Raw genomic sequence first — 72089 nt, 5'->3', positions numbered from 1 at the left:
ACAACACTACTCACTGGGAGAAAGTACCCACTGGAGAATTATTTTTGGGTCAGTATGTACATTTCTGCTTCTACCCTTTGAATGTTTCTCCAGGTTCTGGGAAGGAAGTCTAGAGGCAGTTTATTACAGAAATGCCACTTAATTTTCCTTTGCCCTTTTGACATAGAAAATGCATATCTGATGGAGGTTATTTGTTTTCACTTGCCATGTGCTAAGAAAGTTTATACATTGCAAGTATTACCAATATAAACAACACAGGCTAATTGGTGTCCTTGTAAAAATAAAACAACATGGTTGTTTGAAGGGTTGTCATGTGTTCTGGAGTAGAAATGTTTAAATGTCAAAAAGATTCAGTGTCTGTGATTGAACTTTCATCTATCTTCTGAGTTTATAGCTATAGGAAGCCCTTCATCTCTGTGTCATCTTCGAGCATGACTTAATGCAAAGAGTTGGATTCTGCATATTTAAAGTTGGGTTTTTTAATAGACAAAAGGTCTTTGTATTGAGGCATTAATGATCCTGGTCACATGTGTAGTGATCTGTACTTGACAAAGTGATGGAGGATATCTGAAAAGTGTTTCTTAACACTTCAAAGGGAAGTCAGGACAGCAGAAGTGAAGAAAGATGAATGGCTGTTGGGAACAGCCTCCTACGACACGTGATGTGCTGTGTATTAAACATGTCCTTGTAAGCAGTTCAGTGCTGTGGAAGTTACCATGTGTCAGCTTCTCCACAGTAACGTGCTTAACAGCTAATAGATCTGCTGTCAGATCTTGATGGCACACAGATTAACTTTGTAGTAGTCTAAGAGCTTGCCTATACCAATACATTATCTCTGTAGCCCTACTGGGTCTTTAAGGTGGTGTAACACCCTGCTTATGGCTGTACTAACACCAGGATAAAAGCGTTCCTGTTGACATGGGCTGTTGTCAGGCAGGAGCAGAAGTAGCTGCACTGCAATAAGGTATCCCTAAGGTGAGCAGTGACCCAGACACACTTTTGGCTGAGCTGTGCCCTAGACTTGTGTTATATGCTGCTGGGCATGAAAAAGGCATCTGAGCATAAATACTAGGTCATTTCACTCCCCTCTGTGCCGCTGGCTACAGAAACCAGTATACACAAATCCCATTAGCCAAAGAGGCTGAATCCTTAGCATAGAAAAAAGTTTCTTTACCCAGGATGCTTCTCTTGGTGTATCTTGAGCCCCTTGGAAACCCTGGGCAGTTAAGGTCCAATGCCACAAGGAAGTATAGCCCTGTTGTGCATGCACAATGCATTTGAAGATTTTGGTGTAATAGGCAACACTTCCAGAATAGGCCTTCCTGAAGGTATGGCATCCCAATCACAGATGTCCAAAAAGTGCAGAAACCCCCAAGCAACTGTACAAAGGCTTGAGCAGCAGTGATGATAGTCTCTGCAGATAGCTCTCTGCTGGATCCTTTTCCTTTATCATGGGATTTTCCCCTTGTCTATGGAAGATGATCATGGTTCTTATTGTCGTCTTGCTGCCATCCTCCCTAAGCTCTCTCCTAAAGAAGAAGGAAGACCAGAAATGTTCTAGAAAATGTCTGAAGGTGCAACTGGATGGTTGGATCACATAAAAAGCTGACTGGAATTGGAAAAATGATTTATGTGAGTGTAGCTTCCAGGAAAAGATGCTTCCGAGGGACTTGGGTCCTGACCAATGCAATTCAGGCAGTGCAATGAAGGATTCTGGTCTTAAGCACTGGCTAGCTCTCCTGGAATACTCAAGCTCAGGTGCTGGACTCAGGTTTTAAGAGCTCTAGAGACCTTCGTGTGTGCTTATCAGCTATTTCTGAAGCTCTTTTTCGAGTTCAAGAGTGTGTGAAGTTACCTGTGAAGATGTCGTGTATTTATATCTTGAGGAGCTGTGATGCAGCTTGCTTTGAGCTAGATGAAGTCGGGCAGCAGCTGCAGCTGTGAATATCTATGAGCTTACCCCCACCAACAGTGGGTGCTGGGTGGAGGTGCAGTCATGGCTGGGTTGAGGGAACCCCTCTAACAGTGCTTTGCTGAATGTGAGGGCATCAGCATTTGCAGGAGTGACTCAGGGTGGTGGGGGAGTGGAGGGAGAAGGCTGTGGTGGTTCCCAGCAGAAGCTCACGTCACGTAAGCCATTTCCTCTCCAGCCCATCTCAGGACGTTCCTTGTTGACATACGTGTTTCCATTTACACTGCAGTATGTTTGCCAGAGGGCAATTGCTCCTTTAACCCGAACCCCTCTCTTTATGCCTTCTCTGTTTGCTCATTTTAACCTTGTTCCCTTTATCACTGCCCATCCCTCCCCTTCTCTCTCCTCCACTGCCGATTCCTATTTCTTAATCTGCCTTGTTTTTTCACTCTTCTTTTTTTGTTTCCATTTCTTCCCTCCCTCTGAATTTGCCCACCATCTGTCCCCTCCATCTTGACTGCTTTCTTCCATCTTTCTCCCTCATCCTTTCTCTTGTTCTTTTTTTCTTTGCTCACACTGAGCTAAAAGGTCATCGTCACATGGAAAGAGATGCCCTCTTTGGGGTCACATCTCTGTCTTTGATTTCATTTCATCATATTTGAGGTTCCAGGAGCCTTGAATCTCTTTTTTTTTTTTTTTTTTTTTTTCCAGCAGTTGAATGCACTGCAGGAGTGCCCAGAGATAGCGGGTAGCCTCCATCCAAATTTCACAGCAAACCCCCAAAATGGGAAATTTTCAGGGCTGTGTTCACACCAATATAGCACGGCTGAATTTGGTGGAGCTATGCCAGTTACACCAGCTGAGGACCTAGTTCAAGACTAAGTTACTTCTGTTGTTCAAAGAAGTGGTTTGCAACATTTGCAGCATTTTCCTGGGTTGTGTACATGCTTTGAGTTTGATTTTCAGCATTTCCTATTTCCAATTACTTCTACAGAACTTGGAGCCAGTCTCGTGTAATAATGCCTTTTGTATCTCCTCTCGGTGCTCCAAGCCAAATCTGTGCAAAGAAGCATTGTCAGTGGAACTGCATTGCAGAGAGGCATGGCTTTTCATAAAAATTTTTAAATATATATATATGTTGGCAAATGCTGCGTAAATGTTATAGCTTATCCTGGCAAAACAGCACTTTTGCTGTTACAGTGGATTTCCTTAGGGAAACTGCTATAAATTATCCCAGCGGAAGCATCCTTTTTGCCAGTTGTGAGGAAGGTAGGCTCGAGAGCGGTGCCAATAAGGCATTACTGACACAGCTTCAGCCTTGGAACTAAATCGGCATTGTTCGAACTCGAGCTGAGGAGGTTAGCATGTTTAAAATTTGAGCTAGAGCATCTGTGTAGCTTTATACATGTGTGTGTGTTCACAACGGCAGTCTACTCAGTCTACTCTTTTTTGTATTAGCATATTTTTCAGGGGAAAAAAAAATAAATAGCCCCCATGAGTAAATCTATGTTAAAATTAAAGGAGCCAAGACTGGGTTTAACAGAGCCCTGGGCTCTTTTTCACTCCTCCCAGTGACCAGGAATTTAGGGATCAGTATCATCCCCTTGCCCCAAAAGACACTTTGGTATCAGTTGTCGTTGCGCTGCTAGACTATTGTATTTCAAAGGCTTCATCGCATCCAAGAGTTCTAGAAAATCATGTTTTAAAAGAGGTGAAAGGGAGATGTCTGCATTCCTGTGATTCTGGGATCTGAGGACTGGTGGAAAAGTTCCTCGTGCCGCAGAGCCGGTCATTTTGCTGTGCGGAGAAGTTGTTGTAGTGTAAGAATTGCTCCCCGTGGGTTATGGCTGCAGAGGTCAAAGTCATCGTCCATTTTGGAAGGTGGGGTTTTAGATTGTGTGTGCCCTGGGTTTGCACTTTGGACCCCAATCTGCTTGTTGTTGTATCAGGGTTATGTAAACCCCAAGTAAAAATAATTTGAGCTGTGGTGTACAAGCTCGTTGTGCCTTAATAAGGAGAACAACACCACATTCACTCATCACACTTTGAAATTAAAGTTGTAATGTCATAAAAGGGAATTTTTATTGTTTTCAGAGAACATAAAAGCCTTTGGAGCAAAGTCAGAAGGGTATTTTGATGAATAAGGTCAAAGTCTGGTGTACATAAAGCGAGCATTGTACAGCATTACAGGTTGTACTGAGTGTCAGCAACTTACCAGAAGCTCTGATCCTGTCAACACTAGTATGTGTGCATGAGTTTACCCTTGTAAATACTCTCATTCAAATACAACTGTAGTAAAGTTATGGTTGAACTTAAGTGTTGGAAGAATCAACATTTTGAAATCACAAACTGGCCCCAAAAAGCTAAAATTTGGATTTTCCAATGGAATTAAATTTTCAAAACTGTGAAAGTTTTTGTTTAGACAATCTGAAGCATTTCATTTTGATGTTCATGTTTGGTTTTTTTTATAACATCCAGTATTCTTTTGAAATAACAAATATTGTGACTGTAAACCCAAAAAATGTAAGGACATTACAGAAATGCTTTCTTTGGATTTTTTTTACCTTTTGGTAAAATTTCCATATAAATCACCAACTTTGCAGAGAAAGACTTAACTTTGATACTAATGTCCTTTTTCAATACTTTTATGATGAGCTGTAATATTCAAGTTAGCCAGAAATCTATTTTCCTGACAAAAAATTGAAATGGTAAAATTTTCAAACACTTTCTAGAGGAGCTAAAATGATTTTCTTTAAATATTTTTTAAACTGCTTTCTGTATTTTGCTAAAAGCAAAACAACTCAAAAACCCCCTCCAGTTTATCTTAAAACTTGGAGGTTTGGAGTATACAAAATCTTTTAATAGCTATTTTGGTGTCTTTTCCAAGTATATTTTGAAATAAATAAAAAAAAAGTAAAATAGCACTTCTGTGGAAGAGGAGACAATTCAGTAATGAGAAAATCCTGTTTGTTGATGAAAGGACAACAAAAGCATTTAATTGCCCAAATTTCAGCCAGGACCAATATTCAGACCTTTGAAATGGGTCAGTTCCCTCCGTTGGCTTTAGCTGGTGGAGGGTGAGGCGTATCTCTTTGTACATCTGTTGCACTGCAGTGGCTGGCCTTCTTCATGCGGGCTGTTGTGCAGCTCCATTCCCCCCAGCAGTTACAGTTATTCCTGACCTCTAAATACGCAGCAGTATTTAACTTATGGTAGCCCACCGCGGCCCGGTTTTCCAGCCAAAGAAAGAATGACCCTGGGCAGAGATCCTCTCCATCCAGGGGACCCGAGAGGTGTGGCAGGAGGAGAAGGGGAGAAGCAGAGGTTGGCAGCCCTGCTCCTTGCCAGCTCCATCGCAGCTTGCTTGAAGCTTTAAACAATTTGAATACTGGCTCTGAAGGGTAGAATAAAAGGTGGCAAGGAAAGCTTGTTGAAACAAATAAGATTTTTCTTTTGTTGTTTTTTTTTCTCCACATGAGAAAAGGCAGACAGTGACTTGCAGTGAGTGGTGTGACTCACTGTGACAGAAAAAAAAAACAACCCACCAAGCCACAGCGCGTTTGCTCGTGCAATGGCTGCGTTGCTGCCTGGCTTCATCCCTTCCCTATATTGCTCCCGAGTCCACATGACAGACATTACACCAATCTGTTCTTAAGCTGTTCCTGGTTTCTTTTTGGTACCAGCCGCAGGGGAGCGGTGTCACACGAGCAAAGGTGGTATGTTTTTGGCTCTGCCAGCCATGTCCAGCCTGGTCGCCCCAAAGTCTGAGCAAACCCAGCTCATGTCATGTGCAAAATGTCAGGGCAGCCTCATCCATGAGCTTTCTCGGCTCCTCCCAAAGCGGGTGTCTGCATTTGTTCCTGAGTGGAGAAAAAAAAAGAAAAAGGAAAGAAAAGGAAGGATCAAAGTGTTAATTGTAAAACATCTTGTGGTGCCAGGTGGAAATGAAAGCAGAGTGATCAGTGAAATAACCAATGGCCATGTAACTGAAGTGCATTTTGCAGCAGCTCATTAGAATAATGAGGAACCCACAAAGGACATAGGAGATGCAAACAAGCTTTGTTGCTCTGTCATTATTTTTAGGAGTAATGTGATACCACTGAGGACTGGATTAATAACAGATAATTGCCTGGCTTTACTCCTTGCTTTTCTCTCTTGCTGTTTGTTTTTTTTTTTTTTTCTTTTTTCTTCCCTCTTCCCTGGTTTTATGGGATGTGGACTTAGTAATGTTGTGGCAAAGTGTCATTTCCTCTTTTATTGGAATGACTCAAGTCTGCACATTGTGGTGGATGTCAGGAGCACGTTTATGAAGTTTGCACTGTGGTTAATCAGTAGGAGCGTGGAAGTTTCCTTCTCTGTCTCTTCACTTCTGTGGGGGGATGGAACAAACTCTCCATAAATTTGCCTGGACCACGTTGTTCTGACACGAGCTTGATCCTGAAATGATGTCCAGTGAATCAGCCTATGAATCCTCGCAAGACTCCCTACCCCTGTGTACTGCCGTGCTCAGTCTCTGCAGGGGTTGCGAATCTGTTTGCATGAAGCTTATTGAAGCCCTGAGATTCTGGACTACAGAGGGGTCTGGGCTATCAGTCGCTTTTCCTTTTTTGCCCAGGCCCGTTGGGTGACATTTGGCAAATGCTTTTCTGCCTGTGGCCAGTTTCCCCTCCTGCTCTGGTTTTGCCTTTGTCAGGCTGCACTGAAGGCTGTTGGTCCCAGGTCCCTGGACAGCCTCAGGTGTAAGGACCTTCCTCCTGTTAGTTGTGTCCTGGCTGTTCAGGCCCAATGCAGAGGCAGCAGTGGGGCAAACACAGATCCAGGATAGGGCAAGTGGAAAGAAGTGCTTTAATGACTTATGGTAATGCAATAAAACAAATAAAATTTCTGTTTCTGTCTAACTTAGGTCACTGTTTCAATAAAACTTCCATATTATTATATTAATTGATAAATTTCTTTTTTAAATTTTTTATTATCATAAGGCCAGCTTTTGACTTTATTTTATGACCTTGATTTATCTGTCTGACTTCCTGGGTCTCCAGAGAGACTCTTAGCTGTCATCAAAGAGCTCCCAATTGCTCATGGGCTTCCACTTGCTGACCTAATGTGAAGCTCAGGGACTGTATTTGCAAGGAACTGTAGCCATGGTCAGGCGGCCAGCTCGCCCCCAAGTCCATCGTGCCCTTTTTGAGCTGACACCACAGTGGTGAAGGACTCCATGAGAACAAATATAGCCATGCATGGCCATTGGGTAGACCTGCTAAGGGAAGACCTGGAAAGGGAAGTATTCAGCAGCACAGTCAATTGGAGTGTGAAGCTGCTTGGAAAAGAACAAAAATGCTTAAATTTGGTAGAGATGAACAGGAGAAAATATCAGCAGAATGATCAAAGAGAAGCAGGGCTTTCCACAAAATAAAAAAAGAAGGCTCATTAGATTAGAAAGACTTTCATTTTTGGCTCAGTGATTTTCAAGAGACTCATGTGCAGGAAAGCTGAGGCAGAGAGTTTTTATGCTCTTTTTAAATGCTCTGACTTGGTCTGGACCCATATAAGTTAAAGCTGAAAATGAAAAATCAATTCTTGTTTTATTTCAGTGCCCTGCCTCTTTAAGAAAAATTCGAAGTACAGATAAACAAAAAGCCTCTGGAAATACAATTGTTCAAATCTGATCTGGGTTACACTAGTGGAAAATCTAGAATACAGTCATAAAATGTGTTAATGCCCATCAAAAGAGTATTAGTGAAGAGATTTGCTCTTTCTAATAAAATACATCAAGTAGAAAATTTTACAGTGAAGAGGAAGTAAGCACTCAGTTTAACTTGATAGCTATCTGTCTATGTGGGTAATGAACGTATAGCCATAACATGGGATAGCAAACTGTGTAACTTAGGGCCAGGAGTTAATCCTTTATTTCAGCCTGCTACGTAGTCTGATGGTGTTGAACAAAACAGATGCTAGATTTCCATTCAGGCCACGTGGTCAGAGATGTTTGTCAGACTGCATGTTTCAAGGGGTGGTTGTGATGGGATGTCCAACCCCATGTTAGGCTTTCTCATGCTCTTCAGAGAAATGCCGCGGACAATGAAGATATCAGAAGAAGAACTGATGTGTCTGAGACTGCAGGTTTGGGAAGCAGCAGACAGGGGTCATCTGAAGGGATGCGGATGGAGAGAGTGACATGGAAAAGGCAAGGAGATATTTGGACCAGCAGAAAGTCAACAAAGCTGATGCTAGCTTGGCTGTGTTCAGACTCCTTTGAGATAAACCATTGGTGGAGCAGAGACAGTGTTTGCCTGCTGCAACCCTACAGCTTTCCTCATCCCTTTATGCCATATTTGATTTATAGAGGCACTTAGTGGCCAGATGTGAGGGTATAAGCGGCAGTCAGGGAGATGTTGATGTAGTCTCTTCTTGATCTGTTTCTAATGAATGCTCAACCATTTAGTCTCACATTCTTAGCTGTATATTGTGAATGTGGGTTAAATAAATCAGCAACTGGTCAGCAGCGATGTTCAGAGGAAGCCTAAAAAACAAAAAAGCAACCCATGTTCAAGTTATGTTAAGAGTGGGATGAAACCATCAAAAGGAAGGAAATTAAAATTGAAAGCAATCTTAACTCGTGCAATTAGAGATGGGGGGGACCTGGAAACACAATATGTCTGAAAGTGACCTTAAGGTGACAGCGAACAGCAGATTAATTCCGAGTTCTTAGTACGGTGCCAAAGGCAGGGAACAAAACAGCCATCTTAAGACCTCCCATCACTGGGCTTAGAGTGGCAGCCTTCTGTACGCATGAATACAACAAGCACTGACATCCTGGTGTTGTACAAAGATACCAACAAGTCAGGTTTTAGAGAACAGCAGATCATGTTTAAAAAGCTCGAAGGACTGTGGGGAAAACTGTGGGGAAAGCTGAGAGGCAGCGCTTATGAAGAGAATTAATATCGCAGGGACAATCACTTCTATTGAAAAACATTGGATGAATTACAAACAAAGGAAGAAAAGGAATCGTTAAAGGTGAATTTGGTGCAGGTTTAAGGGATGAAACTCCTATGGATGCAGCTATATAAAAGGATAAAGAGAAATCTTTTGGACCAGGGAACATCAAAAGCAGTAGATGAATTTGAACAGGGAAACAGTGCCAAAACCACTGGCGGCACTCTGTGAGGCACAAGCTTGCTTCAAGGGTCTAATTTGGGTACTACTCTCTGGTCATTCTGCACAATGGACCTGAAATGAGATGCCAGACTTTGGGGAAAATCCAGATCATTTCCAGATTTGGGTGTGAGTGTTACAACTCTAGGATCATCTCTGTTTTTGAAAACAAGGAACATTTGCACAGAGTGACTATGGGGATGCTGTGATGGCAGATGGGCACCAGAGTGGGAGCACTAGCATGGGAAGAAAACACAGGGTATGGACTATGTGCAATATTCTCTGACTACCCAGCTTATGGTAGGTGGTCCAGGCTTCTTCACTCCCCCGGGCATAGTTGAGTCTCCCAGAAAAAAATTTAAAAATTGTTTATGCCTTTAATAACTGAGCCACCCTTGGTGGTACACAAGGGAGAGCATGCATTTTAAATTACAGGAAAAAAAAAAGTGGTTCACAATCTTATCCCAGTTTGCAAACCCACCAAAGTGTCTGAGAGCCTTGAAAAGCCTCCAGCACCACGAGGTTTGCCTATCCCAACTTTGTCTCATTATTTTCCCTTCCCTGCACCTCTGTGCGTCTGGAGCCCAGCTGAGAATGGAATGAGCAGCGCCAAAGGACTGTGAGAAAGACGATTTGTGTGGTAAACCCAGCACAGCCAGAAGCAGGAAGTACCAGATTTATCATGGGAAATCCTCTTGTTGTTAGATGTTTCCAGCCTACTTCTCCAGGTTTAAGCTATCTTGATGCTGCGTGTAGGCCCTGGTTCGACAGGGATGCTCAGCATTTGCCTGACTTGAAATGCATGAAGTTACTTAGCACCCTGTTAAATCAGGGCTCTGTCACTGTGTCAGACAACTTCGATTGACTCAGAGCTGCTTGAAAATTTCCGGTGTCTCCTAGGACAGTGTAATAAGGCTAGAGGTAGTTTAAGTTACTCGAGGTGGGGTTGGATTCCCCACACTCTCCTTTGGAAATGCCTGCCCAGTCCTGCTCTGGTCCCAGGTCATACATGTGGCTTTGGGGCTGCAGGCCACTTCTTGAGGAGCAGATCTCCTGCCTGCTATCACTGTGGCAGCTCTGCAGTCAGCCGCATCCTCCCTGAGGCTGACCCTCACTTTTTCCCATCGCATCCAGACTTGGGAGCCAATTTTCTTGCTGCTTGCATGCAGATGAGTAATGCAGCATCAACGATGCCTTCAGGCACAGAGCCAGGCTGTGGATGATACCTGTGTGTATCCATTTTCTCTGCTGTTGCGGAGAAAGAGAAGCCCAGCCCTCCATCCCCATCTTCTGCTCTGGCTGCCCTTGGCCCTGGAGATGAACTTGAAGCCCTTAGAAACTTTCTGTATGTGCAGCCCCTGGCAACAGGGAGTTGCACAGCTTCACCATGCACCACGTGGAGAAGGATGTTTGTCTGTTTTCCCTTTATTCTGCTTCCTGCTGGTTGCCTTTGATTACTAAGTAGGAAGAGATGGTTCGATCGTTCCCTATGTGCTTTCTCTATGCTACTCAGGATTTATGCACCCGTCATACCTCTGTGGTGTCTCTCCCATCGTAGCCCACCCATCTGCCTTTGTACTTCAGGGTACCTTCCTTTCTCTGGAGGGGCCTCCATCACTGCTGCACCAGTCTGAGTTGTATGCAAATTAGCACTAATCAGGAGGAATAAGCCAACCAACAGCTAGGACACAGCAGGGTGTCATGAATGATTTATAATTATTTCCTCCTGAAACCACTTGACACTTGCCATTACTTGAAGTCTGTTTGCTGTGCTTGAATCAGGCAGAAACATATCTCCCGTTGAACATAATGGGGGTCATTCCAGTAAGCAAAACTGTATGTAGTGTCGATGGCTACAGTATAATTTTATTGATTTAAAGTGTTTTAAGTAAAGGCATGATTTCAAGCCCGGAGATAAAGGTGGCTCGTTGGTGTAATTGCACAGTAATCTTGTTCAGTGCCCCAAATAACACTGTGATGTCTCCTAATTTATGGACAGCGTGTACATCAAGTGATTAGGGGTCTGGGATGATGAGGCTGCAGCATGGAGGGCATGAATGAGTGGGAGGAGATGACAGAGTCCTAGGCAGTGGCACTTCATGAGGGCAGCCAGCTCTGCTTTGCACTTAGCTGACGTTCTGCTCATGTCCCCTACTCGTCACAGGGGAGCAGAGGTCAAAAGCAAGGACTGTAAGGTATGCAGTTTGGATGCGAGTCTCCGGGGAGGTTTTGCAAAAATTTTGGGAGTGTCTAGAACTGGAGTTTTTGAGTCAGGCTTATCTCCAGGTCCTTCTGTTTATAATATAGCAGTCTGTTTTCATTGTGGATGGTGCATATCTTCTTTGCTGTAGCTGCCCTTCACGCCAACATAAAACCAAAGGGAGGCAGAAGGTTGTTGCAAACACCAAGCTAATGCCTAGGTTTCTAAAGCTTTGATGATTGTCTGTTCAAATGAAGAATTTTTGCAGCATTGCTTCTCAAAGCTTCCACCTGTCTGGAGCCTCAGGGAAAGAATGTACTCTATCTTTAGGGAGCCAAGCAACTCATCACACTGGCTGTAGGACTCTTGTGGCTATCAGATCCCAATTCTGGGAGAAGGCAACAGGGGAGAAGTACTGAAGGTCAGGATTGCAGTCTTGTTAGGCCAAGAAATTTCCAACCACATGAGCTTGAGGATAAGGGGACACAGCACAGCAGGTTGAGGATGCTGAGGAGGAGAAAGCTGGCCTGTGACCCTGAGTTTCCATAATGTTGTGTTTTGCTTTGATGCTATAGTGACTATAAAAAAAAAAGTGAGAAGTGATAGATTACAGCAGAATGCATGCAAATCTTCCTTGTTATTTTAGCAAGTTAATATGTGCCTAGCACATCCCAGTGGGATGCCAGTGGCTTCCATGGTATTTTACTGGAAATGAAGCGGGTACATCTGGTTAGAGGGAAGCCTCAGGCTGCCAGCAAACTTTTTCTCCCTCTCTGATTATTTTATTTAGATACATATATGTATGTATGTATATATAGTAGTTTAAGGCTAAGACTGTTGTATTGACTATCATTTTCAAAAGGCTTTGAAAGAAAACAGAAGCTTTGTTGCCTTGCAACTGAGCTAGGGAAGCCTAGCTGAGATGAATATTCTCTAACATGACTGTAAGGCTGGCTTGAGATAATACTCAGGGACTGATTATCATAATTTCATTGTCAAACTTTCATGCTACAGGTTAGGGGATCTTGAGGGCTCTGTCCTGGACTCATTGCTCTATAATTCTTTCCTTATCACCTGGGATGATAGAAAGAGAATATACCTATTAATTTTGAAGGTGTCCTTGAAGAGCTGCTGAGGCCAGGTTTAAGACATGAGTGAGCCTGGCAAAGCATGATCTGAGAGGAAGAATTTTGGTAAAGACAAGGGCAAGGTTTGGTAGGAGAAATCAGCTGCGTGAATATGAGACCCTAGACATTAGCTCTGCAGAAAAACTTCTGGGATTGAGAGTCAAGCACAAGCTTAAGTGCGAGTCAGCTAAGGTGTGCTGCTGGAAAAAAAAAGAAAGGTTAACAGCCTGGTGGGATGTGCAGGGGTCACATCAGGCACATGAAGGGGTCCTTCAGTTGGCTTGCATGCAGTGAAGGCCTTTCAAGAGGGTCCAGAATAACACCACTGGTTGGAGGCCAAGACCATAGGGCTTGTGTGGAAGGGTTGAAGGAAGCGGGTTGTTCGGTTCAGAGAGGAAAAAAAAAAAAGTGAGATATACAAGCATTCCAATATGTTAAGGTTGCTGTAGTGGCAAGAAACAATCTGTTGTCCGCATCCATTAGGGTTCAGACAGAGGATCATGGATTTAAATACAATCAGGGGAAGCTAGTGGAGCAGTTCATCAGGTTTTGATTGGTCATGTTACCTGTTCAGCAAGGACCCTCTTGGCTTCTGGGGTAGGAGGTTTCAAGGTATCTGTTTGTAAAGGTCTGCTTGCTACCTGCCATATCATGGGTAAGAAAGCAAGGATCCTCTCTCTGCCAAGGGACTCAGATGGTGGTGGTGGGATGGTTTTTGCCAAATTTCTAGTGCTCAGTTTTCAGGGTTGAAGACTGAGTGTAGCAGAACTGAAGTGAAACCAAGGTCTCATCTACTTGGTGCTTTATAGACAGATGTCGGAGTGTCTTGTGCACTATTGCTGAGTTAGCATCCTATTGCAGAGCATCTGCTCAGCACCAAGCATGGGCAGAACATGCTTCCATTTGCCTGGAAACCACTGTGAAGATACTGTCTGAGATGGTAGTCACTTGCCTGCACCACCCATGTGAAAGAAGGATGACATGCCTTGATGGGATTTGCCCTGCCATGGGATCAGAGCCCAACTTTACTGGTTGATCCAGGCCACAGGGCCATAATCCTCTCCTGATGATAACATCCTTGCTATGAATGACTAGAACCACTGTGGCCTTCTCCCTCTCATTTTCTGTGACAGTGATGAGGCAGTAAAAGCAGTCCCCTCTTAGGGGTTTGATTTTATAATGTTTTGGTTTTGGAAGATTTTTGGGATCTGACTAGCCAGAAATAGAAAGAGAAGCCTTTAGAGTGGCATGCAGGGCATGTGAAAATGTCCATCAGTTCCTCTCCACTTGGGTGTGTGCTTTGAGGGCAAGGATGGCTGTGGTAAAAGCACAATCGATTACGAGGGCTTAATTGCTTTTGAAATGACCATGATCTTTTTATTACCATAGCAGAACGTGCTTTGGACTCCACCGTGGCCAGTGTTTAGATTGAGGCAAACCACAGGAGGAAGAGAGCATGACCCTGCTACTCAGTTCCCTATGCCCCTGTCTAAAAACGGATAGATAAAAAAAGAAAAAATAAATTTTCCACGTACTCTAGTCCTCAGAGCTGCGCAAGCTGCATCTAGCTGTAGGGTGCAGTATTCGGGGTCCTGTGCTGTTAAATTTGTGGAGCAGGGGATTTGCATTTCTCTGCTCATCCATGCAGTCTGGAGGCTGCTCGCTGGCCAGTCTCTGTCCTCAGAGAATTTTCTTGGCCATGTCTTCAAGAGGAAGGAGCTCTTCAGCCTATTTCAGGCAGAGGCAGGACGAAAGCAGTCTTCACACAGAACAGTTGAGGTTGGAGAGCCCCTCTGGAGATCATCTAGTCCAATCCCCTGCTCAAAGCAGGGTGAGCTAGACCAGGTTGCTCAGGGCATTGCCCAGCTGGGTGTTCAGTATCTCCAGGGATGGAGACTGCAATCTTTCTGGTCAACCTGTTTCAGTGCTTGACCACCCTCAATGTAAAAAAGTTTTTGGTTTTTCTTTGGATTGAATTGAAGAGGGTGAAACGTGGGCTCTTTTTGGGTCGTGTAGCTCCGCGCGCTGTCCAGATTGCGTACTTTGGCCTCTTTTTGTGGAGGCCAAATTGAAAGTGACAGTCTCAGACTTCTGTGGCCGATGTTAATGCCTGAAATCTGGCTCCCTGGGACCCAGGTTTTGACTTACCCCTTGCATTTCAGACATCTCATGTTCCTTATTCTCCAAGTGCTTCTAGCCACAGCTGGCTCCTTTACAGCGGAGAGGAATTATTCCCATTTCACCTCACCTGAAGGGTGGGCTAGTTGCTTTATGAGGCTACAACAAATCTGTATGTGGTAGAGAGTGTTTGCAGGCCCTACCCAAGCCTTTCGTATTGCCTAGAAGGAGTTTTCTCCTTCACTCACTCCCTTTTTCTCTATCATGATCTAAGGGAATGCAGTGAGGCTTGTGGAAAGGGAATGGTGAGCGGAGCCTGGCTACAGAGGGTTGCACTTGTGAAATACCTCCATTTTAATCCACATGTTTGTTCCAGCTGGACTATTTTCACAGCTGCTTAAGGGGGGAAAAAAAGGGACACTAACAAATCTTGTGAGAGACCTCTCCAGTGCTTCAGTTTCTCATTTCCAAACATCCTTGAAAAAGGAATCACATCCACTTACTTACACAAATGCCCCAAATAGAATTTCTGTAAACTGAGGGAGAAAAAAAATATTCAGTCTCTAGTTGGAATTTAATTCAACAAAGGGCTGAATCCTCCCAGCACTGGAGCTATTCCACATTTGCATCCGTTGAGGATGTGACCCCCAGCCCTCAGCCCTAACTGAACTTTCTCAGTAGTTTTATACAGCAATGGGACACACATGCTAAAAAATAAATGTAGATTTGAATGGGAAGTATTTACAAGCCTGTATTGTTTCCATAGTTTCACTGCAACTATAATTCTAACCCTAATGATAAAAGCTATAGTATTACTAAGATATAGGGCTTTTTTTTTTTTTCCTTTTCTGGTCTTGGGTGGTCCAGAATGTGCAGTAATTCATGTTCTCAGCTGGGTTTCCACCACATTTCTGATTGACCTGATTACTTTCCCAATGACAGAATCCAAAATTGAAACCACATCAGAACTCACTGGAGTTGGTTCTGTTTTTGATGTTCCTGGAGCTTCTCTGGTGGCTCAGCAGGATATATGTCTTCATGAGCTTTTTTTTTTTCCTCCCTTCTTTTTTTTTATTTCTTTTTTTCTTCTCATGGTGGGCTTACATTTGGGACATTACTAACAGGCTTCGGACTTTTACGTCCACAGCCTGAACTGGTCAGGGAAGTCCTGGAGGGAGGGCAGCAAGGGAGGAGAGAATTCAATAGAGATGTTATATTTCAGGGCCTAATTCTGGACATTGGCACGTATGGCTTGAGGGGGCTGTGCAGAGGAAAGGGCTTTTTCTGCAGGAAAAAGGATCTCTCATGACAGTTTATGCTGTTGCACTGACCCCCTAACCTCCTTCCTCCTCGCAGTCATCTGGAAGGATGGGCATATATTAAGGGAGCCAAGAGCTTCATTCTTCATCACCTTTGCTATAAAGGGAGAGACTGCAACAAGCTGAGGTGACTTTATTATAGGGAAGAGTGCTTATGATGGCACTGGAAAGGTTCCTCTGAAAGCTGCGGTGCCTCACTGGAAGTCCTGAATCTGAATGTAATTGACTGGGGAGGTTTGTCTAGTTTCTTTCCCTTCCTGCCCCAGCTCCTTTTAGTCACCCCCTGGCAGAGCAAAGAGTAATGGGCTCTTCCCTCACATTGTGACTGGGTCCGCTCCTCTTTTTCTCTCTCCCAACCAGACATAAAGTCATTAGGGCAGTATGTGATGTGGGGTTGGAGCTAGTCCAACTCAAACTGAGGACTTCCTTATGCCCCTGCACCCATATCTTTGAACAGTTAATATCCACATTTGTGTGACTCAGGTAGGGTTGCATCTAGGGGAATATGTGCCATATTAGATAGTGTTAATGGCAGTGGCACCTTCTCCTATTACCCCTGCTCCCTAAAAGAGTTTGCTCTCCCTAAAAGTGGGAGAGCAAAGCTGCATGCACTGTATTTCCATGCAGTCATAGACAACAGGGATCCAGAGAGGACATCTAGTTTGTGCTCAGCTCAGTAGCTCCTCCTAGCAGAAAATCTTCACTCTCAGAGGTGTATTGTTTTCAGAGTCGTTTTAAGAAGGTGGAAAAAGCATTTTGCAAAACAATAGGAAGTGGAGAGTGTCGTGAAAACACACTCCAGCTGAGTTTTGGCACCAGCAACAGAAAGCTTAAAGAATCTTGTCCAACTCTTCATGGCTTTCAAAATGAACATTGCGATGCTGTAAGTCAAATAACATTGTCCGACCCTTTTCATCCTGTTTGTAATTCCACCAGGGACATCATTACAGTAACCAGCTGCTCTGGGATTCTCTAATGAAAACTTTGTTTCTGAATAGAATAATTAAAGCTTCATATTCAATTGTCAAACAGCTCCGTCTTTGCTCAGTGCATGGATGTGATTAGCCACAGCAAACCATTCTGCAGCTTACACACACAATCGCATCTAGTATAAAAATGATTAATTAGGCGACGTGCTGTTTGGGAAGTTTACAAGCAGATCAATGAATAATGTTTAAGTGAAAATTTTATAGAGACGTTACGGGCACTGCAGGTTGTGTGAAAGCCTTGTTGATGGCTTACAAATGCATGTGTTCATGTCCCATAAAGAAATTCTACATCATGAAGACAGGTTCAGCGGTTATACATGGGAAGGGAAAGCCTGAGGTTTTTGGGGTTTTCTCTGTATAAATGTTTTTGACAGAAAATCGTTTCTTTTCCCCCTCTCAAAACAAAGCTCAATGGATAGCTTCTACTTTGAGCAATATTTCCCCAACTCTGTTAAAAAAGGTTTCTTCTTGTTTCTTTTTAATTTCTGGTCAGAATGGGGGATCAAAAGGGAAAGATTGTGTATGTCTGGGAAAATTACCAGTAAACTGGAAAAAAGTCCACTATCAGTAATCAAGGTATTAAGAAAAATAACCAATCAAGTAAAATGAAGTGACCCCCACCCTTGATTTTCATTACGTTTTTTGCATATGCAGAGAAATAGGTAGTTGTATTTTGGTGTTCTTAAACTAATTTTATTACATAAGTCTTAAACTTCTCCAGCCTCTCTTAAAATGTGTGAGTCCTGTGCCCATAGTCCTTGTGGCTTACTAACTTCTGATATCGGAGGTGAATTGGGGCTTTTAACCGAATCTTACAGGCTACCTATTATCTTATATTGTTCTCTATAGCTGTTTTGGGTAATTTCTTTAGAGAAGTGTTAATGCCTTTAATTCAATAGAGCAGTCCCTTGTGGTGTAGGAGTATCACAGTGAAGCGGTTCTTGAGATGTCTTTGTCACCCTTCGTTTCTGGTTCCCTTCAGAGGATCACAGTTGTCTTCTGCTCCTTGCAGCAGAAGCCACTCCTTCAGCTCTGCTCATGGAGATTGTTGAGTTTGGTATTGGGTTTCCTGAGCTCTTTTCCTAGGGAAAACTCAGAAAGGATCTAGTATGGAGGCAAAAATGAATTCGCAAAGAAAAATTAATTCTGTCTTGCTGTATGTGGCCCACAGATGGCCCTAGGTAAAGGCTTTTGATTTGCACCTGAGTCGTCTTTACATTGACAGTCACAGGCTTTCTCTGAAGTTACTTCTAATACATCTTTCTCCCTGTTTGCAGCCTTTGGGATGAAGACAAATAAATAAGCGCGAGCAAGCACATTTCTATCCTGTACCGTATGTTGCCAAAAATAGTAGTCAGATGGAAAAGATTTTTCCAGAAGTCTTCTGCTGCATAATCTGTTTCAAATAAAGATAATAAAATAAACAACTGTTTATAAAGAGAATGCAAACGAGCAGGGCTCCCCCGCTGCCTGTTGTGAGGGCGCTCTGTGCAGGCGTTGTCTGCGAGAATTCCTGATCCGGCATACAAAGTTCTGTTTTTTATCTCCAAACCCCCCACTCTGAAACACTAGGGACAGATTTCAGGAAACCTATGTTAAATATAGCACCCCAGGAAACTCTCAAACTGTGGTGTGAACAGAGAAGGTTTAGGATCCAAAGCCCTGGGTCCTCATCTCCATCAGATGCAGGCAAGGTACTTGAGTGTCTCTGTTTGGCTCAGCGGTGGGAAATACGTTGCATGAACTAGGAGACTTATCAGCTAGCACTGCTAAAGGGCATGGCAGAGCAGAATGTGATCCGTGTAAATGCGGATCCAGCCAGAGAGGTGTCACTTTGATGGAGCTGCTGCTTAGTTCCCCTTTACCGTGAATGTTCACAAGCTCCCGGAGATGCGAGTATGGCCATTTTCCAGAGCTCTTTATTTCCCCTCCAGCATTGCTGTGGAAGTCTTTGAGAATCAGCTCTATTTGGAGATTTCCAACTCATCTTGCACTGAGAGTGGTGGCCAGAAATCCTTCCAGAGCAGCCTTTCACACCACAATATGTTTAAGAAAGTCTGCCTCTGATCCTGGCCAGATAGCTTGAAATGCAGAAGAGCAACAAATGAACAAGAGCCAGGGAATGTGGGAAAGGAAAAAGTGACCCAAACTTGGGGTTGGTTTTTCTTTCTTTGGTTGTTTCTTTTTTTTTCTGGGAAGATTTGATTCAAATTTTGGCCTTTGCTTTTGACTGATTCTCCGATTAAAAAGAAAAAAGCTAAAACCCAAACCTAAATACACAGAGAAATAGATTTCCCGTCACAGGAAAAGAGGAGCGGACCTAGATGGCAAGCACGGGGGATAAGATTGCCAGAGGTGGAAATTTTCTGTGATCTGCGAGTTGGGTTCAGCTGGTTACGAGTAAGAGGGGCTAGATGTGAATATTGGATCCCTCTCTAATTTGATTCTTATGGCAGTGATTATATTTATATACAGCCTGCAGACTCCAACCAAGTGTGGTGTCTCCAGGGATGGCACAGCCACACGCAAAAGTGTTCCTACCCTAAATTATCTGTAGTCTAAGCCAACAACAACTGAGAAGGGAAATGGAAGAAGAGAAAAAGGGGTGGTCACCAGGAAAGTTTGGACGTGAGGTTTTGATTCATGCTCCCCTCCTGCCGGAGAATCTGTCTCGATCTCCGCAAATCTCATCCCTTTTTCACCTTTCTCTTGGCTGCCCTGCCTCCGTGCTGATCCTGCTGCCTGGCCTCCAGCCTCCAAGCTCTTGCTGAGATTTGGAGTGGCCAGCTCTTGATGGCACCCTGCAACATCGCGGGGTGGGGATGGTGCAGGAGCAGAGGGACAGACAACTGTCTTTCCCCCTGGAAACCCACAACCTGGGCCCCTTGCTTGGATGAGGGCCTGAAAATGTGAATCTCTATAAACTTGGGTTATCCAGTTTATAGTACAATTCCCTGGCAACGTATCTTTCGGTGGGCTTTTTTTTCCCCTGTTTTATCACAACCTTTTTATTATTCATTGTATAGCTCTGTTCTAGTAGTGTAAGTTTATGTGTTATGGGCAGCATAAGGTTGGATGAAGCATATAAAAAGGGCTGATGTTAGAGTAATTAAAAAATTACTCCTTGAACTCACTGATCTGGTCAGACCAGTATTTGCAGCTTGTGCCTATTACTGGAGTCCTTTAAAACTGTTAATTTTGGAATTAGGATAGGATTTGTTCTCTCTCCTCCCTCCCAGCCCTCTCATCAGCATGTGCTGTGTGTTCCTAAACATTTTATTTATCTGCAGAGCGGCTCTGCAACCTGGTTCCTGCCTTGCCCGTCCATGCTAATTGCAGCCAAGGTTTCCTTTTAGGAATGAGGAGGGGAGGCAGGCTCGGCTTTTCCTTTCTCATCCAGCCATTTCTGGGCTTTATTTAATTTTTGACTGTTTTATTTAAACGTTCATAAACTTGGGGCCTAAGCCGGGCTTAAGAGTGCGCTGGGAAAGCGTTAAAAACCCATGTCTCAAGCAAGGCTGAGAAGAATAGGTTGATGCCAGGGCAATGTGTGTTTGATAAACATATGGATTTAAAGGCAGATAGGAGCAATGAGGCACTTCGCCTGCATATAGCTGTATTATTTATGGATGTCTTTGCTGTGCAGTGAGAACCAGGTTCTGTTTAGCTGTCTCTTTGGGTGGTCCGTGAGAGATTCTGAGTAGCCTTCAGTAGCCTTCAGGCATAATTGCCAGGCATGCTCTTGTATCTGAGATAGCTTAATAAAGCATTACATATCTTACTGCTTCTATATTTTATTACCTAACCCAGTGCATGCGGTCAGTGGGTAATTAAATTCAGCTGTGTTTTTACTCTCTGTTTTAAGGTCGAAGTATGAATTTCTCCGTGAATTCTTTGAAACGGACTAATACGATGCATGCATGATAAAGGCAAGGCTAATCAGAGCCAGACTGTTAGTGCAATATAAGGTTGCCCCAGGTGTAATTTATTTTCATATTATTGGTGGTTTTACTGTCGAACATATTAGAAGACGAAGAAGAAATAATAATTCTTTTCCGTGTATGGCCAGAAAGCTACAAGCTGGCTTGAGAAGCTGGGTTTTCTTTTCATTTCTATTTTATGCCACGTTTCGGCTCAACCGCTCGTGCTCCATACTGAAGTCGATTTCAATTAACCTATTCCTTCATTAACTCACTCTCTAAGTGCATGAGGATATTGCTAGATTGCTCAGTGCCATTATGAAAAGGATTGTGGTGCAGCCTTTATTAAAAGCAATGTCTGCAGTAAAACACACACTGGAAAAAGCTTAAACAAATCTTTTTCTTGGATTTGACCGGTTGGGGCTGGAGTGGCCATGTGGGCTACAGGAGGTGGCATATTTTCACTGGGAGCGAGAGTGGGTTGGGAGTTGTGGGTGGGGAGGAGTAAAGGGGCAGTTGACCCCTGTCTTTTGCCTCACACCGATGAGTTTGGGCAAGGCCATTTGTGTTTGGGACTCTGTGATTGTCATGCCAGGAGTGAGGGCTGACTAAGTGAAATGGAGAGGTAACAAAATCTGAATACAGGACCCAATCCCGCTGCTGTCAGGGGATCACCTGTGGGACTCATTGCAGGAGGGAAAGTGGGCATTTGTACAGCTCTCTTGGAATATCCAGAGTTATGACAAAGCTGCTGTGTTTTTCCCCCCAGTCAAACCTATTTCACAAATGATATTCCCTCTCTCTTCAAAATTGGCCTTCCTTATCTCCTTAGACCACCATATGTGCAATTTTGCTGTTGCTGTGGCATACCAGTTGTCAGTGCCAGAAAATTGTTTCATGAGCAGCAAAACCAGTGAGACCTAACGTCCTAGAGGCCGGTGCCCCTGAGGGCATCTCTGGTGCCTGCTGGTGGCTGAGCCCTAACCTTGCAGGGACCCTTTCTTTCCCCCAAGAATACTTTTAGAAAACTTACAGGAACTTAAGATGTGATTCATCTCTGAACTGAGTTGATTACAAGAAAAACATGTCTGGAGCTAGTCAGCACCACCTTTTTTGGTGGGGAGAGATGGGTACCTTCAGGATGCAACTGATCTGACTCAGTTCAGCATTTCTTTAAAACATGACTAATAAGTGTCTGTTTATGTTAACTGATTAAAAACAGTTGAGGAGAAGACATCACGTTAGTACTGATGAACCTTTATGGTCTCCTTTCCTGGATAAGGATGTGTTTGAGATCAGCCACTGGATTGAAATCCACTGGAGATGGCCCCATGCATGCACATATGGCCACATAGACCTCATGAAAGAAGGCTCTAAAAACCTTTGACTTTCGACGGGGAGGACCCAAGTCACCCATGACCAAACATGGCAAAGCTGTGGAAAATTTGCCAGATGAAATGCTGCAACTTACTGCAATGTTGCCCTTGTTCACACCTGCCTTATGGTGCAATGCATTAGATTAAACCCTCCTTTGCTGAAGTCCTGTTCCAGAGCAGGGGGGAACCATCCTGCAGGTTAATGGTCCCACACACACCACTTCCAGGGCATTTCTTTTTGCATCATCCTTTCAGGTGGGTAGCTCTCAACCCCAGCCAGGGGCAGGAGGCTGGGCAAAGGGTGGGCGCATGCAGCTGCTTGGTGAATCTGCCCTTGCAAATGCCATGATCACTTGGGCAAAGCTCTGTGGGCTGTAATCCAGCATTGCCCAGGTGAGGTCCAGCAGCAGCAGAGAGCCTGGCTTAGCACACATGAACTCAGGTTGTTGTTTGACCCTGGGGCTTCTGCTTCCCCAGCTGTGAAACAGTGAAAGAAATGTCCCCTTTCTTACGGTTGACTTCTGCCTCTGAATTAATATTTGCAAAATACTTGGAGCTCCCTAGCTGATGGTGCTGCAAACCACACAGCTTGACTCTGCTGTCACCAACTGGAAAGAGCCATGCTGGGCTTGGGATTTAGTCCTATGGAAGTAAGATTATTTTATTGTTCTAGGAACGATAGGGTGGTCTGGCTGCTAAATTACAGCACTCCCTGGGCTGGGCCAGTGCTTTCCCTGCCTGTTTGGGGTCAGGATTTGGCCCTTTCTGGTTTCATGTTTTCCTACTGAACTCATGAACCTGTATCGAATGTCGAAGCAACAAGAACTTGATGGTGATGCTCTGCCAGCGAAAAAGGGCTTCCCAAAAATCAGAGCTCTCCTTCCACTGAACTCAATCCCTTTATCCCCCTTTCCTCACTCTCCCCCCGTCCCATCCCTGTCGCCCCAGTAGAAAACCACCCCTTGAAGCTGGTGAGCCCAAGTACTGCCTGAGATCCAGGAAAACTTGATAGTGTGCAGATGCTGTTCTCTCTCAGAAATATTTACTTTTCGGATGGGTCTTAAGTAAGCGTGAGGCCAGGAGACGCTGGAGCATTTCTCGATGTGATGAAACGGCCATCGCCTCCTCCAGCTGGAGGTGGGAAGCCCTTCCCTAATATTTCTCACCCTCCTTGGCCTTGCTTGGGGAGCGGGTGGAGCTGGACCAGCACCCCTGTTCCCTGACCCCTGACTCACTCTGTGACCTGGGTGTGGAGGAGAAAAAAAGGCTGTTTCTCCCCTCCACTCCGCTCCCCAAACACAGTCTGGGACTATTCAGGCGTTGTGATATTGGGATTAACTTTGCTCTGTCTCCTCTTTAGCCTGCGTCCCGCAGCCAGCGCTGGGGGCATGGACATGCCTGCCTGCTGCTGGAGTGAGCAGAGGGGGATGCCCTCTCCCGCAAAGGGACCGAAGCGGATGGATTCGGGGGGACGGGGAGCCAAAGGGCTGTCTGAGTCCCTGTGCTTCCCAGGCATGGTTCCGGGGACGCGCGCAGCCTTCGCCGCGCAAAGGCACACCCCGGGGCCCTGGCAGGCTCTTGGGGGATTTGAGGTTTTCTCCAAGCCCATCTCTGATGTTGAGATCTGACTTGAACACATGCGGCAAGCTAATCGCGTGCATCTGTGCCTTTTAAAAACGCGGTTGCCTGCTGATTGGGTTTAATTCTTTATCTTATTCCTGCTAATCCGTTTTCCAATCTGGTTCCCATTTGGAGACAAATTCCCCCAAACCCCAGCCACTGGTGGGATGGATGTGCGGCAGCAGGGGTAAGGGGGGGAGAGAATGGAGCGGTGCTTTCTGTGGGGCAGTTACAGGCCGAGGAGAGGACATGCTACCCTGTTAGATGCCGGATAACAAAACCCCACCCCGGCTTGTGCCACAAATGTATAACAGCCTCATAACTGTCTCCACTTGGGCTCCCACCTCCCGCAGGCTGCTATTGCCATGAAAACGTGACAGCAGCGCGCTGCCAAACATCCGAGGAATAACGGCCTGAGGGTTTTATTGCGTGGAAAGATTCCCTTCAAACACACCATGGAGCTGGCCTGGTGGTCCAGCAGTAGCGTAACAACCTGGGCTGCTTTGAATTTCGTGGCTGGCGTTGGCTGGAAGGCAGCAGCGCCCACGAGTTTGCTGTAGGGCTGGCGAGTCCCCGGCGGCTGCGCTGGCCCCTTGGCGGCAGCCAGCACTTCCCAGCCAGGGAAAGATGCATTGGATGCATAAACTATCCTTCCTCCTCTTGCTCTTTCTCCTTGCCCAAGCCTCCAGTGTTTTCCCTCTCAGAAGATGCCAACAAGGGGGAAGATGCATCCTGGCACTGTGCATTGTCTACAGCTCTGCTGCGAGGGTGTTTTTCCCTCTGCCGAGGGAGAGAGGGGAGATCTTGCGGTCCAAGGGCTGGGAAACCCTCACCCTGCCATGTCTCCGGCTTTTGGGAAATCGTTAATTGTTGTGCCTCTGTTTCTCCCCCCCATTTCCTCTTGGTTATCCTCTGTTCCACCTCAAAACCCCTCCATATTGCTGCAAATTTTGGTTCTCCTCAATTGCAAATTTTCATGGGCCATGGAGATGCGGCAGAAGCCCCTGTGATGTGTTTCTGTTGTGGAGCATTTCTCAGGACTCACAGGGCTTGTTTTGCCTTGGGAAAAGTGTGTGTTGTTAATGTGACTGACTTAGCGCCAGGTGAAATCCGGGAGAAGGCTGGGCATGTTTTATCATGAGCTGACCATGAGCACCCATGCCTCCAGATCTTCAGCTTGCCTTGCTACCTTGATCAAAACTCACAGTTTCCTATCTTTGCTAGGCTTTTAACCCAGGTGTGTAACCTTCAGGGCTGTTTTGTAGTAAAGATCAAACCCAACAAACACTAGCAAAAGACCTAACCAACAGATAAAGTCCTTCCAATTTCTGGGCAGTAAAAGTCAGCAGCAAAAATTTAGATCCACTTAAAATTAATCAAGTTGTGCAAACAAGGAATCGATGCCTGCTCTACAGTCATTTGGGACCTGTGTTTCCCCAGGTGTATGCATTAGCCCTGGTTCCTTGCTGAGTGTCCAAGGGCTGGGCTCTGTCCTCCCAGCTCCCCTTCCTCTGGGACCCCTAGCCCTTCCCAGCCCCACTAACTACTCATGGGGCAAGAAGCAGATTTTTTGTCTTGAAAAATACATCCTTCTGTAAAAATACCTTACAATTTGCTGAAAGATTCAAGAGTTACAGGTGGGAAGTAACAGGCAAGTACAGAAGGCAAATGAGAAACAGCTGATTTATTCCACTGTGATAAAGGTCCAGAAGACGTGGCTCCTGTTCCCAGATTCATCACTGGTTTGCTTTGTGGCCTTTAACGAGCCATTTCGCTTCCTTCTGTCTCTGCTTCTCCTTCTGCTCTTTGACCCTCGAGCTTATTAGCTCTCCAAGGCGAGTGGGCTCTACCTTGTGCCCATGCAGCAGGATCTGCTCCTACAGCCCCGCGCACCGGTTTGTGTGCCAGCGTGACCTATGCGTTGGTACAGCACCTCGCGTTGCAGAGAGCTGGGATGCTTAGGTGCTGGGTAATAAATAATGTGTTTTTTTTTAAAAATGCAGAAACATAGCTAAAATGAAGAAATGAAAGGAAATAACCATTTCTAAGCTCTCACAGGACTAACAGAAAAACTAGCAAGCTTATATTTTTTTCTTGATCCTGCAACATTAGCAAATCATGGTATCAAAGGACAACGAGTTTGAAAGAACCATGCATTTTTAATCTGTTTCCAAGTGTGTGTGTGCACATGCATAAAATCCACAGTGAGCTTTATAGGCCAGCCAAAAGGCACATGAGTGAAACAGCACGTGACGCAGCCATCGAAAGAACCCATCACCCAGCCCAGGAAAAAATTATGACTGTAGCTCTAACCATTTTTTATCGTTTCCATCTCTATTGACTGACATGTATTTTCTTCCTTCCCTGACCCAGAACACCAGGACTCTGAAACTACTGAAATGTTTGCACAATCTTGAAGCATTTATTTAAAAGTTGCTTTTCCCTGAAGGGTAGGTACTACAGCCAGATTCAAAGTCAGATCAAAAAAACCAAACAAATACTATCTTTACAAGCCCTTCATATCGGTATGTACCAAAGGACCTATCAGCTTCCTTTTCCTTTTGGCATGCTGACAACAGCCCAGCGCCTCAGGCAGAGAGCTGGAGTACGTGTTTACAACCCTTTCAAATTCACAGGCCAAACAGGAAAAGAAGGAAAATGTCAAAAATTACAAATAAAACAGTTGATCTTCAAAAGCAACGAGGCCTGCAAATGAATAATTTTTAGGCATGTTGTATCGGATTTCTTAAATATTTGTCACAGCTGTGAGTTGCATAGTGCAGTGTTTGTTAACCTTAGAACTTGTCTTAAGTGCTCTCACGAATAAATTTATTTATACTGAAAATCCAAGTGTCTTAATAACTAAAACGTTTTTCAGAGGAGTTTTTCCTCCTTTTTTTTTTTATAATGCTGCTGCAGAGAATCCTTCCCCATGTGCTCAACATATTGCAGCTTTGCTTCAGCACAGAGCAGGAGTGATGATATAGTGAGAAGAGGGAAAAAAAAAAAAAGAATGGGAAAACAAGAGGTGGAAAAATGATAGAACTTGCCTATGTCTTGGGTTTTGGCATGGATCCGCCCTTATGTGATGCCCTTTGGGTTATGGGTACATCACTGCCTTGGATGTTTTGCTTTTCTAAACCTTTCTGGTCTTCATGGAGATCTTGTCTGAGGAACTGAGGCACAGAAGGTTTTGCAGTGGGAATGGTCTCGTGTATGTTTAGAGACTTCTTAATTGGGGACATCTGGTCCTGGTTAGTCTAGATTTCCCCTGTAGTCAATGGGGAGAGACTGCACCACCACAGGGTGATCCTTCTTACCCTAAGTACTGAAGTTGCTCTGAGGGACATATTTCTCTCCACTGGCTATTGTGGGATCCCGAATGACTAGTTTGGATTAGACACCTCTGTTTTGGATGGCTGGAGTCAGTTGAGATGAATCCCACTTTCCCTACTTTCTTGGGGAAAATGATGGAAAGTAGATGGATCTGAGCCCAAGTGCTTGGTCAGGTACTGGGTGTCTGAAGGCAGCGTGTCTGAGAGTGGTTTGGGTTTACCCCAGGCTCCCTGAAGACTCTCTGCAGAGATGAGTCTACAATTTGGCGATCTACTCTGGGCAAAAGAAAGCATTGCTGCTTTCTGCATGGCCCTGGCAGGCAGATATGCTTTGAACAAGCCACCTTTTAACTCCATGCATCTTTGTCATTTTGAAGGGAGAAAGAAACTGTTCCAGCCTACACAGCCTACCAAATACGGTTTGGTAAATCAGCACAGCTTGTTTACCCAAGAAAATGCAGAAAGAGGCTGAAAGCAGAGTACAACTAGTACCTTTCAGAATAGCTTGCCTGGGGAAGAGATGGAGTGGCCGTCGCTGGAGGTCTTCAAGAATCAAGAATGAAATAAGATTTTCTTTTTCCCCTACTTTTTGGCAGTGCCATGTATCCTAAAATGTCTTCCTGTTTATATGCTGTGGATCTGTAGATCTCAGCGTACCCTACAGATGACAATTTCTTGTCCAGGTAAAGGATGCAATTGCAATGAGGGATCATCATCAGTCACCTACTGCCGTGGTGCTGCTGCTCTGGCCTAGCCCAGCCGCCAGCGTTTCTGCGCTAGCCAGCATGGTATTGATTAAGAAATCCCTACTGTGATGCACAGCGTAAAGAGAGATGTATTTAAAACCGCTATTTTGGCAGTACTCGCAAACTTTTTTGTTTTGTTTTGTTGAGAAAAGCAATTCAACGTGAATAATCTTTTCCTGTAAACGCGCAGAAAACCTTTAATCAAATACAAATTAGTTCTAGGCATGAGAAATAAATGTTTGATGAAAATGTATCTTAGTCATGGCACATAAATAGCTCTTCACAGTCAATATATAATCTTGCATCATTATGAAAGGAAGTGATCATTAAAAATATAATTTGGAGAGCAATATTTTACCTCCTAGTTGTCACAAGACCCCCCCCTTTCTGCACACAGTTCTGGACAGGCTTAATCCCCAAATGACTTGCACCATTGTAAATCAGGAGTAACAAACCCTGACTTCAAGCAAAGGCTCTTGGTGTAAAACACAGGAGGATCTAATCCTGTTGCCTGAGAAAAAAATGAAAATGTCTTAGGAAAATACAACTGCTTTGGCACTGCAGAGAGAAAAAAAAAAAAGCAAAATACTTTAAACTTCTAAAGTAATATTTCTTTTCAGCTTCACCTGTGCTTTTAGTCCTCTAAATCAGTAAGCTGTTATAAAGGAAAATTATATGTTCCAATCTCCTGATGAATTGTGTAGTGAGACTTTGCATTAGTAACCATGAGTATTTACACTTTCCTAAGATTAAAGGCAGTTTTCCAAAGCTGTGTCTGCTTATTAATTAGTGTCTGATGAAGATAGATTGCAGACAGAAATAGTGGTAAGAAAATGGAGCTAACCTTTAAGACTAAATTAATCTCAGGTTTAATGGGTTTTAGTATGATTTACTGGTTTTGTACATTTTCTGGTAAATTTCCAATAGAAATGCAAGTGGGTACAAGCACAAAAAAGAAGGCTGAGTAAACATGGTGAGAGCAGATCCTTAAGAACTGCAGATCCACTGTAATTTGCTAGAATGGGCTTGTAAATTTTTGCAAGTGCACAATGAGGCGGGGGGTTTTGAGGGACCAGATCCTCAGCCCAGCACCACCTGGAGAGGGTCTGTTGCACCCCTGGAGCAGTCCCAGCTGGTACCAGTATGGACCAAGCTCTCTCTCAGCAGCTCTCTCCAAGAAGACAGGAACAGGACCAAGGCTGAATACATGTGTGGACTTAGGGGTATCCACAGGGAAATCTTCATAAAGGGAAGTTTCTGCCTAACCACTAACCTCATTTTGGGGGTGGTGCTGCCTTACCCCTTGGGGATGTACCTGGAGCAATTGGGTAGGTCTCCTGCTGCTGGAAGAAAGTGAAAGCTGAGTTAACAGCAACGTGACCCCACTGCTGTATCTTAACCAGAGGCCATGGTTTTTTTCAGAGATCTTCTAAGATTAGCAGCTGTTTTATTTTCTGGCATTTAATTTTTGCATTGTGCTGTTGGGTATCATGTGACGTTAAAAGCAATGACAACAAAGCATGAGGGAGAGTTGGCTTGGGGGGAAACCTAGTCTTGTACAACTAGTTAACATGTGTTTCCATAAATCCGCTAATCTACTTCAGTGTGCTTTGAACATAATCTGGGCCTAGTAAAATACAGTTAATTATATATCCATTTTAATTGTAAACCAAGTTTCAGAATGCTTGTATTGTTACGTAAGTGCTTATAATTCTCCTATTTCTATCATATTTCCCTGGCACCTCATTTGAATTTACATGTATCTGAGGTCATAACTGGAGTGGAGGTTCTGCTTTTGGTTAACTCTGGAGCACAGATCAGCTATCATGAGTTTAATGAAAACATTGTCATTTTAGTGGCTTGCAAAAAAAAAAAAAAGCCTAGAAAAGCAGTGCCACGTTTGGTGTCTGTTCCCTTCTGTCAGCACAGGACTGCTGTGTCATAACACGCCATGGAGCAAACACCACCGCAGATAAGTGTACTTGCTACCCTAAATCCACATGATTTCGTGGGTGCAGACGACGCTGCTCTCATTTACACTCCTTAAGGATCTGGCTCACTGGAGATGGGCAGCTGGGGTTTGCTTTGAGATGCAAGAAAAAAAGGCAGTATTGCAATGAGGAGTGACGTTAGAAATGTGCACCAACTTTGGGGTACCCAGCTTTATGAGCCCATTTACACTTACGATTTTGACACTCTTCTAGTTCCATCAACATCGGTTGTTTCTGATTTACGGTGAGGTCAATCTAAGCTCTGTATCTGGAGAGTGGGTAAAGTCAGCTCCAGATGTCCCCACAAGTGGTGGTTGGAAGCCTGATTTTCAGTTCATGCTTTCCCAGTCTCTGGCACCTCCAGCAATTGTGTAGACAGCACAAACTGCAAATAAGGGCTCCGAATTGCACTCTATTTCCAGCCCTGGAAACACACTAAAAGGCAAACAGCTCTGGTCTTTTCTTTTACCTTGATTGATTTGATGTTGCTGCCAGAGAAAAAAAAAAGCCATTTTTTCATTCATTAAAATAAAATCTCCTTTAAATTATGTTAGAATTCTGAGATAACAAACAGCAAGACAAAGATCACAGCTGAAGACTTTTATACCATCAGAATCGCTAGTCATTGTCTTTGAGCTTTGTATAAATAAATGATTGATGCCTCAAAACAAGACCCTTGAAGGTGTTTTTATAAGGCCACAAATGTGTCAAGCAGACTTATTAGATGTGAAGGGAATGATTATTTGTACAAAGTGAAATGAACATGTGCAATAATATTGTAAAATGTTTATTAGTCTAGAGTGTGCTGAATTTTCCTAAAATATATCAGGTTCTCAGTTTGCATTTAATGTAGTGTTAGGTATGACGCTATATCCTTCCTAGGCTATTTTCAGTTAGCGTTATGCTTTTTGCAGAGTAAATCATGGGTTTGTGTCCTTTATAACAAGGGTATTATCAAACGTGAGGCAATGCTACCTGTCTAGAAATCCAGTGTGAAAGAAAACATGCACTGGTCCTTGGTTCAAAGGGTGGTTGATTGGATTGTGTCTGTTGAGCGAATCTTTGCAGAGTAAGCAGGGTGTGAAGCTCTGGGAACACTTGAGCATCTCTGCTCTTCAGTGGCTGTCGATGCACCCATGCACCAAGGTATGAGCTCCCTTGCTGGCAACTCAATTCATGTATGGCTCTAGCATCAGATGTTACATTTCCAGTCAAAAGACAGGATTCTGCCCAGAGTGATGGTTTTGGGGTGAGCAGAACTGTAAAGGGGCATTTAGTTGCACACTTCTCCGAGTTGCCTCCTTTGCACTTGTGCTCTACCATCAAGGCTTGCTCTGTTAGGAGGGAAAGAGCAGCAATGCAATGGCTTTGTTCAACCTGTTCCCCACTAACCTACAGCCCCTCTTCCTCTGTGGTTGTAGGGATGACGGGGCACCTTCGTGGTTTGTGGAGGTTTGGAATTAACCTCTGAGGACCTGGACTTTAAATATTTGGTGATGCTCTGGGACACTCTGCGTGCCCCATCTGAGCTAGAAGTCTAGTGGAGGCATAGAGCATGGGGCCTCAGTGGTCTGCTGCACCCTTTCTTAGGACTGATAAATTTTTCTGGGTTCTATTCTGCTCCCTTTTCAATCAGGATATTGCTCCAGCAGTTGAGTTTTTCCTTGGTTCAGTGCTATGTGTCCTGACTCGTTTAGGTGTTTAAAGACATGTGTTGGGGGGCGGCAAGTTAAGTTATGTTAGATCTATGCAGATCCATTTTGTCTTCTCTTCAGGCATATGGGCTTCAACTAGGCAGGACCTTTCAGTCCTTCTTCAGGAAGGACCTTTAGGAAGTCTCTGCTAGCAGACAATCTGAAATAGAGGTGCCCTCATTAATGGCACACAGACTACTCCAGACTTGGGTTTTCCTATGGTATGGAAGCCCTTCTGCAGACCAGCACTATCATGGTGGGACTAGCTTTCAAGATGATTGATGGCTACACTACTGTTATCTTCCCTTATTGTTCCCTGCCCAGGGATACAACTCAGAGGTGCTATTGGTTGTGGAAACCTTTACATGAAAGTCTAGCATAGGTTTTATCCTTTTCATTTTTTTGAAGCACGTGGTTTTGAAATGACATGTCATGAAAATTCCTTGGGGAACTCCATGGAAGGCATCCACTTTGATGAGCTCATATTCTTACACAAAATTTAATGCATTTCAGGTAATTGTCACCAGGTTACTCTTTGTCTCTCCTGGTTCAAAGAACTGGTTGAATTTAACAAAGAAATTAGGGGATCACACCTAGGGAATAAAGCTTGCTGTGAAATGTTTTCTATGAAAGCCAGAACCAGGTGAAAATCACTTAGTTTCAGGTTTCATTACAAATTTGAAAACCATATCTCAGGTTCACTGAAAGGTTGGTTAAGGGTCATGCTGCAGGGCCTGGTTTGGAATGAATGTGGCTGATTTATGTTTGTTTGCAGCAGAACTGGGTATCGTTCATTGCTTTGACCCAGGTTCAGGGGTCTGCTCCTGTAAGCTCTCCTTGTGTGTTGAAGTCAATGGGAATTCCCTCCACAGAGGCCTTGGAGGACCCATCCCCATGAGAAACTCAAGTTTTTGATTTAAATGCCGGCTTTATTTCAACCCCTCACCACCTCCTCTGGTGCAAGTTAGCCTGATTCCATGTTAGCCAGATGAACTGCTCTGTTGCCTCCAGGTGAGGATCCAACCTGACTTGGAGAACCCAGGAGTCAAGTAATCTAACAAGAAGTTTGCACAAATCCATCTGTGCTGAAATCACTAACTCCCACACAGCCCTGCTAGAGGGTCTCATTGCCATTTTGCAGGCAGTCAAACTCACAGGTTAAAATCTAGACCAGCATGCTATTGGTTGAATATTAGCCACATCTTTGACTAATGAGCATCTGGTTCCCCTTACCATTAAGAAGATCCATGTGACTCACAGACAAGGTCTTGCAGACCTGGCTGTTGATACAGAAGGATCAGTCACTTCATCTCCACTCCCCCGGGCTGCTGATCTTTCCCACTCATGCCTCCAGGCTGTTCTTCACATCCATATTCTGGAAAGGCAAGCTAATGGTGATAAGAAGACTGAGTATCATCTTAATGCTTCTGACACACCAGGAGCATCCATTGGAGCCTTGTCACCAACTGGAACCTTTTTGTCTTGCTCTTTTCCAGTTATTAATCACTTGCAGATGTTCCCACAGCAGCATTCCTGTGGGAGACTATCCACGTCAGCATGGATTCCTTGCCACAGTGTTACCAGAGTAAGAAAAAAAGCTGCCCTGATGTTCTGGAGAGGTTCTGATTAATCCCTCAAAAGCAAGAACATTTACTCATGTACCAAACCTGGAAAGCTGGGCTAGCAATATGCCTTTGAGAAGTGGCTGCAGCAATGCTGAGCATTCATCTTGAAACCAGAGGTTAGGCTCACTGGACTCAGTGCCTGAGCTGGGATCTGTAAACATTAAACTGGAAATTAACCTGGAAAGCTGATTGGTTTGCCCAACTAACAAGGCAAAACTGAATTGCTTCACCTGATTTCTGCTTTTACCTCCCTGGGAAAATCTTTACTTCCCAAACCAGTGGTGTGGCCAAGACATGAACCAGTCAGAACCTTGTCAACAGCAACTGGGATATCTCTGTGATCTCTTGGCTGGAAGGTACACCCCAAAGATCAGATTGTGACTGAAACATGGTCAGTTTGCTGGGATCTGTGGGAGGCTCAAACAGACAAGCAAGTCTAGAGATGGGCTTATCCTGCGGGGCTAGAGTCAACTCTGTAACATGTAGAGTCAATGGTCAATGCTACAGGGCTCGGCAGTACCTTGACCCCTGGTGGCTAGCTTGAGATAACTTTGTGCATATGTGTTTTGGCCACTGGCAAATGTGAGATGATTCAGCCTAGCTTAAACCTCCTCCTGGGTGGGTTAAATTAATCCAAGTTACCTCATGTTTGCTGTGGGCTAGGACACACAGGCAGTTGCTGTGGTGGTTCACATAGTGTAAGATCAGTTACACCAGGTAGTGCCAAAGGTCTCTCTAACATTGTAGTCTGCCATTGATGGTGGTCAACAGGGTATGCCAGAGAAAAACTACAACAGGGCAAGCATTTGGTGACGTTTTCCCAGCATTTTAAGGCTCAAAGACACATCAGACAAAGGTGGTGTTTTGTATTTAAGGAGGGGTTTTTTTCTGATTAATTTGGCTGATCACTTTTTGAACCCACAGCATTTCACAGCATCCCAAGCAAGGAGCTCCTTAGCTTCACCAGGTTCTGGGGGAAGAGCTGTTTGCTTTCATTTGTTCTCAGTCTGCTCCTTGCTGTTTTCTTCTCTGTTTCCCAGGCCTTGTGCTGGAAAGGAGAGTAAACAACTCATCCCTACTCTCTGTGGCCAGGGTCCCACCCACCTCTACCACATCCCATCTCAGTCATCTCTTCTAATTTGAGAAGTCGTCCTCTATTGAATCATGCCCCGTGCAGCAGCCATTCAAGACCTTGGATCATTTTTGTCATGTTGCTGGTCCAAATGTGGATGCATGCAAAGACCATTTGAATTAAGGCTTTTTATTCAGATCTCTTTCCACTTACAACTTTGAAGGAAAAATCACATGAAAAAATAAACCAGTAGACATCTAAGACCAGCTGAATCTGCGTGGGTTTATACTGATGCCCTCTCCATCCCTTCCTTCTCTCATGAATCAGGGCACCATCAGTAATGTTGCTCGTTACTGACCCCTCTGTTCCCCCTGTATCTGAGCCTTGGGAATTAAAGATAGGGTGACAAAATATGGTATTAAAAAGTTCTCTACAAGGTTAACGGAGGGAATGGGATTGTTTGTTCTTTTAGAAAAGGTGGTTGGATTTTGCCTTTTATCAGAGATTATCCGTGTTCATTTGCTTAAAAGGCTTGGACTATTTGGCTCTTGAAGCTTTCAGGGTGGGGTAGGGAAGATGTTCAGTGTGTATGTACCATGTTATTAAGACACATTGAGCAGTAACCTGACGCCCAGTCTCTGTGTGGCCTGTTTTACATGCTATGGACAAGTACATTACTGTTTTAACAGTCGACTTCCTGTGAAATGGAAAGTTGGATTTTTATTGATCTTACACTGTTTCAAATCCACCTACTCTCAGCTGCATGGTGTTTGCTTGGAAAGCATCTGACGGGATGTTCCTGGAAAAACCTCACTCTGCGGAACAATACAATGCTTCTTTGTTTGTCGTCTTCTTGCTGAGGCCAGTCAGCCCTATTGAATGAACCTCAGATGTTTTGATTTGTTCTTTGGTGAAAGTTTATATGACTTAAGCTGTCTTTTTACCCTTCCCGCCTTCCCCTTTAGGTTTCTTCTAAAGAACAAAGCCAGTTGAATTAAATTGCTCTGTATTGGGATTTCAAACATTAATGAATGTTGTTTCAAAGTGTTATCTCATTTGGGGCCTGAAATGACTAAGGGCCACCATTCTTGTGCCAATAGAAGAGTCTCTGTGGCTTTGGGATTGTTTGCTATTTCTTTTAACAGATCGGCACTTTGAAAGGGTCATTTGTTTCCATACATTTCTTATTATAAAAACAAAAATAATGAACAGTTAGAAGGCCAATATAAAGCAGCTGTATTATACGTGCAGGGAGATGCATTGTGTAGTCTAGCTATTGAAATAGTAGACTGAGGATTATTAAAAAAGAACCCTTACTACTATTTTTTGAGACCTACAGGCAGTGAAACTGTTTATTTTATGTAGGTAAGAAGCCAAATTCTTCGCAGTGCAGCGCCTCCGCTTCCCTGGAATCAGAGAGATGAAGATGGCCTTCTGACATGGTGTATTAAAGATCTTCATTTAAATAATGTGTCCCCAGATGACAACCTTGGACTGAGCCTTTCAGGCTTCCTCTGAAATCACAGCACAAAAGCTGTGTGTAAAAGCAGATGTTTGCCGTACATGTATTTCCAGTGGAGTTCAGTGGCAACAAATATTATGTTAAAAAAAGGATTTTTTTTTTTTAAATAGGAGAAGCTGTTGAGTAGCATTCATGGTAATGGGTGACTATGATCAAGTCAGGTTCTTTATCGATAATAATCCCTGGTCCCTGTGTCATTGAGAACAGTTTCTATAGGTACAAATGAGCTGGTATAAAGGAAGCCAGTATAATACATCAGGGCTGGGTGGGAGGTTACTTCATTTAACTTCCGCCTTCCTTTCTTTTAGTTCCTATTAAGCTGAATAATGGCAGTCTACAAAATGAAGGAGTGATTGAAGTGTGCCTGCAAACCAATTATATCATTCTGGACATGGTCTCCAGGACTCTTTGTATATGTACGTGTATGTGTGTCTTGTCTCTCTTGGCTGGGACTCTGACTCTCTTGAAACTGCTGTTTTATGGACATTGTGAGAGCCTTTGGTTTTCAGAATTGTTGCTTTTATTCTTTCCCCCCTCCTTAGCCGCTGGTTGTATTTTGTGTCACAAAAGGTTTTGTGAAGGGCTGTGCTCTGAGTATGGAGTTTAGAACCTGAACTTGCATTTTGGTCCTCCAGGAAAATCCCTGTTAGCTCTGCCTAAAAAGGGGGGAAAAAAGAAAAGATGAAAAAAGACGTTTTGACGAATGTGTGTAAAACAGATCTTACATTGATTGCCCCTCTGGGAATGTCATTGGAGAAAGGAATATCTCAGGTCAGGTCTGGGAGGAAAAACATGAAAAGATACTTCACACGAAAGCCAAATACTTATTTCCTACACGAGAGAGGGTGGGTTGGTGGGACCCACCGTATCAGGTCATGACCCATTTAGTCCTTTCTCTGACTGAGATCAATAATAGACATAAAGTTCAAAAATCTATAGCAGATGATTTTGTATCAAGATGTCAGAGAAATAAATTTCTTGTTCACATACATTAGATATTGCTTTATAGAAGACTGAAGGATTAGATCTTTTGTGTTTTATGCCTTTGCTACATCATGGAGGAGTTTCTTATAATTTCCATCAGAATGTCATCCTTTTTCACATCCAGTGGGTCTCTTGGACCTGGTGATGTCATGGGAGAGCAAGTGCCATGAGTTAGTGGAGTAAGGAGTCAAGGAATAAAGCATCTTGCAGACTTGCACGCTCATCAGCTGCCCTTCTTTTAAGGTGTGATGGAAAAGAGCAAATGCAAAGTCAATGTTTCTTTTCCTTGTTCCATGAAGTCAGTCTCTGTTGGTCTAGGTGAGAAGTTTAGGATGGCTGTGCATGTTTGAGATGGGTGAAGCTAGGGAAGATCAGACCCACACCAAATGACTTATAAACTCTCTTATCAGGTGTGTACGTCATTGTGATGAGGTTTAGATGAAAGTAATATCTCTGGCTCTTCATGAAACATGACATAATCACAGGGTTACGCCTTAGTAAACCATTTCTAGCCATCGAAATGCAAACAATGTATATAACGGATTAAGCGAGACTGGCAGGGCTGCATAAATCATTGGAGGTTTAGCACAGTAAGACCAAACTGGGAATAAACTATCCAAATAGGTGCACCATGGCACCCATGATCAACTGTGATCAAACACAAAAATCAAATGAGGCTACATAGCATGGAGCTTGGCTCCTTGCTTGCTTTACCCTACCATTAATGACAGGCTCGCACAAAATCCCAAGATTATATGTGTATGTTGCTTCTAGTGAAAAATCCACTTAGAAGGGTTTGCTAAGGATTAGCAGGTGATTAATAGATGTTTTAAAAAAGATTATAAATTGTTATGGAAGCCAACAGGTTGTGTAGAATCATGGCTTAGAGTTACCTTTTACTAAGGGCTTTGTAATGGTCTGTACCTCACAGTGCTCATGTTCACCACCACGTTACTACATCTATTAATAATGTCTTGGCTCCTTTTAAAAAGCTTGTAAGTGTAACCTTTGCAGGAAGTGAGACAGACATGTCTGTGTATCTGTTTTATAATGGTAATGTTGCTGTAGCTGTGATGATATAAAAATATATTACAGTTAAAACCACCCTGTTGTATTTTATAGTATTATATCATGGGAGTAGTGAGATTGTAGCTGAGATGAAGTGGGAACTTGTGTTTAAGCCTCTGTTTTGGTTCATTTAAAACTTGAGTTCAAAATGGTCTTTAGAGGCTAAATTTCTCACTAATATATATATATACTTTTTAACATCTAAGATGATTCCATGTCCAGACATTCCTTTGGGCACACGGAGGGTTAGGTCAGTTTTCAGTGGTCTTGTCATTTGGGAGAAGTCTAGCGGTAAAGGTAACTTTAGGATGCTGAACAAACACTGTTTCAAAGTAATTTCTGTTAGGATCCATAGGCACTGTCAGTCTGATGGACTGGGATGTACAAATCTCTTCCTTTCTTACATCTCCTTCCCCATTACAGGTTATTTTCCCTTTGTACATATAAAGATGCACTTTATATGCTCTACCTTTCAGTTTCTTTAATTAATACCAAAGCATTTTGTATTCATCAGCTGATCTGAACTGGGAAATGCCATAAGAGAATAGAGGATTCCCATTAACAAAAAGGAAAAAAAAAAAAAAAAAAAAAGAAAAAGTGTATTTTCTTTTTCTTTCATTTAACTCCAGAACTTTGTAGTTAGTAACAGCTTTCAGCAAAGTGTTCATGTGTATGCATGCAAGAAAACACATGCTAAAACTTACTCAGGAACTTATGCCCATGGAAGAGTTGCCAGAAATCTCCCCAATAACAGCCTTGCTTTGATTGCCTCCAACTTTCCTAAACTTACTCTTTTCGGCCTGAATTTTTCCATGCTGATTAGAATTGTCCCTCAAGAAAATCTTACCCAAATGATAACAGTCATTTTGAGAGAGAAGGGAAAGTGCTACTCCAAGGGACATTACTCCTCCCTAGGGAGCACTCCAAACTGTTCCATGCTTGTGAGAAGGTGGGAAGGATTTTGCTGTATCTGCAAGAGACCATGTGGATTTGGCCAGGAAAAAGCCACTGAAAAGAAAAAAAAAAAAAAAAAAGAAAGTTTGCATGAGCTCAGGAGAAGTTTGATAAATGGGGAATGCTTTTTGCCCTGTGTGCCTCCATTTATGAAAATCAGTCCCCAAAGGAGAGTATGAACATCTTCCCCGCCCAATGTCCAAGCTGGCCCTTTTCTACTTTTGGGCTTAGGGACTGAGACCAGAGGTTCTCCCCTGGGTGTTGGTGCCTCCACACCTGGCTGAGAAGGAAGTGCCAAAGGAGGCAGCCAGCCTTGTGCAGGAAGGGGAGAGAAGCACAGGCAAGGAGGTAAAGGGGGGTCAGTTTAGGTGGTCCATTTTCCTGACCATCTACAGCCAGCTGCTTGGAGAAACAGACTGGTGGGCTCTTGGTTCCTGCAGCACCCAGGATTGATTGATTGTTTTTACAATTTGTTTTTAACTGTCTAAACTTACTGAAAAATTGTAGTGACAATAATGCACCTTTGCTCCTGGGACAGTTTAGCAGGTGATGAAGAAATTACAGTATTTTACACCTCGATGGTTGTCTTCAAAACACTCTGCAACTCGTTGCTCTCAGCAGTTCATGTGTGCTGAGACATCTTCAGTCTCATCTTCCCCATGGCCCTCTACCTACCTTGCTTTCTCCCCTGATGCCATATGGCCTTGTTCCTCGGCCAACCCATGGTTCTGCACGTCGTTTGACATACACTGAAGCTATAAAGCATTATCTCCGCTTAGCGGTATTTTAAGGTTTTCTGAAGTGTAAGCCAAGTGTGTGAAAAGCAGGCTTGCAGTCCTTCTTGGATGTAGGGTTTGGGAAGTACATTGTACAGGAGGCTTGGACCAAGCATCAAATCTAGAAGATTATAAAGACACATTGAGCAATACTATATCCAGCAAATACCATCCATCCTGGTCAGTGACCAAAGCAGGGGTTGTGTGAAAAGAACAAATAGAGGGTGGTGTATTTAAAGACTCTTGCATGACATAGACAGCCAAGGAGCTGTGCAAAAGTTACACAGACATTCTCAATTCTGACATTTCCTGACTTTAGATCACTTAACCTGTGCCAGGTTTAACTCTTTTCTATATGCAAGTTATTTTTGAGTGCAATAGGTGCTTATATTCTTGATTGCATAACTCATGAAAGTTTCCATCCTGGTATCTGTATTTATATACAGAGATAACTGTTGCTGTGGTTATGTGGTGTTCTGAAAATGCTTGGTCTTTCTTTTCCTATTTACGTTTCAAATAGGGCTTGGTCAGGTAAAGTAAATATCTTGCCTTAATTTAGGTTTTATGTTTGCTGTAAAACTTGTTTAAAAAAAAAAAAAAGAAAGAAACATTAAGCATTTCACAGTAGAAACACAAAAATTTTACATTACCAGGCAAGTCGACTTTGGCATTTTTCCTTTCAGTCAGTTTGTTTTTCTAATATAAAACTAATATGACATAATGTATAATCTAATTTGGAAATTACAATTTACTTGGAAGGATTATGCTGCCAGCCAATACCAACAAAGAAAGAAATTATTTGAGAATGTTTCTTTCCTTCTTAACATGGTCGATAATTTATTTTTCCTTCAGAAGATTACTTTTTTCTTTACGACATTTCCTGCTGGTGTGATTTGCATTAGGATTAAATAATATGTTCCATGCTTAACTTGTGCACCGAAGAAAGTGAATTTTTCCTCAAATTAAAAAAAAAGGTGCAAATTACTATCTTGTTATGGACTTTGCTTACTTCGTAGCGAAGCGTGTTGATCATTTTCAGATGGCTTGACAGTAATTACTTTATTTGTACTGACAGTATTTACATGAAGGGGCAATTTGAAATGGGTAGATCTGTGTCTTTTATGAATCAAGGCCACTAAGACGGCTTAGAACAGGAGAAGCTGAAAAACTGGTAATCCAACCGTGGTAATTCTGACTAACACCAAATTATCATGTTGACTCTCGTTAACCGCATAAGTTTAAGCGTTCATCCAACACGTTGTGTTACAGGGCTGTGGTATTTGTTCAGGAGCTTCCCGTTCGCAGCAGCGTGCCGGGAGCATGTGAGTTGTGTTAAATGTTCCCGTATCTCCTGCAGATGCTGTGGAGGGAGCAGGAGGGGAGCAGGTTTGTTGGCCTTGAACATGTAAAGGAGCATTAGGAAGAATGGGGGTGCCCAGTCACTGGAACAAGTTTGTGTCTGGCACGGCACCTAAAAATTCAGCCTCTAGGTTAAGTGGAGAAAATTAGACACAAAGGACCCATTTTATGACGAATTTACAGTCCTGAGCAAAATGTGGCATGGACTAAATAAGAGTGCTCTTAGAAAAAAGAGAAAGAAATGTGTATCCGCTTCTGATTAGATTCCAGTTAGATTACAAGTGAGATCTAACCATAATGTTATTAGGGCTGATTTAAAGGCAAGTCTGCTACTGGATTTGGATGGTATTGGAGTTCGATTTGGAAAATCTGGGCTCAGTTATGGCTCTGCCATAGACTTCTTAGTGCAGCCTCTGGCAAGTCACTTATCCTTTGCATTCCTCAGTTTCCCATCTGTAAAAGTAGAGGTCATTTCGTTTTCCCCCCTTCTTCACCTCTTGCCTATTTAGTCTTGAGTTTCTTTAGGGTGTGGTTTCTTACAGTGTATTTCTTGTTGTTTTTTACAAGTGTCCAGCACAATGAGACCTTAGTCTCAGTTGGGATCTCTGCTGTAATACAGATAATATTATTGTTGACAGTTGTTGTTGTATCTGTGTAATGTAGTAGCATAAAGCAATAAGGCTTCCTCCCCTCCTGGTATTTAAAACTTAGGGAACAGTTTTGTTGACTCTTCTTCTTGTTTGTTCTTTAATAAAGTTAGCTCAAAGCTATTTTCTGTAAGGCTGATCAAGTACTCATGGTAGTAAACCAAGACTTTGAATGAAATCAGGGTGCTGCCATCCTGCTGTAAAGATCTACCTTCTGTTGTAGTTCCTTATCTTGAAACCTTGAAGATATGGTGATATCATTGTAGGTCATCTACAGAGTAGGTAACTGGGTTCATCATTTTAACCAGCTTGTTTGAGTTTTTAAAATGTTTTTTCCTGCTGTAAATAATTCTGTTCTTCTGAAGTTGAAAATTAAACTGTGTGAATTTTTAATTTGTTTTCCTTATGCAAGTATGCAGTCTCTCCATTTGTCCTTATTTCTACTGACCTGTCAGATTTGGTGGAAAAACTAGCACAGAGCTGGAGGTCTTTAAAAGATGAACTGCTTACCATATTCAAGAAAATCTGAAGTTGGGTGAAGGAAAGAGAGTCTGGCAGCCTCCCCTGGAAGCTCTTTGGCTTGTGCTCAGCCTGAGTATTAGACACCGGAGAATCCAACCCATGAACCTCCCAGGACATCAGGCTTCATAAACTTTGCCAGTCATGAAACTTCCTGATGTGGCAGGGTGTGCTGTAAGTGCAGCAAGACCTGGTGTACCTTCTCAAACAAAACCCACTTTTGACTGTGTTGAAGGTGCCTTCTCCATTTCACCCAAGCCAGGTGTCCTCTCCCCCTGCCCCTCCGCCTTAGGGGGCTGCAGGCAGTGGAGGGTGCAGTTAACACCAGGGCTCGGCTGTGCCAGGCACTCTGCAAACCTGCCCCTTTCCCAAAGGACCTGGTGTGTAAATAGGTGCAGGAACCTCAAACTATCTTTGGAATAACTTGAATTCCAGCCACGGTAAACACAGAAATAAACTTTTGTTTGGACATAAATAATATCGTCCTTCCACTGTGGTTGCTGGTGTCAAGTTAGTGCCAAAGTCCAAGAGCAGCCATCGGTTTATATGGCAGCAGCGGATGGCGAAGTTCAGGGGCAGGCTGTAAAGATCTGCATGTCGTCGCTGCCATTTCCAGCCTTAATTGCCAGGCTAGAAGAGAGAAAACAACATGGAGATAAGGCAAGTGATCTTGCTTTTATTGAGTGAGTTTGGCCTTGAGGATTTTCCACTCCACAGCTTCATCTAAAAGTCGATCTCTGAGAGATTCAGGAAGGCTTAACGAAGCTGTGCAATGTATTTGGAAAATGAGTATGGACGCGCTGAAATGCCCTCCAGTATATCCCACGATAAAAGATACATATCAGGTTCCTTGTGTGGCATTTGAGGACTATAAACATGTTGCCATGATTTGCTATGTTTCCTGAGGGTTTACAGAAAAAGCGGCTTTTTTAGGGGACTGCCATATTGAGATTGACAATTTGATGTAAACCATGGCCCAGCATCCAATGTTCTGTTTAATGCAATTCTGTGTTTGTCAGCTGTAACCAATTATGCTTTTCATTGTGTTAAATGACACCAACATGGCTCCTTTCTACCAAGTTGTTGCTAATACCGTTTTATATGCCTTCCACAGCTGAGCCCTGTTGGACGCTGTGTCATGTGTAAGATGCTGCTCCTGTCTTCATGTGCTGGGCGAAGCATGAGATGCTCACATCGGAACTGAATTCAGGAGTGCTAGGAAGTCTTTTGTGGGGCTTGGGGAATGGAATCTTGAGGAAGCATTGGGACCTGGCGCAGAGTAGCAATGGAATAATCATCTGTAGCTAAAAATGGCATCTGAGATGTTTCTGGAGGATTGTGGTGGTCTCCTGTATACTAAGGCTGCTAATCCTGGTTTGTAATTGCAGTAGGAAACCTTAACTGGAAACAAGTCAAAGCTTTAATCTCATCTGCTTCTCTGTCCAACCCATACACAAAAAGGCAGTGAAAACCTCAATCCTCATGGTCCTCAGCATGGTCCTGCATGGTTTCACAGTGAAGACTAGGACCCAAAAGGACCCTGGAGAGGCACGGACGTGTAAGCCTGTGGAGAGAGTTTTCTAGCACAGAGGGCTCCTCTGGGCCGCACGTCTCTTTCACACCCAGGGCTGTTTTCTTGCTGCCCTTTCCCAAAAAAAGGAGCTGCTCCTACTATGGGGAAAGTTCAATAGTTGATTTGGTTAATTTTAAACAGCTCGTTGTTTGTGAAGCTGTCAGTCAGGAAACCGGTGGCTGGCTCTGTGCAGGTCCATGTCTGCCAGAGAAGTAGGTCATGGCAGCTGTATGTCTTCAACATGTCAGCTCCCATCACACTTTGTTTGGAGTCGGGCAGCTTCTCTGGAGGTGGTGGGCATGAGGGCAGCTGAGGCCTGGGCATGCCTCCGTGGGGCATTTCAGGATTTTGAACTTGGAAAATAGAAGTGGCCACCTTGAGGGTCTCTCTAATCCAGGATCTTTTCTCTGACTGAGGCTGCAAGTGGGTATGGACAGGAGAGGTGCCGTGCATGCATGTAGGATATTTCCAAATACTCTCCATCCTCCAAGTACTCTCCAAGGATCTCCTGAATTAGAAGTGGTTTAATCTTTTTTAATGACCCTCAGTGTTTGGGTTTTTTTTTCTTGAACTTGTGCAGTTGTCCCTTTAGCCTGTCTTATCTGTTAGTTATACATCCTGTGACAGAGTCCCACAGCTTAACTCCAGGTTGCATTTGAACCACCCAACCCATTCCCTTGCGTTTGCTTTGAACCTGCCACAGGCTAGTTTCGTTTGATGCTCCTGCTCCAGCAACCCCAATTCTGGTGTTGGAAGAGATCATGGACAACCAGTTCTTGCCCAAGCCCAGGATTTTGTACAACGAAATCATATTTCCCCTTGTGCATCTCTTTTCCAGCTGGGGGCCTGCTTGGTCACTCCTTGTGTTGAAACCACTGGCTATTTTACCCTCCTTGGTCCTGGGGCAAAACAGACAGCAGGACCCCGGATCAAGTCTCTGAGGCTCAGAGGCTTTGCACGAAGCAGCTGGGGCTACTTCACCCAGATAAAAGCTGGAAATGTCTTGGATCTCTCCCCTCTGTTTTGTTTTTCCAGTGTCAGCCAACAGCATTAGATTGCAACTGGGAGTTGGGATTACTCTGCTTTTAGGAGGTCTCGTTGCAGCTCCCCATTTGTTCATAGTCTGCTTGCAAATTTTATGAGGCAGTTGGTTTGGAGATTAGGGCCCAGGGATGCTGCAGCTGGAAATGGGATACAATGTGGAAAATGCTTTTCATTTTTGACCTTCAGATCTACTCTGACATTGAGTATGGATTTCCCCATGGTGGCTGGATGGGTGTCTTCACCCTGACATTGCTGCAGAGAGCCTGGGACTATGGGGCAAAACTTCTTCCAATCTACTCAAGGTAATCCTTGGGACAGCTGGGAAGAAACCAGGTTACCTTCACTCTGCAGCCCGGACTTTGGTCGTCATTAGAATAAGTGAAAGTGCTTCACTCCTTCATATCGTAAATAAACCATTAAATCCAAGTTTGGAGGGAGGAAGCAAAATAGCACTTTACAAAAGTGGTGTTGTTTCCTCTGAGATTGTCTATCAGCTGGCTTCAAACCCAGGATTTAGCTGCTCCTTGTTTAAAAACAAAGCCATCCCTGCTGGGGTGCCATAAACTTTCAGAAAAATGAAAAGACCTGTCATGGTATGAGTGCAATTTTTATTTTTGCTGTGTTTCCAGCAAATCCATGAAAAGATTGGATGAGTGACTGCACAATGATTGTTTTTCATTTTTATCACTTTCTCCGTAGAAAGATATTTTCTAGCAAAGTAAATAAAAGGGAAAAAATCTGCAGTGAAAATTTTCATTTTCCCCCATGAGACTTTGGTTTTAAAAAGCTGAAAAAACACCCTCTGCTTCCATTGCTTTTGGCAACCAAAACTTTAAAATGGCTGGTTTCTAGAAACGTTAACATAATGTTTTTGGCAGCATGGCATAAAATGACAAAAATATTAAAATGAAGAACAATTTTGTTTTCATTCAGGCAAAGACTAGCCCTTTTTCCATTTTATCCGTATTTTTTGCCAAGAAAGAAGAAAGATTCCTCAACTGAGTCCCGGACCCATGTGGCCATGGCGAGGATGTTTCTGCTTTCCCGTCGGTGACTGTGCTCTTTGGGCCATGCATTGCTGGCTGTGAAATGATGTTTCAATGATTTGGTGCTTTCTTCTCCCATTAGACCTTTTTGTGATCCCCACAGACTTCCTCACCTGGGAGAGCATGATCTCCAGAAAGGTGAGCAGTAAATGCATTGAGGATGCCGAGGGGCTCAGCCTGGCTAAGTGGGGTTTCGTCCCCACCTCCGGGCACTTTGGCTCAGGCTCTTTTGCATAACATGGGGATCTCTAGGGAGTCTCAACTGAAAGAAATCTGTTTAGGAGAACACCACCCCCTTCTGCCTTTTGCTGCCCAAATTTCCTTGTAAGGAGGTGTCTGAGACAGACCATCACCTCCAACCAGAGCCCTAACGTGGAGTGTTTGGCCCCAAACCAGCCCCACGAGCTGGGCGAGATGTGGCTGGGTGGGTTCTCCACCCCGTGGAGGCATCTCAAGTCATTTGTGGTGCCCATGTTGGAGGTTCCCCTGATGTGTGGAGGGCACAGGCTCCTCCTCTTCTCTCCACGCCGCTACATGCCGGCAGCCAGCCAGGCTCTGTTGTTCCCCTCAGGCAGCTGTCGCAGGATTTCCCAGTGCTTTTAGGAAAAAAAGGAAGAAAATAAGCATGGAGTTTTACCAAGTGTGACTTGTAACAGACCATTAGCTGAAAGCTGATTTTCTGGATAATGGACGTTGCTTTAAAGATTACTGCTGGAAGCTGATGCTTGCCCATAAAAACCATCAAGATTACACTTTATGATGATAATGCTTTGTCTCTCTGATAGTGCTCTTCACCCCATTTCTCCGAGGGCTTTGCAAGTGTTCATTTAAGCTTTGAACAATCCTGTGAAGCAGAATTTTTTTTTTTTTTTTAAAGCAGCAGATTGACCCAAACTGAGACATCCTGACGTATGGACACTAATTTTCAAGACCTGCAAGGGAGCTTATGGCAGACTTGAGAGCTGAACTACCTCTTCTTCCACTCTTAGCTCTTAACAGTGCCAGGACTGCCTTCGGAGGGTGCCAGTTGTAGTAGGAAGGCAGTTCAGTGTCACCCATAAACACGACCTTCCCTTGTGTTTCTTTCCTGTCATGGTTTTAATTTATCTTCTCCCCTTTCCCTTCTGCTTCTTTATTCCTCTCTTACTGTACAGAAAGAAAAATAGAGAAAATAGCATATAGGTAGCAGGTTATCCCACTGGGCAAGGAAAGCTTGCTTTCTGCTGCTTGGCTGCACAGGGGAGAGGATGAGGAGCTTGGATTATTACTGGGGAGACTCAGGTGAGTGAAGACTCAGGTCACCTGAAGGCGAGTGAAGTTGTGGCTTGTATTGCCTGAAGTCTCCAGTCAGGGCTCTGAAAGCAGACCAGGCAAACATCTGTCAAGTGTTGTTTGCCTGCACTCAAAGGGATAGATCAGACAGTCTTGCAAACCCCTATATTTTTGTGATGCTACCTGCACGTGTACAGAAGTGATCAGGCACCAAGCATACGGGGGAAGTGAGGGTGTATAAAACGTTACCTCTCTTCTTCCGCCAGCAGGGGATGCATTTTAAGGCTGGTAGGCTGTTTTTCAAGTGGAGGAAAAAAATCATTTATACACGAGTTTCTAGGGGAACTTTGCTTATTTGATGTGCTGCAAAACAACTGGTAGACAGAAGTGATTGAAACCACTGGTCAGGGAGAAACACCACCAACAAAGAACGACCTTCCTCCTGAATCTCAGTTTGGGTTGAACTTCTGGTTCCTGTGAAGCAGCTCTGCTCTGCAAGGGGTGGTAGGAATTCAGGGACTCCCAGCTTGCTAGGCCTGTCCCCAGAGCTATGGCACCCTGGCATGTCTTTGCAGCCTCCACGTTGCCCGTCACTGTGTGTCACGCTGCCGTTAGCTGATGGTACTGCTCTGACCTACAAGTGCCCAGTCTCTGTCCGACCTGCGTGGGTAAGTGCCTCTCCAGGAGGGAAATAATCAGCCCCTGGTTGTCTGTTGCCTAATGGGAACTGCTCTGAATCACCAAGTTATAGGGAAAAAATTTAAATTAAGTGGCTGGGTTAATCTGGCATAAACTCATATTTCCTCTGGAAGTGGTGGTCCTACCTTTTCCTCACCCTGAGTATTTTCTCCAGTTCCCTGCCTTGTATATGGAAACTTCTGTGCTTATCCAGGCCAGGGAGCTGACCCAGCTGAAAGCAAATCCCACAGAAAAGAAAAGCTAGTTTGAAGTGACTAGCAACTCCTGTAGCGTCCCATCTTCTGTCTGGCTCTCCCAACAGTCCTGGCTGGGCTGCCGTACTCGGTGCAAGGTGTTTGAGCATAACGCAGATCTGATGAGCTCAAGGAGACCCCAAAGCATGGGAAATGCAAAATACCGTCCTCTCTACCTGCCTGCTGCCCTTCTCAGCACTGTGGATCTCAAACAATTGGCAAAAGGATTTAAGTGACATGATTCCTGCCCAGAGCTTGGGTGGCTGGGCTGAAATGTCCATATTCACTTAACAAGCTGGGTTTTCTGATCCCTATTCCAACAAGTTAATCACTAAGCTACACTTCATATGGTTTTGGCCCAGCATCACACAGCTTAAATCCCATCTGAATCCTTCTGCCAGTTGGTGTGACCCCTCTGAAGACCCAGAAGCAGCCTGCGAGAAACCTCGAGGCACAGGGATGTTGGTAGAGTTTAGGCTGTATCAACCCAGGGCTTTTACTCTTAGCCAAACAGGCAGGAAAAACATAGGAAAGAAAAAAATGACTGATCACACCTACAGCTCCTCAGTGACTCATAAGAGGAAATGGAAAAGCTCCAGCTACGCTTTCAGGAGCAGCTTCACCCCGTTCCTGCCCAGGCCTGGGAGAGCCCTCGGCTCGGGGAGCAAAAGGGTGACATTGTTCTCTAGGCAATTCCCAACACTTCTGGGGCCTGGGTTGGGATGCTCGTACCCACGGCACATTCCAGGGTAAGCTTCTACTTGATGCAAATAAAAGTGTCCCAGGCTGACCATCAGTAATCTGAGCTGATGGCCTGGAAGAATCCACTGCAAGTGCCTGGGCACGACCATAATGCAAAGACTCAAGTGAGCAGGTTGGCCGGGACAGTCCTGCCATCGGCATCTTGTCCTCGCCATCCCAGTTGGTCTGGGGTTTTCTTCCGTTTTCCTTCTCAAAGCAGCCTTGGGAAGGGAGGTCCCTGTGCTGTGGCAGGCAGTGTTGTAAAACTCTCCTTGTGCTTCTCTGGCAAATGCTGTTTGGGTTTGAATTCTGCCTTAGTTTTGCAGAGCCTCATAGCGTACGAGTAAATGTTCAGCAGTGCAGTCTGTGGGACTAATGAAGTAATGTGACACTTCATCCTCACTCTCTGCTGCTAAACCTTGTACAGCAGGAGGCAGAGACCGTGTGTGTGCGTAATATGCTCTTATGAGCGTAAATAATAGATGTGCAGAAGTGTGCTACGTTTTTGTTGTATTTTGGTGATCTAAAGGGTTTGAATTAGCATTTTATTTTCCTTTTCCTTGTTTTCTGTTCCATCTTCTAGCAGTGATTATATTCTTGGGAAAGGTTTTCCATTTTCTTGCTGTCTTTTATCACCCACAATGCAAATGTAAGCAAAATAGCAGTAATCAGAGGAACAACAAGAGGATAGCTTAAGTCAGGCAATTGGGAAGAAACTTTGCTTATTTGTCAAAGGAGTTGCTTCTGTGCCTGTAAAGATGGAGCATTGTTGGAGACCGTCTGAAAATAATACCCGTTAATGAAGCACGGAAATAAATGGCAAAGTATATGCTTTTCTGCAGCACCTGTGATCTATAGAGTGCATAGAAAAATCTTTGTTAGCCTCTTAAAACAAACTCCTTATTTGAGAGAAACTCTTCTTTGTTTTTAGTAAGTGAGATAAATGCTTTTCTTGTTCAGACACATGGTAGAAATGATTCTTAGCAACCTTTTTTCCCCCTTTTTTTCTAAAAATAAGCCACGACTCTCAAATCATCTGCCCCCAATTTACTCCTGTGTGACCCTAAGACCCTGATCTGTCAGATCTGTCCACATCTGTGCCCACCACTGAAGAATGTGGCAGATTCAACACAACATATGGCTGGAGCTGTGCATATGATATTCATGGGAAATGGAAGAAGCATCACCATTTCCTTCGTACCAAACACCTCCTTGAGCTATTTGTACCCCACACTCACAGAGATTCCAGGGTTTCGCTCTGCCGTGAATTACGTTCAGCAGCAATTGAAGTTTCAGTGCAACTGTTTGCAGATGCCTTTCTAGGGATTTCTTTAAGACATACTTTAGTTGCTGAGTTTTTCTAGCAAATAAATGAGCTTAGAAAACAAGGCATGTTTTCAAGCCGTGACACCATACTGAGGATGTGGCAAGACCCTTCTGGTTAGGGAATTCGTTTTGCATGCTATGAGGTTTAACTTATTTCCCTTTAAATCCCCACTTTCTCTTCTCTGCTTCTTTGAAGGAGGGGTGGGAAATCCTAGAGACTTATGCTTTTGCGAGGCTGTAGTTCAGGCCAGGATTGAAAAGTAACTTAGTGTTGCGTGTTTCAAGCTCAGGGGTACCTGACCCTCAACGCCAGCTGTGATTTTCAGAGTTTGGCATCACAAAAATGTCAACAGGCTTTGAAACTTGTAGGGGCTGCTCTGGTCCTCAGAGTTGCCCCCTTTGGGGTATCTGAGCATAGTTTAGGCTGTACCAGCCTTTCTTAGGCTAGCACTGTTTGGGGTGAGCTCCGAGGCAGGTCAGTGCGTCGTCACACCTTCCCACCCACCGCTGAGCCCAGGTAATTGCATGCAGGGTCTTAGCCCATCTCAGACACAAGCCAGACCCACAGCTTCAACCTCACTAAAAGAGCTGAGTAAGTCATTTTGGCTCACGCTCGTCTCATTTGAAGGACACACACATTGCTGTTTATTGTCATTCACTTGACACGTGGTAGTCTGTTAAAATGTGGGAATTCAAATGTGTTTCTAAACTTGGGGTGCAAGGAAGCTTTTTACCAGTTTCCCAAGAAGACTTGTCATGGTATAGTGTAGCTGTATCCATACTAACGGTTGTCGCAAGTAGAAGGGTATTGGTTAAAAAAAACCCTTATCTCCAATAGAAATAGGTTTAATGCTAAAAACATTGTGTAGCCTAAACTCTACAAAGAAAGGGTCAGGAGTCTGCAACTCTGTAATCCCAGGATAGAGAATTGTTTTGCACTTTGCTTAGGTAAGTTTGGTGTGATTCATGGTTCTCATTTATTCTCCCCGTGGGAAAAAAAACCTTGTATAGTTACAACAAATGCCTTAAAATAGAAAAGCATGACTTAACAATTTATTTTTTCAGCTTTTTTTTTTTTTAGTAAATGAAAAGAAAGGTAGTGTTGCCAGGAGAAGTGGAATGAAACAGTGTCAAACCATTTTTTAGTTCTGCAGGCTGCCTCTTACCCAGGAAGAATGCAAATTGCTGCTTAATTGTTGACAAAACAAATGGGTTTGTGGATTTTAGGTGGGAGGGAGTCTGTGAATGTAACTCTTCTGGTCTCTCGTGGAATATAAAGAGCTTATGGTGACCCTCGCGTCCTTTGAGATACATGGGTGTGCTCAGTGTTGGAGTGCTCAAACCGATGGTGTTTTATGGATAGAAGTAGACTCAGCCTGCGAGGCGAGTGATTTGCACAATTTAAGTCTGGATGTAGGTCTGGCTCTGAAGGTTCAGTATGGCTGATACCGACTCGGAGGAGGGAAATCTCAGTGTCAGCTCCAAAGCAGGGCACCTCCACCCAGGAGTGAGGGCTGATGGATGTGATCACGTGCAGTTCCTGAGGCTCCCCCCCCACCAGGAGGGCTCTGGACTGATGTTTTAAGGAAGGCTCAGATGTGCCTCTCTGCTTCTCTGTTCCCCAGATGAGATGGGTCTCTGGGCACAGGCTTACCGTGCCCCAGCCCTCGCCTGCTTTGTTTGTACACTGTTCTCCACGCAGAGATAATGGGACTGATCTGAAGCCAGCTCCAAGGCAATCGCAAGCCTTTCCTTTGTCTTCAGTGGGGTTTGGATCAGGCCCAAAGCTCATAAGCAGTTTTCCACCAAGAGTTCCCGGCACTTATGTCAGTCACTGGCAAAAAGGGAAGGGATAAATCCAGCATCGGCCGCTTCAGATGCCAGGCACATTCTGTGTGTGTGTGTGTCACAGGGGTATATATACTCACAGAGTCCGTCTTGGTTCCTCCTAAATTACACGACAGCTTGCAAAGCACAGGCAGCTACTAGTCTGCTTCCAGGACTGACCTCTGAAGATTTCTCTCTGAAAAGAGCTGGGAGGTTCTGCATGGTGCCCAAGAAAGCCTTTTTCAGGAGCAGCTGCCTGGATGCGGGGAAGGAGCTAGGGTGGCCGCCTGGTTGGGCTGGCACATGATGGCGAGGATTTCATCAGCATCCCAGAACGCAGGGCAGCGGGAAGGTAAGCCTAGGTGAGATGCTTCTCTTCCCGTGGGGCTCCCCGCACTCCCCCAAACTTGTTTGCTTTCTCCACAGGGCACTAAATCTGCTTTCAGTCCTGGGGCGGGTGGTCTGTGCTCACGTGGACCCTCACGCGGGTGGGTCCGGGCACCCACGCTCACCCATGTCAGTGGGAGTCTCTCGACAGCCTCCGGCAACCTTTGGACGGCGTCCCGGGTGTGTTTTAGGAGTGGGTGTTCATTTAACACCAACCTTAGCCAGCCCCAACTGTGCGTGGGGTGGGGGATGAGGAGGGAGAGGGGAAGGTGTTTTTCTTAGGAAAAAGGCAAGCAGAAATAGACACCCTTTGTCATTTTTTTTGGCAGGCGAGGGGAGTTTTGGGAGGGCTAGAGGTCAGAGGAGCTAGATCTTCGCCTGGGTCTTTAACTGTTTTTTTGTCAACCCAATTGTTTTAATCTCCGCCTTCGCGGGAGGAGAGGGGAGCCCTCCTGCCCCCTCGCTGTGTCGGGAGTGGGGCAGGAGCTCTGCTGTCACCTGCAGAGCTGTTTTCGGAGCAAGGTGCGGGCAGCTGGGATTTCCTGATGCAAAATGCAGCAGGAAAGCTGCGCTCTCCAGGCCAAGGAATTAATGACACTGTTAGGGGGGAATGTGAGTTTCCACATCAGTAAGAAAAGGAACTGGATACCCGAGGCAATAGACCAAAGTCAAGCTATAAAGTAATTACATTTCTCCCTGCGTTTCATGTGTTTGTTTAATTTTAGTGTTTAAAGGGAAAGGTTTCCTGAGAGCCCTGTGCCAGCAACTCTAAAAAATAATTGTGTGTCTTTCTTTCACATATATTCTGGCAGGAATGCCCTGTCTATATTTTTGGCCGAGGCTTTTGCTTTATCATTAGTCTTTAGACTATGGTTTTAGGTCTGACTTGAGGTTGGTAGGATGGCAAAAGCACTATTTCTGGGACGTCCCCTCCATCTCTTGCCCTTCACCTGTAGGACTCTGGAGCAGTTTGGTAGCCTGTGCTGTGCTAATCCCAGTTCCTCCATACAGCAGGCAAGAGGAGTTTGCATAGCCATCTTTTGGCATTGCTGCCTGCCTGGTTGGATTGAAGTGTGAAAAACTGCAGACCTTTACAACAAAACTTGTGAAGATGCTGGGCCAGCACTTTGCTCTCCGCTCTGACCCCGTTTCTGGATTGAACTGGTGCTGCACCTGCAGCTGCCTTGGGATGCTTGGGGATGATCCTTCCTGCAGTCCCACCCTGTGCCTGAAACACAGGTTCTGGGTGTGAAGTGGGGGTACCCCTGATCCCGTACAGGGCTCCCTGCAGAAGGAGCTCCTTCCAGCACCTCCACTGCTGAGGGCGAGAGAAGGCAGCATGGAGAGGTGCTGGTGCTTGCTGGCATTGCCTCCGGGAACTTTGCAGGCTTGTGGGAGCCGGACTTGGAAACTGGCCCTGTAAAACTGCCCGGTTCCTCTTTTAAGCTCTTTGCCCGCCTAGGTAAGGCATGCGCTGCCCACACTCTAGCTCCGTGCTCCTATGCGAACCCATCTTGCGCCTCGAAGGGAGGGTGAGGTTTTCCCTAAGTTTTGCATGTTTTTTTGGTGTTCCTTTCTACGAAAGATTTTTTTTTCCCCCCCAATGGTCTGTGAGGGGCTGCGGTGCCAGCAGAGCAACCCACTTCAAGACCTCGTCTCCCCAAAGTGACACCTTTGTGAGGGCACTTTGCAGTGACACTCCTTTCTCCCTTGCCCTGCTGGAGCAGATCTGGCTGTGGCTGCGTGCACTGCTTCTGGGAGTTATTTACTCTTCTGGTAAATATTTTATAAATCCCATCACTCTGCCTTTTGGCAGAGCTTCTCTCCACTGCCTCTTCACAGGGTTGTGATAACCGCAGCCTGATGCTGGGTTTGGAGACATCAGGTGATCCATCCCAAATTGCCATTTGGTGTCTATGAAAGAAGTCTCAGCCCCAGGTAGAAGGAAAGAAGGAAACGTGCGCCTGGAGCAGCCTGTGGCTGGGGACGGGGCAGGTCATCTCTCACCCTGTCGTAATGAGAAGCACGTCGACAGCATAGCTTGCAAGGCGAGCAATTCCTATTCTCATATGCAAAACCATGCATAAATCCCAACACATTGTAAATACACTGACATGCTGTGCATGTTAACGCACCCTTCAGTGAACTGGGTAGCGCAGGGAAGAGGAGAGGTCATTAAATGGGGAAAATAAAAGAATATGGTAGAAAGTGCTCATACTTTAATGCAAGAGTCACTTGTTTTGGGCTTTTTTTTTTTTTTTGATTAAAGGTATCTTTTACTTGGTGTAACAGTGAGCAAAACAGGAGAAAACCTATGCGGGGATATAATGAAACGGAATGATTGTAAAAGCATGTGGCTGGGTGGAATGACATCGAAAAATGGCACAGCTGTTGTCACGCTCACTGTTAGTGTTTGTAAAGTAAGCTGAAGATGTGAGTTACTGTGCAGAGCCCTGTGCAGATAGAGATCCAGCCCACGTCTTATTTACAGTAGTCTAATTCTTTGTACCTCGGGAAGGAGCGAGCATTTTTATTTCATGGTCAATTCAGTATGGGTGGAAAGGTTTGTACCAGCATCTCGGAAGATGGAAATCCTGTACTTGTAGAGCTGCATGGTTAATTTGGGATATCTGGGGATATAAGGAAGCTGCTAAATTCATGCAATTGAAATAATCTGATAAGATTTAGAGCCAGTCATTTCTTACAGCTAAACCCACGGACCAACAGCTCTGTGGGACCTCTGTGCAGCTGGGGGATGTGCAAAAGTCCCTCTCAAGAATGAGAAGTGCTCATCTAAAACAGGGAGCAGAGATGCTGTGTAATGCAAAACTGGCTGTCATGCCTGCTCTTCCATAGAATTGTAGATCATCTTGAAGTGTTATTGAGGTAATTGGGGTAGACTGAACCAGAGTGCATTGCTAAAGGTATGTCTTCGTATTTCTGGAGTAGCTGTAGATACCTTTGTTGGGCAGATCTGGAAACAAAGAACACCCTGTAAGATTTCCACAGTCTTTGACACAGGCACCCAATATGAATTAACCTGCTGTCTCCAAAAGAAACTAGACGCACATTCGTCCTACCAACAGGTTTTGTTACTGAATATTGACTTTGCTGAATATTGTTACTGAATATTGTGAATCTTACTAAAGAAAAATGTGAATTTTACTACTCTCTGTGCCCTGCTCCTGGTACTGTGATTTTTTACAAAAGCAGAATTTTCAATGTTTTTCAAATGCCGTTTGCCAGAAAATTCAAACGAACAACTGGCTGAGCTGACTGCTTGGTGTTTGTCAGCTGGGTTTGTGACAAACCATGTCCCAACATCTTTGAGCTATGACTGTGGAGGAGGGTGACGAGAGGTGTAAAGCAAAGGCGAGAAGATCAGAGACTCACACTGATGTTTTAACATCGTCACAAATGATGGGGGAAGTGGAAGGGCTCAGATTCATTCGGGCTTGTGCCCAAAAATCTTTAGAAGTGAAACTAAGGTATGTAAAGTGATTATGGTATATTGCTTTGGAGATTACTGGAAACTTCTAATATCATGCAGAATTTTTTTGGTTGTTAAAACTTAATCATAGAGAATTTGAATATTCAGTAATGTGCTAGTTTTTCCCACAAAGCTACTCAGTCCATTCTGTTGGAAAGTCCGTAGTGTAGTAGTTTTTGTGTGGTTATCCTATAGAAGCTGGCTTCACCATCTCCCCTGGTTTGATAAGGGTAGAGAAAACCAGTTTTCTGAAGCTGTTGAGAGGATGCAATAACATTTTAATGCCTGTCATGTTTTAAGAAGACGTGCAGTTCCCTTAAATCATGCTTTCAGTCATGACTAATGCAAGTAGACACAAAGCAGGTGCCTTGTGCAGTAACAAGGCTGTCTCCTTTGAAAGTTTTGGCACTAGGAGTGTATATGATAAAACACATGGATTTTCCATGATGGAAAAGTGCAGAACTAGGAAGAAAGCCTGCTGCAATGAGCCTTTAGCAGCATTGTGACAGTGAAATTGTATAGTTTCCTCTTATTGGTATGACAGACCCCCAAAGAATTGTCCTCTTTATTAACAAAGCCTTTCTCCTTTTTTCTTTCCCTTCCCCTTGGTCAGTTATCACTGCTTGGAATTTAAGATAATTCCTGATCTCTTGTCTAGACAGTGGGTTTTAATTTTCTGATGTGAAAGGAGTTTTCTGGCCCTTCCGCATGCTATTTTGCCTGCATTCACGAGCTTTGCTGTACTTGTACGGGAGGTACGTTGAGTTTGCAGCCAAATTCTCTGAGGCTGTATCTGTGCTGGGTGATGCTGCAGAGGATATGGGGGATCCAGCCCACAGCTATGTCAAATACATCCCCAAACCAGAGCAGCTGAGGTGGGACCATTTCAGGGAAGTAGTGGCTGTCCTTCCCTCACTGACAGAAGAGTCCTTGCAAGACCCTTGGTGATGGCACATATGAGTTGTAATTCCCAAGAGCTAAGGGTTGGTCACCCCAGATCCAGGCTGGGGCTTGGACCTCAGTTGTGGGCAGCCACTCTAGAGAGGAGGAAGACTGCCATGGTGGAGAGGTCCATGTAGCCTGGACCCAGTTGCCAGTAGTAGTCCTAGTAGTCCTCCAGCATCCTCCAGCAATTGCTCATGATGCAATTAGTGCTTGGATCTCTATCTTTACTAGCTGCAGATAGAGCTATCCTCTCCGAATGTGTCCTATCATGTCTTGAACCTATTTATAATCCCAGCCTCTACTGCATGCTTAGGAATGAGTACTGCCAGTTTACGAAGTGTTGGTGATGCCCACAATTTTAGCTGGAGTTTATCCAAGTTGGATTTCTTTTCTGAAAGCCTCAGCCTCTGACGTGTGCAACCCAATGGGAAAGGACAGATTTCAATAACACAAAACTAGAATTTCTGCTGCTCAAGGTTGAAGGAATGTTGATTCTTAAGGGCTAAACATTTCCTAGATATCGTATGCTTAAAATCACATGAGTGTTTGTCACACATGATTTTGTGGGGAACTGATTTCCAGCCAGAGGGTCTCTGAATAACAGCCGTGTAAGAGTTTCGAGAGCAGACTTTGATTTACTACTGCAGTTCACTACACCTCATGCATACCATTAGCATACTCAAAATCATGCTATTTTCTATTCCAACTATCTCTGGCCTCTCATTACATCTTCCTGCCGTGTCTTTTTAGCCTGTCAGCCGTTTCAGTGGGTGGTTGATGTAGCAGCGAGATGCTTTGCTGTTTGATGTCCTGGTCTGGTGGAGAGCTCTGGGTGCTCCAGAAATGATAACAGACACAAACTATTATGCATGAGAAATTTAAGGCTGAAGCTCAGAAGCCTTGAAACATGAGAATAAAGGCCATATCTGTGGCCTTCATCCACTTCCTTGTGCGTATGTTTTATCTGTGCTTTTACTATACAGGATTGCCAGGCTATCCTGCCTCATTTTTCCGCTTGGTCCCAGTTCCCTGATGTTGTAGCAAGTGTCGCCCCAGGCTCAATCTCTCCCCCAGGTGTTTGCTCCTGGCTTCTCCCTGGTCCTTCCCCCATTTCTTCTGCTTTGCAGTTCTGTTGTTTTCCTCTTCGTGTGATTTAGGCAGTGAGGGACTCTGGGGGGAACCCAGGGGCTGAGATGACAGGGATGGCTTTCTGGCTCTCTCTTCTTGTGCCCAGAGCCGCAGCCATGTCCAGCAGCCAAGAAGGGAGTCATAGCAAGGAAAGTCCTGAGCAAACCCCAGAAGCAAGCCCCAGAAGCCCCAAAATGGAGTGAGATCAAGGCAGACAGAATCTGTAGAGGTTTTTCTCCCAAAGGGCAATAAATCTTCAGTGGGATGTTTTCAAAGGCTTTTCACTTTGCCAAATTTGGATGCAAAAGGCACATCCCTGTTCCCAGGGCGACACCAAATTTCCAGTCCCCTTTCCAGAGGATGGAGGCATGAGAGACTCTCCAAAAAATAATTGTTAGAATTTGGTTTTACATCAACTAAGCACTTTTCTCTCATCTTGTGTTGGAAAACCACCAGGCCTTCCCCTCTCCCACCCTCCTTGTAATTTCCTAGAAAATTCTGCTGGAGGCAGATACCTGGCAAAGGAGAATTTCAGCCCAAATAGTTTTAATGTGGTGAATAGAACTGGGAACAGGGACTCCTGATGGCACATGTTAGGGTATCTCTACTGAGTGCTAACAGCCTTCTGGCATCCCAGTACTGTGCTGCGCTGCATCTGCCACCAGCTTGAACTCAGGACCTTGTGCTAGAAAATTCATTACTTGTCACTTTGAGCAGAACAAACGGGTGATGTAAAACCACTCTGCGATGTTCAGGGAGCATCAGGCGGGAGTGCAAATGGAAGGACCATGGCAAGCGCTCCCCGCTTGTGCTTCAAGGTAACCCTGCCAGCGTGCGCCACCTCCTTGCAAATGCCATACAATGTTTTTCACTCTCTGCTGGAAGAAAAAGCTGCCCTAAGAAAAGCAGAATGAGGGCTGATGTTTTGAAAGGTGTCCAAGAGTAACAAAACTCAAGTCTCCAGGGCTGAGTTTCGCCTCTTGTGTTTCTCAACCAGGGTGGTTGAATGTGTTACAGACCTATCAGAAATTTTGCTACAAATGCACAAATATTAATCTACAGCCATTTCCTTTGCTTTCTTAAACATGAATGAGGATTTTTGTCTCTTTCTCCCTCCATAAATTGTTCATGGTCAGAGGGGGCATGTTCCGTGTCAAAGTCTTGACCGCCAGGATCAAACAAAAAACCCTTGTGAACTCAAAAGTGGAGACAAATAAATGACTATTACTTTTTTTTTTCCTTTTGCCTGGAGTTAAACCTTTTCTCTGTCAACAATATTGACTTTGTTCACTTGGAAGGAAACAGAGAGAGAGAGAGAGGGAGATTTCTCTAGATGCTGCACAGAAAAAAACATTTTGGAAGGAGGAATGAAAAAAGACAGAGGTTACAGGAAATGGTAGACATTTTTTGTTGAATTAAACCATTAGGAGTGACCCAAAAACCAACGGGAAAGAAAGGAAACAACTGGATACATTTAGGTCACAAGAACCAGCCAAACGGGGAGCTGAAACCAATTATCATAAATGAATGTTTCTCTTTTATTCATGACCACCGTGTATGCTCCCATGATGCTCTTTGTCTTATTATAAAAACAGATGAAACTATTTCGTTTTGTTCTTATACTTATTAGCTAATGCAACTTTTGGGCAATTTATCAAACACTAACACATGTTGTGATTAATAAGCTCAGAGAATTAATCATGGCTAAAGCCCCTTAAAAAACAGAGGACGTCGGGTCCTTCTTAAATATATGTTTGTGCAGGATTATGTAACTTAAGCGGTGACATCTAGTTATGATGCATATTCGTGCGTTTTACACACCGAAAGATCCTTGAAACCATATGTTCAGGCAAGCTATAATTACAGTAACTTCCATTTCTATGAGACTTTGCCCTGTAGCATGGGCAGAGCAAGCCCCGCTCGCCCTAGGCGTGGGCGCTGGGGAGCAGGAGGTGGTGCACAGAGCCCGCTCCCCCACCGGCATCGGGGCAGGGGAGCAGCATTTGGGGTTTGGACTATCGCTGCTGGGCTTCAAAGGGGAGATGTTGTCACAGTTGCTGTGGACCAGGGAAAAAACGTTGGCTGCTCCTTTTTAAACTCTTTCCCAGGGGTCTTGCTGTCCCCTTGAATCCAGGTACCATCAGGGGGGAGGAAAATGCCATTAAACCTGGCCATAGCAGCTCTTGGCATCTTCCTCGCTCCCACTAACCCAGTGCAGCCTCTAATGAGCCATAACTGGCTCTTAAGTGCCCCTAACCACTTCAGTGAGGTTAGAATAAATTTCGAAATGAGGAAGAGGAAAGGCAGAGGCAGCCAGCACTTCCCGCAGACTCACTGAGGTGCAGAGGAGCCGGCTCTGTGCGGTGGGAGGCAGCTCCGGGGCCTGGGGAGCCTCCGTGGGGGCGGTGGGGTGAAGAGCTGGAGCTTTGCTTTAGGGTGGTCTGCTCAACAGGGAGACAACCACGGTTTGATATAGAGGGGACCAGGGGCAATATTTTCCACTGGAGCAGCTTAGTGCTGTGGAAGCAGATGTTGGGGGAGTTTGGGTGCCCTTTGCCATGGGCAGTTCTGTGTGTCTGCGGCGGGGAGGGGTGGGGGGAAGCACTTTGGCACTGTCACGGGCTGCATTGCATATAAATATCTCCCAACAGAAGCATGGAAAAGGCTTGCTCTGGCCTGGCTGAGGCACGCTGTTAAAAGTGACATGAAATATTTGAGAACATTTGTGCTTTGTTAAAAATATATACATATATATATAGTTTTGACTTTGCACCCCAGCTCCAGGAAAGACCAAATCTTAACATCCTTGAATGTCACATGGGATGGAAAGTCCATTGTTTGATTGCTATAAAAATGAAGAAATGCATCCCCAATTCTAAGCTCCAAAGTACAGTAATGCAGTTCACTGAGGCTCCCTGTTAGCAATCTGTTCTGCTCTGTGAGCTACTTGCTGTGTCAACATCCAGTTGACTTCAGCAGGAACAAAGTATGTGTTTAAGTGCTTTTATTGACTAGGGAGGGACCTAAGCATGTGTTTAAATGCTTTCTAGAACTAAGGCATAAATGCTTGATTCTCAAAGCCCAGCAAAATAATGGGGCTGGTCTTCAGTCGAGCATAAATTCTAGGGCGTGCTATAGGAGCAGCCAAGTGAAATTCTATAGTATGTGTCAGACCAGATTTTCATAATGATCCTAAAACCTCTGCGTCTCTCCATAGACTTCAATGAGCTTTAGATCTCGCCCTTTAAAAAAAAAAAGGGGGTGGGGGGGAAGAAAAGCAAAGCTGTTATCCTCTCTGGTCAAGGCATCTGAATAAACTGTTGCTTGCTCATGAATAGCTGGGGAATGGAATTCATGCAAGTTTATGCAGCTAATTTGTCAACCGTTCAACAAAATATGCAAAAGGATGATGCCAGGACTGCGTGTGTGGAAACACTCTGGCATTTAAAAAAGAAAAAAACATCCCTAGACAACACCTGCTGGCATTTTCCACAAGGACAAGATATTTTGCTATGCCTCTCATATGTCAGCAAATTAAAATTTTTTTCTCCCAACCTAATCCCAGTGTAATGTTTTGTTTTGTTTTTTTTCTAAGATAGACGCATGCCACCAAAATGTTTTTGGTGTGTGTTAACAACACGTTGGCCCTATGGGCTACATTTCTTCTGGGGAAGATAGACAACCTTCTTTTACTTTGACTTTCCAACTGAGATCGCCAGAAAAAGAAAATTAAAAAGCAGGCTTTTTGTTTTCATCTTTCGGCAACCCTGATGTGGTTGCCGAGGCATTGCTTAGAAACACAAACATTACAGCACATATGGAAGTCTACCGTCGAGTGGAACTGAGTCCTAAAGCAACATGTTAAGTCGGAAAAATTTATGTTCATGCTAAAGCGGCAGTGTAGTAATCGGTTTCAATGGAAGTAAGAGGAATGCATCAGAGATGGAAATGGCTTGCTCCCTTGGATGCAAGCGCAGGAATTCAGGCGTACGGTCTGGGATGATTGCATGAAGAGGAAGTTGCTTGTATCAGAGCAAATCAGGCTTGCGGCGACTGTACTTCTCTGTGTGCACATGCATCTGTCTGCGTAAAAGCAGCTTTATTTCATGTGCCCATTTATGCACACTCAAAATGTGCCCATTTTTGCCCTTTGATTAGATGTAAATGAGGTAGATCCAGGCTTGCCAACGGCAATGGCGGTGCAAGTCCAAATTCTTGCTTTGCCAAGACAAGCCATTCGACTCTCTTCAGGGGACTTATTGGGGTTGCTCATTTAGGTTCCCTCTGTAATCAGGGAGAGAGAGAGGTAAGTATGTCCAGGCAGTGATTCATCTTGACTGTTTTAGGATGGACTGAATCACCTGTTGAAGGTGCCTTCTTCAATTGATTCAAAAGAGAGCCTGGAAAACTCACTTAGACAAGATATGTTACCTTAAAGCAAATAAATCCACATTATATGGTTCCTCCCTTTGCACTCCAGTTCACAAAAAGCTCTTGGCATCTTGATTGCATGTCCAGTTCAATATCCAAATATCTTCAAAAAGCCTGAAATACCCCTAGTTCCTCATAATTACGTGCCTCAGTTTCTCATTTGTGAACTTGAACCTCCTTATCTGATGAGAACAATGTAAGGCTAAATAATGATGACTGTGAATTTTTGACATATTAGGAAAATTCATGGTTTAAAAATATTTCACAGACAGACAGAGCTTCTAACGCCATCAGAAAAAAAGGACAGGTTTTATTTTTGGGTTCATGTGCCTGCAGTCTCAGCATTTGTTAGTCAATGGACTAAAGTACTTTTGCAGATATAATTGCCTTGGAAATTACTGTTTGCCTTTCTCCGCCCCCAGGGAGGCTGCCCGTCTAAAGACTCCCATGCTTTGGAGTCTAGGGGGACACTTTGTGGGTTGTGGGCTCAGGATCAAGCATGGTGGTCAGATGCAGGTTTGAGGGTGGAAGGTCCTGGGGAAAGGCACCTGTCCTGCCCCTCAGCTGGTCCCATCCCTGAAGCACCCATCACCACCACTGCAATACCGAGGACAGGAAGAAATGCACGGGTCCAGCTGATCCTCATCCCTACGGCATCATGTCCCTGACTTCAGCGTAGCTGAAAGCATGCTGTACCTGGGTTAGACATGCCAGGTAGCCTGAGCCTGGGCTAAGGCCAAGATATGGCAGTGTCGGGGAGCTGCTAGGGCAAAGGCAGCGGGTGTCTTGCGGGAGAAAGGGAGGTTTTGGGGACCTAGCCCGCAAATCCTTTGAATCCCAGTTTTTTCAGCTTGCCTGCTCAGGGAATAGCTTGCTCTTTAAGTTGCTTATTGTTTCAGGCCTACAGCTAATCCTCTAAGAAAGTAATTTCTGTTGCTGGTGGCTAATACCCCATCCTGGGTTGAGAGTTATATCGAGCAGAATTGTTGCTTAGTCAGTGGCTGCTTTTCAGCCAAAGAAACATCATGGGTTCTGGATCATTGTGATTTTAAATTTTTTTGCTTTTTTAAAAAATCCAGATGAATATTTAGATGTCATTTTCGATGTTCAATTCCTTGATTTTGCCCAATTGAAAAAGCCACCTATTTATTTGAAAAATATTTTTGGAAGCCTGAAGATAACCACGTCGCTCCCATGGTTAAAATGTTTTATATAAAACTTGTTATTACCATAGATCAATGGGATATGTACAGAATATGTTACAATGGGTCCTGTGTTAAGGATTTGTCAAGATTTCCATTATAAACCACTATTTTCAAGGGTTTATAACTCAGTCATAAAAATTCATTCCAAGCTAAAACTTGGCAAACAAAATGTCAACCCAGGAGAGATTTTCTTTTACCAGATTTGCTTTAATGCTTTAAAGTGATTTGTCTATTTTAAAATTATACGAGTGCCCTGTTTTATAGACTTTCTGTGTATACAGGGTGCGCGTGTGCATGTGTGCTAATATAACACACATACCAGGGAAGAAACAACGTTAAAAGCACATTAGCGCAGCAAAGCAGAGCTCCAAAAACCCAACAAGGTTAAAAATGGCATTGGATTTGCAATTTGTGGAATCGTAAACATTGAGATGCCAACTTTGGGCTAAGTCTTCAACTGGTGACTTCAGCTGATCAGGGCTGATCAACACCAGCTGAGCTTCTGTCCCTTCGTGACACCACCAAATGCATGACGTCTCCAGGCATCTGAAAAGGCTGCTGTTGAAAATTGGTGCAAATCTTGACACTAAGGTGAGGGGTGGCTAGAGAGGATCTAGGACCATCTCAGAGCACCTGGTGGGACAGGGATGAGATGTTCAGCTGATCTCCCATCCAGTGATCCTGGATGCTCTTGATGATCAAGGGGGAGAGGTAAGTGTGACAACTAGGTGCCAATATTAGGTGACTGAAGCACAGCGCTCTGTCTCTTCTCTGTGGTTAAGGAGCCAGGATCTGGCATCACCAGGTGCTAGGTGGCCTGAGCTGCTCATCACCCTTGAACACAGATATCATTGCCAACACCTACATTTGTCCTAGGTGCTGTGGTAGGTGGTCCAAATATTCCTTCTCCGGTGCATTGTCTTTGGCTGTGATAGATGAGGTCTGGCTCGTCCCACTCACAGCCTGAAGCCCTGCAATTGCAGCAGTGCCTAGGGGAGAGGAGGATGTGCACCTGGGCTTGCAAACACCCAGCCTGAGCTCAGGCGGTCAGACAGGCAGCGGAGAGGCAGAAACACCTCCAACAGATGTTTTGGGCATGGTCTAAAGCCTTAAGCCTGCCCCTGAGGGAGCTGATTTCTGTCCTTTGACTGCAGAGGGAGTCTCAGGTGACCATGCTCCTAGCTCGTGTGCCTCAGCTGGCTGCCCAAAAGATAGAGGAGATGGATCCAAGTCTTGGCTTTTTGCAGGACCGAGCTTTAGACGTGGAGGGTCAGACCATCTCTCTCTCTGGAGGGAGATGCATGAGTCTTGAGCCTGGCATCCTACCCTGGTGCACTGGCTCCCTTTCTCCTGAAACCTTTGGGGTGTGAACTCATTCTCCTGATAAGACTGGGGTGTTTGTCATCCCCAAGTGTCACTAGACTATGTTACACTCTCCTCCAGCAACTCCCTCCCGGCTCTTGTGTGGAGCTTGGTGTTGAGTCCCACTTGCTCACGGGTTTCCTTAATTGAGGGCAGAAGTAGGTTCCCCTTTCTGCCATAAATCCAGCGTACACACAAACACACTTGTAAGATATTTAGAAAAGCTCTACTCTGCGTATCTTAAATGTGTGTGGGGAGTAAAGAAAAGCAATAAAGAGCCTACGTTATACCACATGTGTGAGCAAAGGGCTGTGGTTAACTCCCTTCAGATAGATTTCAACCAGGGCCCCTTTGTAACAGCCCCCAGAAGACTACTGAAAAGTCGGCATCCATAGTTTTAAATAGGTTCATTTAAAAAATAAATTGTATTAGGGCTTTTTCCTCCCCGCCTCTGCAGACCAAATACACAAGTGACACAAATAAGGAAAACTGCAGCTGTTTGTGGCTTATGCTGGGTAGACAGCTTCTCCTGGCAGGCCGGGGACATCAGCAGCGGAGCAGGTCTCCTGCAATTAAGGTGCTTGTGGGAGGATTGCCATGGGTGTCTCTGCCTAGCGGTCCTGCTGTGCTGGGAGAAACGAATGGTAATTTTGTGGTCAATGCACTGGAGAGGGATGATGTTGAGTAGATCGGTGAACGTGTCTCGGCTGGGTATGGGATAAGTAAAGCCTTGACCTAAACAGGGGAGAGAGGAGTACTGCAACCCCTGCTCCCTTTTTCCTCCCTACCCCTGCCTCCCCTTCCCTTTGGTTAGGAGGGATGATGAGCTATAGCCTCCTCTGCCCCTCACATTGCTGAAGATGATGGGCAAGTCCTCTGGGCAAGGGCCTTCGCTGCCTCTCCTGATGTGCTTGTGCTGTATCCAGCTCCGCATATCTCCGTGGTGTGCCTGCAGACTGCCGTGCCACAGCTACACACATTGCTGCGACGCGTCCAGCTCTGAGCGCGTAGGAGATTAAGGGACGTTAATAAGAATCAGATTGAGAATAAAGTGAGTTAACAATTGGGCTTTGATTTTCCAAAGTGCTTTTTGGATGAAAAATGGCTTCTTTTTTTTGTTTTGATGAAGTTTTGCACAAAGGATGACACTATTTGCATTGGCACGTTTTCCAGATCAGCCCCCAAAACACTTCAAGTCTAGGACTGTCAATTTTTCACTTGTAAAAACACCAAAACAAACCAGAGTAGAAATAATGGGTTTGGCTTTTGCTTTGTGTGTTGTGAAAAACAAATAAACAAAACAAATATTTTTCTAAGTTTTTAATGGAAAATCAAATTCCCATTCTTACCACAGTTGCTAATTAAGCAAGCTAAGGAGGAGGACGCTACACCCAAGGAGACACAGCCTTTCCTCATAGCTGGTCAGACTGTTTGAGAGCATGAGAAATGTACCTCAAACGTGTCTCCATGTCATTTTATTCATCGTCGATGCCAAAGAATTAAATTATTGGATCAGTGGAAGCGAGATCTCACTTTTCTGTTGAACTCAAAGTCAGAAATAAAACAGCTTCGCAGAGAACAATATAGCCACAGTGGAGGGAGCCAGGTCACCTTTTGGTGAATTTAAATGAGTTCTTAATGAAAAGGGGAATAAATTTTTCACACATTCCTCTGCATTAAAGAGGGGTCAGAGACTAGCATCAAGGTGAGCCTAAACTCAAGAAAGACACAAATGGAATTCCTGAGCTGCCGACAGAAATGTCTCTCCAGTCTGCCAGGAGCCAAAACGCTACTGCTGGAAAAACAGCAGGCAGGGTGGAAATCTGGGTCCAATGAAGGACCAGCAAGGGAAGCTGCGGAGTGGGGTCGTGGGGGGTGAAAGATAAACAGCATCCCTCCATCGGAGCGGTCAAGCTTATTACGGAGATGAGGCCGGTGGTGGGCGTGAATAGGTTTAGCCAGATGGCAGGGACCAGCAATCCTGTTCCCGCTCACTGAATTGTTGCCGCATCCAGTCCTTATCATAAAGACATGATGCTTTTGAACACTGGCTGTCAGGATTTAGAAAAAATGTGTGATCTCGGGCAAGTTACCAAGTCTTCCATGTCTCAGTTTTGCTATCTGTAAAATGGGCTGTTACTCAAAGGGATTTGCTGTGAGGATTAGCAATGAGGGTGGATAGGGCAGCTTGTCTTATCTGAGAGCTAATTTTTATTTATCTGTCTGATGGAAACTTTAAATGCCAATGCAATGAATTTTTTAAAAATATATTGGTCATCGCTAAAGCAGTAATACAGAGCTGTCATTTGTATAGCACTTTTCTGATCTGTAGTGTTCCTCAGAGATGTTGCCAGGCAGATTTAAGCAATGATCTTGCAAAAATGGACTTCACTTGTGTGGCTTTACTCGGGTGGGAAGGCTGCGGGAGGACCAGGGGCTCAGCTGTGCTGCTTGCTGCAGCGCTCACCGCCGTACCACGGCCCCTTCCCAGGGCACAGGTACCGGGAGCTGCAGGGCTGCCCTGGGGGGGCTGACACCACTGCAGCCACACCTGCAGTGCCCAGATTCTCTGCTGGAGGAACCGTGCCCTCCCTGGGTGATCCCGGGGTGTCTCTGCTCCTCTCCATGACTGAAGGACTGACTTGCAATTTCACGGGTGGCTGGGAGCCGAAGCCTTGCTGTCAGCAGCCCTCTGCAGACCTGGGTTGGATCCATGGCGTGATGATGTTGTCCCTTTCGCCCAGCCCTGATGCTTCTCGGTTGGAGCTGGGGTACCTCTGACACTGCGGTGGGAAGCTCAGCCCCACCGCATGGGGCCCGGGGGTGGCAGGGGTGGGCAGGGTGTGGTGGGCAGCCCTCCTGGGGCTCTGGGGTGGGCTGTGGTGGGTACCAAGTAAGGAGGCATCTCCAGGAATAGGGCCTGGGTTTGTTTTGCATCTTGCTCCTAAATTAGGCACGTAATTCTGCCAGACTCTTTCCAGTATTAATAAGGGACAGGCATCTCCAGAGGGCAATTCAGACCTGAGTTGTCTATAGTCCTCCCTTGGCGGGGAAAGGGACCCAGTTAGGTTCCTAATTTAGGCTTCTTGGTTGAGAACCTCACATTTGGTGCAAAGATTCTCAGTCTTGGGATAAGCGTAAGAAAACATGCTAAATCCTGCAGGCATCCCACATTGCTGATAGCACCCAGGAGACTTATCTCCCTCAGGGTAGGCAACCGTCCTCTTTCCACCCTGTCTTCTGGGGGGAAATCGGGGGTCCGTGGAGGTGAACGGTGCTGAGCTGCCTTCCCTGTCTGAGGACCTGGTTCCTTTTCTATTATAACATTATTTAAAAAGGGAGGGGCAGGGAGCAGTGGGGAGACAAGGAAAATATTTGTGTAAGAAAACTACACTTTAAAAGACAGCTTAAAACTGGGATTAATAAGTCTGCTTTTATGGAAGCATTTCTACATGTTGTAAAACATTTTTAAAAACATTGTAAAAACTACAGAGTTTCACGTTAAATATGGCTGATTTTCTTTATAGAGCTGACCTGCTTCCCAGAGGTGATGTATACACACCATATGACACAGGGGTTGCTAGGGTAGGCAGTGTTTTTACATTGATTACTGTAGTAAATAATAATGTAAAACTGTGTATAAATAGGGAGTTCAATCCAGAGCTGCCCCTGGGGTCTGCAGTTCTTTACACATGGCCCATTTTTCATCACTTGTGTGATTATTTTATTTTATTTTTTTGGAGGAAGAGGAAAAGGGGGAGGGAACGTGCTGGGTTCTTTTCTTTTTTTCTTTCTTTTTTTGGTCTCGAAAGAACATCTCCTCTTGGGTCAGCTGTTGAGCAGAGGCCAAAAATACTGGTTAACGCTACAGGGAATTTGTTCCCTTGGTAATTCAGGAGTACAGAGAAAAACAACAAGAATGAGCTGAGGTTTCCAGAGGTGGCTGAAGAGGACTGGACAGATGAAGTGTGCTCTCCAGTTTAGAGAAAGGGGGAGACATGAGAATATTATTCAAATATCCCAAGGAGCGGCAGCCAAGTGAATAACCTCTGCTTCCCGCCTGCCGTGGGTAACATATGGAGTGGCAGACTTAGGCTGCGGAAAGGCGGCTTCGTATCCCTCAGAAAAACTTTTTAACTGGAGGGACGGTGAAGTGCTGGGAGCAGTCTCATGGGTGTCTGTCTGTCTGTCTGCTCATGGGTGAGCCCTGCCACTGGGATATGTCCATTGCCATGAGCAGCTCTGGGCAGACGGTGATTTTGGCTCCCCTTTGATGGAGACGCAATTAATCGCCCCCTAAAAATATGCTCTGACTGCATTGCCCCTTAGACAGGGCTTGTCCCAGCTGGAGGAGGAGGGTGGAGTGGAGATGAGGACCTTCCCCGCTGGTCTAATAGCCTCTGTCCCTGGTGAAATTATTGGCCACCACTTAGCGCAATTTGTTTCATTTTGCAATTATTCTTCAGGGGAATTTTTATAAGCTCCTGTAATAAGTCACTTCGGCTGGGATCCGGAGAGGAAGTGAACCGCATTAGAGGCAGAGGCATTACCCCAGCCTCCCCTCCACGCTGCCTCAGGATCTTAACACGGTGCTTTCCACAGTCCTGCATACACGTGTGTGGAAGACTGTAGGTGTGCATGTGTATGGATACATGAACAGTCCCATATATGATTTTTTTATATGTTGATAGGTGTGTGTGCTGCCTATGGAAGTAGGGATCCTCAGGGTTTGGGGCTGAGGAGCAAAACATACAGCTGGGCTCTCCAATGTTTGTGCTATGGAGAGATGTACCAGTAGAAGCCAGTTACTTGCTGGCGCTCCTTGGCCGTGACTGGACACGTAGCCTGGTGCTGCCTATCTAGTAAGCCTTTGGAGGTGCAACCCTGGTCTGCTCCACGCTGCTATCGCTCTGTGCAGGACCAGAGATGCTTAAGCGCAGGTGCTGATGTTTCCAAATCCATGGCTGTGGCTGAGCTCCTGCTCTCTGGTCTGCATCTCCCCCGGAGGTGCTGGGCTGTGAGCTGGCTTTTAGGGGGAGGCTTTCAGGTTACTGTGGTGGAGCTGGTCAATACTTAGTGGATGTCACAGTCGCCTGCTCTCTCGGACTTTCCCGCACGGATAGAAACGTCAGGCTCAGCCAGCTCTGCGCGGATGTAACGCAGGCTCAGCCAGCTCTGCGCGGATGTAACGCAGACACGGGCAACTCGCAGGCCACAAACAACGTGCCGCGCCATTTCCACATGAGCAAAAACAACACGCGTGCACACACACAATAAACATGTCACCCTATTTCCATATAGACAAAGCCAATGTGTGCCTGTACAACCACACGCGCAGAGACGCACACATGCTCCTCTTCCAGATTCCAGCGGGGCTACGATTTTTAACTATCTAAATTAAAAACAGATACCATCCTCCAGTGGGGAGCTGCCCCCCCCCCCCAACTTTTCTTTTCCAAATGCATTGGGGAAAAATATGCGTAGTTCTCTAGAGGGGCAAATGGTTTCTCAACATGCAGCAAGGTTGGGGATGGGGGTAGGGGGACACAGGGAGGGGAGGAAAAGGGAATGCACAGAATTACTTTCTAGTGGCAGAAGAATAAACAGCTTAAGTTAATAAAGTTGAGGCCGAGGAGAACTATTTGGAGAGTGTGGCGGAAGTCAGGGATTAGGGAGAAAATAGGAGCCCAGCAGCAGGAAATAGTATGGCAGCGCAGCGGACCTGAAGGGAGAGCAGAGGATGGAGAGGAGACCTGGCCAGCGCGGCAGGGGTGAGAGTGAGGAAGGGGAGGGCTGTGTGGCTCTAAATCACAGCCCTGCTGAAAGCAAGCCACCTCGTATTCATCAAAATCTGCCTCGGGAGCCAAAATCCCTTCCGAAAACGATGCAACCTATTTTAGGAGCGGGTTTACTGATGGAGATTCCTTCTTTGTTTTGGGGCATGTGTAGCAGAAAATAAAAAGGAAAAAAAAAGGGGGGGGAGAAAGGGGAGCTCTGGGGTGTGAGGGCAATGGCAGCCCTACTGGGGGGGCACTGATTTCCGCCAGCCCTGCAGTCCCTGCCCGCACACGAGCCCCATCCGCCGGCAGCCATGGGCAGCCCCTTTGAGTGACAGCCCCGGGCGCCGGACACATTGCTGACTTATGACTTTTTGCAACTGTCGAAGAAGCTTAGCAGATAAGCACACAACAGTTTTTATTATTCCAAGAGGCAGAAGACTCGCCTTAGCGAGCGGTAACAAATACGGACATTCACGACCAGGATTAGAACAAACTGCACTGGTGGGCAAGGGCCAAAGGCAGCATGGAGCTGCAGTGTAACCCAAAACCTCCACAGCTGTTTTCATTTTCCTCCCCTCAACACAGTCCCTGTGTGGTACTTCAGGGAGAATTATGAAAGTGGCGTGTAATTCAGAGAAGTAATGTATTTTTTTTTTCCCCCTTTTTTTTCTCCCTTCTCTCTTGCTCTCTTTTTCTTGGAGTAATGAAAATTGCTGTGGTAGATCGTTTTGGATTCAAGGGAAATATCGGACTCTGTTTTCCGCGGGTGAGTTAGATAACAATAGATTGGACTGGGTGCAGTGTTTGAAAGGCCCCGCTGCTCCCGCCGCTGCTCTCCATCGCTCCCCAGCCCCTGCGCGGTGACAGATGGGCAGCGGAGCAGCGTTTTCCCCCTCAGAAGTTTAAATCATGATTTTAAGAAAAAAAAAATTAAAAAGGAGGAGGGGAACAGCTTAGAAATCCTGGGCATCGTGCAAATGAATGCAGTGACTTCACTGCATTCACTTTTGGTGGCCCGAAAGGGACTTGCTGCTTTCGTTCCAGTACAAAGCCTGGTCTGTACAAATCCCCGTGCCGGAGAAGGGCTCTGCTGCCACGAAGCCCCGCTGGATCCCACCGGCGTTTTGATGGGAATCATTTAAAAAGCCTGAGGCCACTTTCGCTGTTGTATCCTGGTGATTCACGCCAGCCCGGAGGATGCTCTACCTACAGGAGGAAAAGAAGATTTTCTTTCTGGAGGACAAATCCTCTCCTGATCTAACGCCCTTTGCTTTGCTGGGATTAGGCCAGCAGGGAATTTGGCCCTCTCTTGTTTTTAACAGAAGTGATCGCATTGTGGTTCCTCTGTCCTGTGAGCATTGCTGGCATAGTTTTCCAAGATGTTATGCATTTTCTCATTAAAATCTGTTAATTTCACATGTACCAAAAACCTGAAAAAACATTCCTTCATTCAGTCAACTAAAATATTTTGTTTAAAGCATTTTGATGCCTTTCCTTTCAATTTTAATGCTTTTTTTTTTTTAAATGAAATTAAAGGTATTTTGAGCCAGAAAAAAATACATCTTATTTGTCAAA

Source organism: Ciconia boyciana, chromosome 7, assembly GCF_034638445.1.
Source record: "Ciconia boyciana chromosome 7, ASM3463844v1, whole genome shotgun sequence".
Taxonomy (NCBI): domain Eukaryota; kingdom Metazoa; phylum Chordata; class Aves; order Ciconiiformes; family Ciconiidae; genus Ciconia; species Ciconia boyciana.
Note: the sequence above shows the minus strand (reverse complement) of the source record.